Source organism: Ambystoma mexicanum, chromosome 2q (assembly GCF_040938575.1).
Source record: "Ambystoma mexicanum isolate Mex_15411 chromosome 2q, UKY_AmexF1_1, whole genome shotgun sequence".
In the NCBI taxonomy this organism is placed as follows: domain Eukaryota; kingdom Metazoa; phylum Chordata; class Amphibia; order Caudata; family Ambystomatidae; genus Ambystoma; species Ambystoma mexicanum.
Genome location: NC_090924.1, coordinates 200,007,795 through 200,079,883, shown reverse-complemented (window position 1 = coordinate 200,079,883; position 72,089 = coordinate 200,007,795).

Genomic DNA, 72,089 nt, shown 5'->3' with positions numbered 1-72,089 from the left:
CCCCCCTCGTCCTAACCATCCTATCAGTCCATAGGGAAACCCTCCACTTTGATTTGATATCCACGCCTCAGTTCGGCGTCATAGTAGGAATACCTTGGTTACGGGAACACAACCCGCATATCGATTGGGGTACGGGACACGTCCATTTCGAGTCTGAGCTCTGTCAGAACTTCTGCCTCCCCGTGGACAGAGAAGCAGACACCCCAGCATTAGCGCTTGGTGCTGTTGCCCAGCTCACGATACTGGGCGACGACATTCCCCGTGCCTCGCACATAGTGGGTTTAGTCACCGCTCACGTCCCTGTGGTTTATCAGGATTACAGAATGCTATTCGATCAGGGCTCCTCTGAAGTACTCCCTCCTCACCGCTCCTATGACTGTCCGATTGACTTAGTTCCCGGGGCCTTGGTACCCTCAGGCCGCATCTATTCTTTGTCCCTATCGGAGGACCTGACTCTTAAGGAGTACATCGATAAAGCGCTGCGTCTGGGTCACATACGACCGTCTAAGTCATCTGCAGCTAGCCCCATATTCTTCGTGCCTAAAAAAGAGGGCGACCTTCGTCCTTGTGTGGATTATCGTCGGCTCAATGCCGTCACGGTTAAGAACCGCTACCCGATTCCACTCATCTCTCCCCTTTTGGACCGGTTAACCCATGCCTCCATATATACCAAGTTGGATTTGCGGGGGGCCTATAACCTCGTCCGCATCCGAAAGGGTGACGAATGGAAGACCGCCTTCTGTACACGGTATGGCCTTTATGAGTATACGGTCATGCCCTTCGGCCTATGCAACGCCCCGGCCACTTTTCAGCATTTCATGAACGACATCTTCTCGGACATATTAGACACGTTTGTGGTGGTGTATCTTGATGATATACTCGTCTTCTCTCACACTCTGAAAGAACACATACAACATGTACGAGAAGTGTTGTCCCGGCTGCAAAAACACTCGTTGTTTGTTAAACCCGACAAATGTTTGTTCCATGTGTCTAACGTGGAATTCCTAGGGTTTAACATCACACCTGGTGGTCTGGCCATGAATCACACCAAAGTTTGGGCGATCCTCGAATGGCCAACACCAAAGACCCTAAAGACCTTGCAATCCTTCTTGGGTTTCGCTAATTTTTATCGGCGCTTTATCTCTGGGTTCTCTTCTCTCGTGTCACCTCTCACATCCCTTACCAGTCCTCTTGTTCCATTCAAGTGGCAGGAGATTCACCAGCAGGCCTTCGAGGCGTTGAAGAACGCCTTTACCACTGCCCCTGTGCTCCAACACCCCGACCCCGACCAGCCTTACGTCGTTGAGGCTGACGCCTCTTCTTTTGCATTGGGGGCGATCCTGTCGCAGGCCTGTCCCGCTACAGGGCGGCTGCATCCTGTAGCCTTCCATTCGCGTAAGTTCGGCCCCGCAGAAACCCACTATACCGTAACCGAAAAAGAGCTACTGGCGGTGATGGACGCCTTCCGAACCTGGCGTCATCACCTGTTGGGGGCCAAACATAAGGTTACGGTATACACAGACCACAGGAACCTGCAAGACCTGGCAGCCCTAAAATGCGTAAACAGTAGACAGGTCAGGTGGCACCTGTTCTTCGCCGCTTCTGACTTCCAGATTAAACATCGCTCTGGTTCAGAGCATAGCAAGGCTGGCGCTTTGTCTCGCTCCCCTGGGGGAGTTTCGTTACCGGTGTTTCCTGACACGCTCTTACCCCGGGGGCATGTTGTCTGCACATGTACACCCCCTCTGGCACTACTAGAAGAGATTCGTTCTTGGGTTCAAAAGCACCCCGATCAGCTGTCAGAATGGGATCCCACTTATCACAACGGTCTGCCATATGTACAGGACCGCCTAGTTCTCCCTTCCACTGACACCAGAAACCTAGCCCTGGAGTGGTCCCCTGACGCCCCGATCAATGGTCACCCGGGCCAGGCCCGTACCTTGGACCTCTTGAAACGCTGCTGTTGGTGGCCTTCCATGAGACATGACGTGGGCTGTTACGTAGACTCATGCTCAGTCTGTGCTCAGGGCAAACATCGTAGGGGTCGTCCATTGGGGCTACTGCGACCCTTACCCGTGCCACCAAAGCCCTGGCACACCCTGAGCATGGATTTCGTAACCGATTTACCCAGGATCCAGGGCTACGACACCGTATGGGTAGTGGTCGATGTCTTTACTAAAATGGCCCGTTTCATCCCTTGTCATGGTATCCCGTCTGCCCCTGCCTTGGCCAAGCTTTTCTTTGATACCGTTTTCTGTCTATACGGCCTTCCCTCTCTCCTTGTGTCCGATCGAGGCTCTCAGTTCACATCCCGTTTCTGGTGTGCATTGACCGCTCTGCTAGGTATCGATGCACGGTTCTCCTCCGCGTACCACCCAGAAACCGATGGCCAGACCGAGAGAACAAATCAGTCCATGGAACAGTATCTGCGTTGTTTGATGCTACATCAACAATCGACCTGGTTGCAGAACATACGTTACGCTGAATTCGCCTACAACAACGCTACACACTCTTCCACTGGTCTCTCTCCGTTCTACGCCATGTATGGCCAACATCCCCGAGTCCTCCCTGTCCCCGACATTTCACCCACCGAGAACCCTGCCGCAGCAGCCTGCGTTCGGGATATGTCAGCCCTCCATGCCCAGGTCCTCGTTCATCTGCAGGAGGCACAGGCATCCATGAAGGCCTCCGCAGACGCTAGGCGTACCATGGCCCCGTTGTATCCCTTTGGTTCCCGGGTTTGGCTGTCCTCCCGACATCTCCACTTGAAGGGCTGTCACAAGCTATTGCCCCGTTTTGTGGGTCCTTATGTTGTTTCCCGTGTCATCAATCCGGCGGCCTATCGCCTAGTTCTCCCCTCCTCTTGGCGGGTACATCCAGTGTTCCATACCTCCCTCCTCAAGCCCTGCCCGTCCTCGACGCGTCTTCGCCCCTCTCCTGCCCCCGTTTCCCTGGATGCGCCTGATGTTTTCGAGGTCTCGGGCATTCTGGGGTCCCGTTTCCTTCGGGGTCGCCTGCAGTACCTAGTCGATTGGTTGGGTTTTGGTCCGGAAGAGCGTACCTGGGTCTCCGCCTCGGATGTCCATGCCCCTCGGTTGGTTTCTCGGTTTCATCGGGAGCATCCTTCCTGCCCACGGGGTCTTGGGCCTTTGGGGGGGGCTCTGTCATGCCTTCAGGTCGTTCCTCCGGCCATGTCCCGTCACCCAGTCTTGTAACCTGTCCCTCCCATTCACCTGTCTCCCGGGGCTCACGCAGGCAACCCAGTTTGGCTCGCGCGCTAGCAAGACAAACGCCATACACCCTACAGTCGCGGTTGCGGCCGTTTCTCCATTGGCAGTTGCCATGGAGATTAGGCCACCGCTCGAGCAGTAACACACTCGCTCGTATCGCTGTGGCCCGATCACGTGACTCGAGGAGACGGTCATGTGCCCCAGGTTCGCGGTCACGTGACTCCGTTTAGTGTCATGTGACCAGGAAGTAGACGGTATTTAAGCAGTGCAGTGCCGGTACACCACGCTTCACAGCTGGTTTACCTGGAAACTCTGTTTGGCTTACTTACCCATGTTGCTTACCTGGCTTCCTTGGACCTGGCTTTTGTTTTCTGGACTCCTTGTGGATCACGCTGGGCTATTGCTACATCAGCTCTTCTGCTCATTACGGCTCCTGACCTCGGACTGAACTACGGACTTCCTCTGGATCACGTTTTTGTTCTTCCATTTGGTTCGGACGGCTCTTCCTGGCTTCAGACCTTTGTCTGCAACGGACCTCTCTTGGGCCTCCCTGATTGCACCTCTGCACGGGTAATCTCACTTTCCAGTTGGTGGCTGCCATCTGATTACCTGGGGCCCTTCTACAGTACAGACACTCTCCAGGTGGAGACTGGCGAAAACCATCCAGACCTATCCCGTAGGGTGGGTCCTTTGCCTACGTGAGTCCTGGAACCATCCTCCCGTTCAGGTTCACCATCCCTTTCATCAGATCCCCGGTAAGACTCTGATTGTCTTCTGGCTAATGCATGTAGTATCCTGTCTGCTTGGTATGTAATCATTGCCTTTTTTCACAGCTGCCTTGGGGTTCCTAATACTTCGGTTCCGGCTCCGGATTTTCTCCACCTGTGGCCTCAAAGGTTGCACAGGGAGTGAATAAGTGATTCTCCCTGTGCGGCACTTGGGGACGGAGGTCTCCTATATCTTCAAGACTCTCAACACAAAACACCATGTGTCTCACACATGAGAGGACTTGCATGTGTTAGCCTCACGGCCCTGTACATACACATCCATACATGGCCCTACAAAACCACATGTGCAACCTGCACACTACTGGCACACCACCACACGCACAGCTTACAATCAGTATGCATGTACACTTACCGCTCGACTCCAGACGGGTCTGCCTCTCAAGGACCTGGACGTGGAGCGCTGGGGATATGCATTCCAGGACCCTCATTTGATGTTCCGACAGGTGGCCCCAGCGCCCCTTAGCATCCGCTGCCTTCAAGAGGCGCCGGGCCTTGTTGAGGGTCCTGGACCTGAAGTCCTCCCAGCGCTTCTTGACATGTTGGAATTTTTAGACTGCCACCCCCTCCACGTTGATGGCAGTCACGATGTCCGTCCAGATCCTGGTCCGTCCTTCCTTGTCGGCGCGCAAACATCCGAAAAGGGCATCATACTGCCCCAGGACTTGCTCCACCAGGACACCAACTTCGGCGGCAGTGAAGCTGGTGGCCCTCTGCCTCTCTGGCTGGGGGTTGCCAGTGGTCTCAGATGGTGGTGTGCCCGACATGGCAACCCCAGAGGCAGGCGTGGGTGGGCAACTGGGTCCTGGGGCTGGGCTGTGGAGCGATGGTATCCCAGTCGGGAGTCTTCAGTTCCAGCAGGGGTGGTCACAGCAACTGCACCCCTGCAGATGGCTGATGTGCAGGCAGCAAATAGCAGGGCACGTGGGCAGCAGGCAGGCAGGCAGCAGCAGATGGCAGGTGGGAGCATGCTCGGGGCTCTTGGGGGCAGGAAAATGTCCTTCAGGGCAGGAGCGTGGTCTTCCGTGTGTTTTTGCGTGGCCAGCTTGATACGGAGGGATTTGGCACGTGAAAAAATTGCACGTCAGTTTGTAATTCGAGGAAAGGCCCTTAGCGCGTGAGCGTGTCAGCGCATGCACGCTATTCCTTTGGACCAAAGGCCCTTAGCGCGTAAGCGCATCTGTGACGTATCGCGCACGGGCGTTGCCCTGGCAGGGCTTGAAGATCCCACGTGGATTTCCATTGCTCTGTACGTGCTTTTCGTGGGGTGCGGTGCATGTGTTTTCCAGGCGTTGGGGTTCACACGCTATTACTTCACAGCGGATGGGTGTTGGCTATGCGTTCTTCTACATGCATGGCAGACAGTGAGTGGTAGCCCGTTCGCCCAGGCCCAATCGCGTGTAAAACTTCCTGCGTACCCCGTAATACACGTACCCTGCTGAAATCACGTGTAAAACTTCCCACGCACCCCATAATACACGTACCCCGCATGCACAGGGCCCTTTCGCGTGTGAGACTTCCCACGAACCCCATAATACAAGTACCCTGCTGAAATGGCGTGTGAGACTTCCCGCGCACCCCAGGAATATTGCCCCTGTACGAGCTGGGTACGTGTATTTCAGGGGTGCGCGGGAAGTTTTACACGCGATTTTAGCAGGATACGTGTATTTCAGGGGTGCGCGGGAAGTTTTACACGCGATTTCAGAAGGATACGTGTATTTCAGGGGTGCGCGGGAAGTTTTACACGCGATTTCAGCAGGATACGTGTATTTCAGGGGTGCGCGGAAAGTTTTACATGCAATTTCAGCAGGATACATGGATTTCAGGGGTGCGCGGAAAGTTTTACACACAATTTCAGCAGGATACGTGTATTTTAGGGGTGCAGGGGAGTCCTACACGTGATTTGGCAGTGTGGGTCCTCCCAGGTCTTCCCTCTACACCCTCCACGGACCCTGCAGGCAGCCCACACCACAGGGGACTACCCCCACCCCTGGTCATGTCCCGCAGGCAGCCCTTCCACCATGGGCATGCCCCCCAGCCAAGCCACATGTCACCTTGTACTACTGATCAACAGCGCATGACCCCCTGCACCCCCACCCCCCCATCATTGACAGGCACCTGCCAGCAGGCCCCCACTCATGTCCCCCTGCACCCCCACCCCCCAGCAATGCAGGGCACCTGCCAGCAGGCCCCCACTCATGTCCCCCAGCACCCCGACCCCCCAGCAGTCAGGGGCCCCTGCCAGCAGGCCCCCACACATGTCCCCCTGCACCCCAACCCCCCAGCAGTCAGGGGCACCTTCCAGCAGGCCCCCACTCATGACCCCCTGCACCCCACTCCCAGCAGTGCAGGGCACCTGCCAGCAGGCCCTCACTCATGTTCCACTCATGACCCCCTGCACCCCCACCCCCCAGCAGTGCAGGGCACCTCCCAGCAGGCCCCCACTCATGACCCCCTGCACCCCCACCCCCCAGCAGTACAGGGCACCTGCCAGCAGGCCCCCACTCATGTCCCCCTGCACCCCCACCCCGCAGCAGTGCAGGGCACCTGCCAGTAGGCCCCCACTCATGACCCCCTGGACCCCCAACCCCCAGCAGTGCAGGGCACCTGCCAGCAGTCCCCCACTCATGACCCCCTGCACCCCCACCCCCAGCAGTGCAGGGCACCTGCCAGCAGGCCCCCACTCATGTCCCACTCATGACCCCCTGCACCCCCACCCCCCAGCAGTGCAGGGCACCTGCCAGCAGGCCCCCACTCATGACCCGCTGCACCCCAATCCCCCAGCAGTCAGGGGCACCTGCGAGCAGGCCCCCACTCATGTCCCACTCATGACCCCCTGCACCCCCACCCCCCAGCAGTGCAGGGCACCTGCCAGCAGGCCCCCATTCATGTCCCACTCATGGCCCCCTGCACCCCCACCCCCCAGCAGTGCAGGGCACCAGCCAGCAGGCCCCCACTCATGACCCCCTGCACCCCCACCCCACAGCAGTCAGGGGCACCTGCCAGCAGGCCCCCACTCATGTCCCACTCATGACCCCCTGAACCCCCACCCGACAGCAGTGCAGGGCACCTGCCAGCAGGCCCCCACTCATGTCCCACTCATGACCCCCTGCACCCCCATCCCCCAGCAGTGCAGGGCACCTGCCAGCAGGCCCCGACACATGTCCCCCAGCCAACATGTCATCACAATCCAGATCCCTGGCTCTTATGGCCACACAAATCCCACCCCACAGCACCCCAGTCCAAACACCCAACCAAGCTTTACATCCACTCCAAATTGAAATCATCATTACATGATAGATCACAAATAAGCAGTATGCGCATGAGTACAAGTCTGTCAGACCCACACAATGGCAACACATGACTGAGAAAACCCACATTGTGACATGCATGAAACCAATGAGAGAAGACCACACATTGAAGTAAGAAACAAAAATGTATTCAAGTCAAAATGAAGGGAATGAAATAAAAACACACAATAATGCCAATAATAATCAAAATGCAGCATGTCCCAAAAAATGATAAATAAAAAAAATGAGAATCCAAATTAATCCAAATGAAAATGTGTCCAAAGTCACCGTCCAACAAAGCAAATCCAAAGGGAAAGAAAAGCGTAACATCCATTGCTTCATGGTGAAGAAAAATAAAGATGAATGAGAAAAATCCACTGTAAAACTATGTACAAATAGCAAATCCAGGGTCCATGAGCCTAACGACATAAATGAAACCTACAATGAAACCTACCTAATTACTAACTATACACAAAAATGTGGGGCATAGTCCATGCGCCCCAAATGAAAGAAAAAAGAAATTAAACTTAACACTAATGAACTATATACAATGGCGGCAGGCAAGTCCAACGGCTCACTTGTTGATGTCATGGGCCAGGGCATCATCGAACTCCTGTTCAATGTCTTGGAGGTGGGCCTGTTCTCTGGCCCTGAGGTCTCGCAGGGATAACGCCTTGTCCACCTCCAACTCCCTGCGAATTCCCTCAAGGCACTCAACCCGCCTCAGCGCCCTACGCATGGAGTTCTCCGCCCTGACCATTGTGAGCCGTGCCTCCTCCGCCCGCCGCCGCTCCGCACCTATCTGCTTGCCCAACCGCTGCTACACAGAAGACACTCCCATTCCAGGGTCCTCCTGCCCTCCAGCCGATGCCTGCCCCTTTGGTGTAGATGGCCCCGAGCCATGATGCCTCCCACGTTGAGCCTGCCGCTGCCTCCCACGCAACTGCCTCTGCCAGCACAACGGCATCCAGGCTGATGGAATCCACCGAAGCCGTCGTGCACGTGCCCTGCTCGATGATGCCGGCACATCCTCCATCTGCTGGGGTCCAGTTGCTGTGGTGTCCACCCCTGCTTGACCTCCGACTCCCGACTGTGGCAGGGATGGGATCCCCACCGAGCTGGCTGCGTTGGTCAGGGCAGGTCCACAGGGGGCCCTGGTGGCATCTGGGCCGGAAGACGGCATGGAGAATGACTGGCGCATAGTCTCCACAGAGGAGGAGAGGGCCGCCAGAGTGGCCGACACATGTACAAAACCCCCGACCATGGACACTCCCAACTGGGCCACGTTGGCACGCTGCTCTTCGTGATGACGTGCGTGCTCCCCCCGGGAAGCACGCACGTCATCACGAATGTCACGCGTGCGCAACGCGACACCAATCAGGACCTTCTCCATACGGCCAGGGGTCCCCTCGTCCGCAGGTAGAGGAGTGTCAGATGACATGGACATCCCCCCTACCTGCGGACGGGCCTGGGATGGGGCATCCCTGCTGGTGCATGGTGGTGCAGTCACAGGGTCAGGGACAGCGACATGCACAGGCCCCTCCGCGGTGACCTGTGCTGCCTCCTGCCCCTGGACTGCACCAGTGGTACCACCCCCACCAGGCCCCATGTGCGGCTCAGTAGCGGCCTCCTCCTCCTCTGTGGAAACCACCAACCTGGATGGCTCCACACCGTCTTCCGCCGTTGCAAGCCCCTGTGGGGGCTCACCCACCCCTTCCGCTGCAGCCGTAGTGGCAGACGCAGCACCAGTCTCCTCACTCCCGGACAATGGTAAATTCTGGGAGGGTGACTGGGCCTTGCGTCGCCGGCCGGTGGGGGCATGCCCGCCGCTTTGCTCCACAGCGCCGTCTCTGCCCTCTTCATCACTTGCCGCTGTGTAGAGGGAGACATAGAACACAAGCATCAGGGTACTGTACAATGGTCCCCTAGACAGGAAGCAATAGCAGATGAGTGGCACTGTCAAACATCACTTCCATCATGTCCCTCCACAACACATGGGTCAGTGCAGGCAAAACACATGCATTAACAGGCATGGTGCATGCTATGAACATTAGCATACATGTCCAAGGGACTCTTGAAACATACAATGCTGGTTTGAAACTCACATGCATCATGGGTCATGCCTATCACATGCACACACTTCACCGTAGTTTCATCCATCTGGCCTCGTACACCCCAGACACAGTGGATACAAGGATGCGTAGGCTGCATCAGTGAATCTGAACATTGTCACAGACATGTGTCATGCATCCATGGCATTTACAAGTCACAGACACGCAAGTCAGACACACAGACATGGACACCATACATGTCCATGACAGCAGCACCCATCTCTCACACCCCATCCATGTCCAATAACAGAGACAGGCATGCATTAATGTGTGCATTCCCCATGCTGCTCCGCATGTTGCATTGTAACACATGCACCAACCATGTGGTTCACACATTACTGGTCTCACATGCATGACCATGATGTCCCTGCACACACACATACGTACATGGCCTATGTCACACATACAGGCAAGTATCAGACAACCAGCACCCTGCAACATGCCCTGTCTCACACAGCAATGCTTGGCCACTTACCGCTCAACTCCGGACGGGTCTGCCTCCGAAGGATCTGGGCGTGGAGCGCTGGGCCTACGCGTTCCAGGACCCTCATCTGGATGGTACCCATGCTTCCCCGGCCCCCCTCCACGAGGCGCCGGGCCTTGTTGAGGGTCCTGGACCTCAAGTCCTCCCAGCGCTTCTTGACTTGCTTGATGTTGCGGGTTGCCACCCCCTCCGAGTTGATGGCAACCACAAAGTCGTCCCAGATCCTTTCCCGTCCTTCCTTGTTGGCGCGTGATGTTCCGAAGAGGGCATCATACTGCCCCAGGACATGCTCCACCAGGATACCAACTTCCTTCTAACTGAAGCTGGTGGCCCTCTGCCCCTCTGGCTGGGGGTCGCCAGTGGTCTCAGATGGTGTTTGCCCCGACATGGCGACGCCCGAGGCAGGCGTGGGTGGGCAACTGGGTCCTGGTGCTGGGCTGTGGTGCGATGGTATCCCAGTCGGGAGTCTTCAGTTCCAGCAGGGGTGGACACAGCAACTGGACCCCTGCAGATGACTGATGTGCAGGCACCAAATAGCGGGCACGTGGGCAGCAGGCAGTCAGGCAGCAGCAGATGGCAGGTGGGAGCATGCTCGGGGCTCTGTGGCGCAGGAAAATGGCCTTCAGGGCAGGAGTGTGGTCTTCCGTGTGTTTTCGCGTGGCCAGCTTGATACGGAATGATTCGGCACGTGAAAATCTTGCACGTCAGCGTGTAATTCGAGGAAAGGGCCTTAGCACGTAAGCGCGTCAGCGCACGCACGCGATTCCATTGAACCAAAGGCCCTTAGCGCATAGGCGCGTAAGTTACATTACGCGTGCGGGCGTTTCCCTCATAGCACGTGATGACAGAGCACTCGTGGAAAAACTGCACGTCTGAGTGTCATCACGTGTAATTGGATGAAAGCGCCCGCGTACACGCGTCTCTGACGTGTACGTGTGGGCCGGTTTAAAAGCTGCGTGTAGGACGCCATTTCCTTGTACGTGCTTTTCATGGAGAGCGAGTGGGTGAAATCTGTACTTCTTGTCGGTTCACACGCGATTACTTCACAGCGTTTCTAGTTCGTACTCCCTGTTACCTCTGACAGCTCTTTTCTGATTTTTTTGTTGGGCCTGTTTCCTCAAACAGAGTTCACTTCTCCTTTTGTCCTGTCTCCTCAGACAGCGTACAATTCTTTTTTTGGCAGGGGTGTTGCCCACGCGCACACGCGTGTATTTTTCACGTTCTTTTTCCAGGCAGACGGTGAGTTCCGCACATACTTAGCAACTGTGCTTGCCCCGTGTGTCGCGTTCCCCTTCAGAGGTCATTGTAGGCTGCGTGTATTACGCATACGCTTATTTTTGTGTTTCTGGGTGCCACAGAATAGTGCGAGTTCATTTTTTCACGCACGTGGTCTACGAGGGGTTGAGTGCACGTTTATTTTTGATTTTGGGCTGCCTGTGCATTGCGTGACCCGTCATCTTACCCCAGGGGTCACAGACAGCCTTGTTAGAGCACTAGGGTACGAATTCCATCTGGTATCCTACCCCTTTCACCCCCAATTGCCCAGGACAATAGTTTACTGCAACTCCCATACGCACAACAACATCAGTGCCATGGCTGGGAGGCGACCAAGCGGTAAGGGAGGCAAAGGTGGCCGACCCTCAAAAGGTGGGCGTGGTGGGCGCGGTAGGGGACATGGCCGGGATTTGCAGGGTGCCCCTATGCCCCCATGTGTGGAGGAACAATCAGGGACACCCATGCCCCCCCCCATGGTTGAGGGAAACGTGGCTGACACCATCCAAGCTCAGCCCCTGTTGGACCAGCTCATTGTGGCACTTGACCTGGCACAGGATGACTCCCTGGCTGACTTCCAGGTCAGCAAGTCTAGGCCACGTGTGGCGGTGCAAGTTGTTGTCACCAATCCACGTGGATCTGGGGCAGCTATGTCATCTGCTGCCCCAAGTATGCAGGGTGGGGAGGCTGCAGGGGCAGCTGCAGCTCCATCCGCCCCAGCTCTGACTCTCCCAGCCAAGACAGTGTCAGTCCCAGTCCATCAAACTGACGTTCCCCCTGCCAACATTACCCTGCAACCAATGCCTGCATCAAGAACTATGGTCATTGTGCATTCCCACACTCCTACTACCCAGTCCACCGGTGATTCTGCCCCTACTGACCAGAGCGGCGTAAGCCACTCTGGCTCTGCTCCACCTTTAAAGAATAGGAAGAAGGGTGCTCTGACACGACAGGCTGAGACCCCAGACACGGCTACACACTCCGGTACCTCAAGGAAGCCTTGCTTCAATGATCTGGAACTTGATGCACTTGTGCAGTATGTGTCGGCACATAGCCACGAAATGTTGGTGACTGCAGGGTGCAAGACCACACCTGGTCAACGTAAGGCACACTGGCAGACCATCGCCGACCGCATAAGTGCCCTTGGATTTGTGAGGGGCTCAGCTGATGATTGCTACAGCGGTGGAATGACCTGAAACGCAGAGCAAAGAAGAAGCTGGCATCAAATCATGCCGCTACTCTGGTGACTGGCGGTCGGTCTCCACAAGAGGACAACAAACTCACTGAACATGAGTCTGTTGCTGGGGCCTTCGTCACAGAGGAACAGATCCAAGGTGTGGGAGGACTACATGATTATGAAGCATTGTCCGGTGAGTGCCCATGCATGTGTGTGTAATGCATGTGTATGTTGTTTGGGTGACGGGTTCTGATTGAGTGCCAGGTGAGGGTGTGTGTGCCTGAGTGGTATGGGTCACCCATGTGCTTCATCCAAAACATTCAGCGGCCTTGGATTTGGGTGTGACAGTATCCCTTCTGCCCACATTAGTAATTTGGCTCAACATTACGGCAGTTGCCCTTGAAGTGGCATCTTGCAACAACATTGTTTGTATTTTTCAGTGTTCGTTCAGGCTGATTGTTTCAATTCTCCCACTTTGGCTACGCATTCCTCAGCCCTATTGTCACATTTGTGACATGCTTCTGTCATTGATGAACCCCACATTGGACCACATGTGTTACCTTGTTAGATGAATGATTTGACCATTCAGGCTAATTGAGTATTGGCCTGATCACAGGAATTTTTGGGGCCTGTTTGAATGTGGAACATGATAGTTGTTTCCTGTCATGTTGAAGTGACAAACCATTGATGTGTACATCGGCCTGCAATCACTGTATTTTTGTACACTGGATGTGTTGCAGTGTGTGGCAGATGCCTATTTTGTCACACTATGTAGCATTTTTCATCTCATCATGTCCATCTCACATGGATGGCTGACAGTATTCATTCACTGACATATGGATGTACTTGTGGAATGTACCATGGCTATGGTACATGCCATCTGTGTGATGGCATGTGTCATGTATGTGTATTGGACATGCCACTCACAGGCCAATGTGTGATGGCAGTGCTACCCAGCATGCAGCAAATGTGTCGCTCTTCCATGTAGGTGTCATCAGTGTCTGCCTTTTGGGTCCTCTTCAAACTCAGTGACAGTGCATGCATGGGAGGGTTATAGTCATGTGCGACATGTGTAAATCGTGTAAATCATGTACTGGTTATGTAGCTTGTCAGGCCTATTTGTGTGCTATGGTGCTAATGCCTGTTTCAATTTTTTGTCTTTCATGTTTTTGTAGGGGATGACGCACTTGATGCTGTTGAGGTTGAGGAGATGGTGCAGACCTAGGAGGAATCTCAGGCACGACCGGGCACCAGTGGGGGACGTGGTGTGGTGGTGGGTGAGAACCCAATCTTACTGCAGAACATTCTATCGAGGGGTGCCTATGGGTGCACCTCCCCAGACCTCTATTCAGGTGCTGATTCGGATGATGAGACCTATGTGCCGTCGCAGGTAAGTGTTTTTGGCAGGGATTCTGTTCTGTCCAACCCACCTGTACCAGGGGTAGAACCCTCTATGGGAATGTCAGTGTTGGTAAGTCCACCTTTGGCGGTTACGGATGCAGGGACATACGCCACAACATCTGATCCTGTTCCTGGGCCAGTAGATCAGAGGGGGAATGCAGTCCTGCAGCCTCAGGCAGTGCCGGCACAGCAAGGTGCAGATCGCCTTGCCCCAAACAGGTGTGGTGCCCGCCGACGCGGTGGCCGTACGCCACCAGGCAATACCGCATGGGAATAATCCATTTATGGTATGGCAACCCAACAGGCAGCATCAGTTGAGATGATGGCTCAAGCAATGGAGAGGGTGGCCCCTTCCATTGTGCCCCCTGACAGGCAGATGGAGCTACTACAGCAGGCAACAGACTCCATTTGCCAATCACACAGGGAGGACATGTTGGCGTCCAACAGGGACAGACGGGCGGCACTGGAGACTCTACACCAATCAATATCAATAGAGTCCCAGGGCCACAGGGAAGCCCTGAGGGTAGAACTCCATCACCTCGGGGAGACTCTTGTTGACCTTGAGGCTTCCACTAACTTGAGGACAGAACAGCAGCTGGAGCGGCTCACACGTTCGCTCTCAGCTGAGATGCAGGCAACTCGGGAGGAGATCCGTGCATCACGTCAGGTGCTGCATGGGGATCTCCGCACTATAATCCTCCAAAACGAGACCTTCCACACCCGCATGCTTGCTGCCATGGAGGACCATACCAGGGCTTTGCGTGGGCTGCCTCCCATTGCACCACCACCTCCTGTAGCAGCACCACCTCCTGTGGCAGCAGCAGAGGGTGATGATAGCGACAGCAGCAGTTCTCCCACATTGGCATAGCCGTGCAGGCCATGAGCCCATGGAGGTGTTTTTTTTTCCCAACATCCACACAGGTGGGTGTTGGTGCGCACCCTGTCCTCGGACCTCCTGGATGGCCTCCCCCCCAGCCCCCACATGGCCATTTTTGATTTTTCTTTTTTTTTGCAGTGTGTTGCCTTGTGTGGCTCCCATGGGCATCCACTGTATTCCGGCTGGGCACATGCAGGCTTGTCCTGAGTTTGGGTTAGATGCTTGGGTTCGTGAGACACACACCCCTCCTGCTTCCCGTTTCCATGGGCTTGCAAAGGTTGTGCACAAGTGACATTGACTTACACAGTGATGTAGGACTCCCATGAGCTGTGTGGGCAGTCTGTAGTCAATACTGTGTATACATTCCTAGTGGATATTGTTGTTGAATTGTACACTGCATGGTGTATTGCTATGTGCTTGTGCATCCATGTCTTTCGCCTAATTTGCAGGTTAATTCCTCATGTCTTCACAAGGCCGTCTACTTTGGAGATGGAGTTCATGTTGTAAGCAGTGCACTTGGACATTTGCGTGGCAGCAGCACTGTACAGTTGGAAGTGGGCGATGTGCTGGCATGATCAGGTTGTAAGACTACCACTACTTTAACTTAGTACTGTCATGTTTATGCTATGTTTGAGGTTGTGTAGCTGCATTGTATTGTTGGTAAGTATTTGGTCATGTGTGTTGTTAGTTCTACATTACTGGGAGCATATTGTGTGTGGGCAGTTTCCATTGAGGACACTGTACTTTGACACTTGTGTGATGTTTTGGGGATTGCTTTGTTTGCTCTCACATAGCATGACATGGTGTGTTGGGTGGCGGTGCTGGGGAGGGGTTGGGTGACATGGCACTGTTGTCATGTTGTATTTTGCAAGGGGGTAATGTTTTTGCAGCATAGAAGTGTGTCTTTTGATGACGCATCATTGGTGGTGTTTGTGTAGGTAGGGCACACAATGTAACACTTCCAGGTGACCAATCTCAGGCCGGTATGGTTGTGACAGTTGACTGTCCCTTATGTCATCATCATTGATTGTCAGCTGGCATGTGCCAGGGCTGTGTGCACTCCACAGGGGTGTGATTTTAGGTGAAGTAATTATCCACCAGCTGTGTACGGGCTGCCTCACCCTGTGCCCTTTCCCCTCCCATGCACAGCGGGCGTGCTTGTGGTTGGGGATGTGGAGGCAGCACCATGTCCACGGGCAGGCCCCGGCGTGTCGCAACGTTGTGCAGGACACATGCCGCCACTATGATCCTGCACACTACTGGGGGAGCGTATAACAGCTGCCCGCCAGAATGGTCAAAGGAGCGAAAGCGTGACTTGAGCACTCCGAATGTGCGCTCCACTATGCCCCGGGTTGCAATGTGGGCTGTGGTGGGGTTCCGAATTGGCGTCATCATGTGGGTGCTCAGAGGGTAGGCACTGTCCCCTGGGGAGGTGGTGATGGGTATCATTAGTGGGGTTGTGACATTGCTCAGTATCTGACAAGCATGCATGTGCTGTGGCATTTATACTCACTGAGCAGCCATGTATCGCCATGCCGCCCAGCTTCTAGGTCCCGGTTTAGGGTTGACATTCTGTAAATAAAACTGTCGTGGGTGGACCCTGGATAGTTGGCATATACTGAGGTGATGATTCCCTTGGCATCACATACTACCTGGACGTTGATGGAATGCCAGTGCTTGCGGTTTCTGTAGATGTGCTCTGATGCCCTGGGGGGACGTAGAGCCACATGGGTGCAGTCAATGGCACCTAGCACTTTGGGGAAGTGTGCCACCCTGTAAAACTCCTGGACGACAGACTGCCTTTCTGCGGGTGTTCTGGGCAGGTATATGTGCCTGCGACTGATGGGCGTGCAGTCATGATGGCCAAGACCTGGTGTAGGCAGCGTGACTGCGTGGCCTGTGACACCCCCCCACTATAGCAGTTGTCCGTTGAAATGATCCAGTGGCCAAGAAGTGCAGTACATTGAGGACCTTCTGCAGGGGGCTGAGTGCTTGGGAGCACAGGGTGGGTGATGTGAGGTCATCCTCCCACTCACTGACCAGGTCGAGTATTATGTGAGGTGGAAACCTGTACCTCCCACACACCTGGTCATCAGGCATCCCAAAAAGGCTGGTTCTGGGTGTAAAAATTCTGGGCATGACTATCCTCCTCCTCCTCCTGCGGTATCCCACGACCACTGCTGCTAGGAACGGTATATTCATCCTGGCGTCTGTGCTTGTTTGTTGTTTGCGCGCACTTTTATGCTGCGCAGGTCCACTTACACCTGCTTCCTGCTGGCGTACGTGTTTCCGGATTAGCGCATCTTTTTTGGCGCACGCGTTAGCACCGTTTGATTCCATGAATACGTGTTTTGAACGTGCGTGTGGACGTTCCACGCACTTGCCTCCTGTACTTCCCCCGTGATGCCCACATTTTCACGAGTTGTTCCCCATTCCGCGTGTCACGCCCCCTGTTCCTCCTACTTTTGTTGTGTGCGCCGCGCTATGTGCGATTGCGCTGTGCGCTTAGCGCACGCTGTTTGGAGACGTGTGCGCAGAATTTTGGCGCACATCCTGGAATTTCCTCACGCACGGACTTCCATGAATCGCTGTGCGTGGGTTTCGCTGCGATTTTCGCACTGGCACTGCGATTCGCACGCTTTCGCACACTTGCGCTGAAAATTTCAGCGCACTTTTAATCCATGAATTGGCTCCTTAATATATTGTTCAACTCATTAAAAGGAAAGAAGAAAATGCATCTTTGAAGGTTACTTATGGCATCATATTTTCCTCAATACTTTTTGATAATAGTGCCTTAGCAACGTACTTTTTTAAAATTGTTCAGAGTCAAAGACCCTATCAGCTGAATGTAAAACAATATTGTGATTGGATTTGTTTAATTATGCACATTATATTAATGTAGTTATTTTTGCACAGAAATGTTGCACGCCAGTGGTTCACATATCGTAGTGTCTGTGCTTGCTAGGCCGATATTCTGAGATGGGAATATAATCTTTGAGTGTAGGTATCAGAGGATAAAAAGCAAAATATGTCACATGCACTTCAGATGTCGTGCAGAGATAAGACAAGCATTATTTGATGCACCTCAGTGAGAGCAATTTGGCAAACTAATTAGTAACTTAATCACATGTGTAGAGAAACACAATTTATTAATGTAAAATATCCAAGATGACATCACATCGAATGGGAGGGAAACTGGGTTAGAATCTTACTCCCATTGGACTGGCCTAGTCTATAATATGTGTAATGAGAACATAGGGGGTGGTTTAGCGTGATGTCACTTTTGGAACACTCCCCAACCAAATAGCCCGACCATTTAAAATAGAGATATCTTACACACCTCTAAAGGGAATGGTTCATAATCTAATAAAGTTCCAACCCAAGATTTCAGGGGAATGACTGACTGGAAGGAGGGGATAGAAGGAAGAATTGGCAAGAACAGAAAAGACAAACGAATAGCTTGCTTTCCTTTGGACTCATTTTGGATTGCTGGTAGTCCAATGTGAGAAAGGCTATATGGAGTTCAAACCCAGGCGTCCCACAGTGAAAAAGGAAGCACAGAGGCCCAAAACAGAAGGAGAGAAAACATGCTGTGGATGCAAGCTGGCTCATCTTGCTGACTGATGCTCACCTATTATTAGAGGGGGATAAGTGAAACAGTTCTTTAGAGTACACCCACCTGTCTGTGAGTCAACCAAAGAAAATACATTCCTATGTAAGTGTAATGCTAAGGGTAAATATAATTCTGAGGGAGGTATACTCTACAGGGGAATATATTAAATCCCAGCCCCTTTGAGTAAAGTACTGATGGGGGTATATCAATTCACTGTACATCCTGGGAAATCTCTCTCTATCTAAGGCAGAAAGTCTGTTAGTTTGTTCTTTATACAATTCAATTCCACACCGTTCCACCAATTTGCAGCAGATTTGGTATGATTACCTGTTAGGATCCTCCGGACATTAGTGGCTACATAACATTAGGACCCCCCCAACCCTTTCCTTGGATTTCAGCCCATTCACACATGCAACGGTTGTCTAAACTCGGCAAAACATCAATGTGTTCATGGACGGACCGCATCAATCACACTTTAAGCATCTTGATGTGAGCAACCATGTTTAAAGGCCTTAGGACACACCTTTCCGAGCTATTTGCACCACAACATGCCGTAATGCTCAGCACTGCACTGGATATATTTTCATTTTGTGTAATTTCTATGCTTTTCTCTTTCCATATGCCTCCCAAAAAGCAAAACTTTATTGGACAAATCTGTTCCTATGTCTGTTTACAGAACCTGTGCGGAGTATGGGCACTTTTGGCTAGTTTGTAAATATGGAAACTTTGGATTTGTTCAAATATACCCATATGGTGTGTACATTGGCAGATCCCTGACTCCCTCTATTTGCAATGACCAATTACAGACTGCGAGCCAAATAATAGCAGGAATTTATTTTCAATAAATGAAAAATAGATAGATTTAAATAGGCATGGATGTTCTGATTTAATTTTGTTTTCTATAAAAATGAAAGCTTTGTCCTGAACCCTCATTCACTTTTTAGCCCCTGGTGAATGTGCCCTTGGGGTAAACCAAATGTACATATAGTGATATGCTTCATTAAAAAAGTCTATACCCAAGCTAAATGCAGCTTTGACAATTGAAATGTCCAATGTATTCATCATTTCTATTTGTATTTATTTATTTGTATTGCACACCTGGCACTAGGGCATCTGGGCGCATTTCTTGAGGAAGTACATGTTACATACAGTTGCAAAGTTCCCAAGGGAAAAAGCATTTATTATCAGTGCATACATAAATTACAAGGTAGTCAGGTTACATATTTGCATTTTCTTAGGGCGGTACATGTTACAGACATGTACAGAGTTGAGAGGGTAAAATAAGCAGTTCTTAGCAGTGAATAGCTGACTGAAAGGTAGGCAGGTTACAAGATATAAACATACTGCTAAGTTTACAATGGTACAGGATACAGTATTATAGCAAGTGATGAGAGTGGCTAGAGGAGCATTCATCATTGTAGTAATCATTGACATCAGGATTTAATTGAGAATGGTTATGATGTATAACTTGTTTATATTTTAAGTTGATTTGACTATTTCTATTTTTGTAAATAGACATTCAGTGTACACTAGTGTGTTTCTTGTCCTAAAATGTGAGGGGTGCTGTAGGGAACCAGCACTGTTAAACTGGCCTGTCCTAGGTTCATTAAAAAAGAACTGTGCTAAATAAATAGAAATGGTCTGTGATTGATTTGGGGTGGATCATTTCCCGAACTAGATGTCGCTTGATTAAATCCTCTTACACACATCCCCAAAAAAAGGCTGTGCAGGAAACGCTGCCCTCAGAAGCCTGCAACAGCAGAAGTGGACAGAAGAGAGGCAAGCATGGGGGTGTAGAGAGCCTGAACAGGAATGTGGTTAGGTGGAGTCTGTGAAGGGGGCCATTTGCAAGAAGGGGGATGTAATATGAAAGGTTCAGGTGGTCTGGGGCCAATGGAACAGAGGCAACTGGTATAATGGTTTGGTGGTGAAACCCCAGATGAAGGTCAATTTTTGGCCTGTTTGATGACGCTTTCAGGTAGTAAAAAAAGGTGGTCTTTTTTAGGAGCGTCATCAAATGGGCAGGCTATAGACATAGAACCATAAAGACATGTTAACCACAACCCTGTTTGTCAGAGGTCCACATTTCATGGCAGTGCCATACTGTTCAGTTATCAATGTGTCTACCTTCCATGCTAAGAATTGTCTTTCGGTTATTGGGCCTTGGTTACCAGTGACTATTAAGGACGTTCAGGTAGAACATTGGAAGCACTTTAGTGCTCTTAAGGACTCCTCTGCAACAATTATCTTCTCCCTCTGGGTAGTCTTTTCCAGAAGGGCAGCCTGTTTGTTACCTTTCTTTCCCGTCTAGAGCAACAGCCAACTAGTGACCAGCATATGGTTTTACTTTATTTCTGTATTGGCTTCGGCAATGTATGTTTATATCATCTGATGATCTGTATTTCACAACACATGAGCATCAAGTCTTACAACCCTTGGGTTTCCCAACATTCCCCTCTCACCTTGAGCAATGTTTGTTGTATTGGCATTGCTGAGTTTTTAAATAATCTTGGCTTGGGTATTGCTTGTAGGCTTTTGTTTTTACCAAAGATTCCCCATGGGATATTTGGGCCTTCCACCAACTCACACACTTGCTTGCATAGTCACTTTGGTTCAATAAGGGTAACTTTCATTGTTTTCTATTAGTTCGGGATTCAAAATGATAATTACTACTTTTTTCACTCACACGTGAGTGAAATTACCTGCCGTGAACATGCGGACAGAGTTGGAACACTCTGGAGTCACTTGCAATCTGTGAACTCACTGGGTAAGTCACTCGTTCACGCTCCGCTTGGTGTTTGCAGGTCTTCTGTCATTGTTGCTCCTCGTGATCGGGCGAACAGCTTCCTCTGCCCACCTCTGCTCGCGCCACTTGAAAATTGAGCTCCCTCTCCTCCAGAGAGGCTCAGGTGTAACCCAGCCAGCTGAAGAAGGCATACTTTCCTCGCTACTTCTGCTTCCCACTATGTGATCTCTGCACAAAGAGCCTTCAATGGTCAAGCGTCCTTTTCTCTTGCTTCCCACCGTGCCACCTCTGTAACAGGGATAACTCGAGGCAAAGACCTTCTCAGTATCCGCCACCATTTTTGGATTCACAGTGGTACCGGCGCCTTCTCTTGCCTCCGGCTTCACTTTGGCCTGCATACACTGTCCGCACTGCTTTCTCTTCTCTGGCTGCTGCTTTACTGCCTGTACTTGAGGGGGATTTTTAAGCCTCTCAGTCTCCCTCGGATGTAGGTGGTTTACACTAATTAGCTGACCGTTACTACAGCAGTATTCCTTTGCATCCCTCTTCCTCACCCTAGTACTGAGGGAATTATGGGACTTGAAGTCCATGCCAACAATGTTAGTTTTCCTAACCTTTCCTAACCTGTTCTACTTCGATGATTTGATCTCTGCTTTGTACAATATTTATTAAAGGAGTATCACACACATTGTTCATCAGTCTTGTTTGGAAAGGGGTATAAGGCTTTCTAGACTTTCGACAGTTATTATTCACACACTTCCTTTCATTACCCCCTTTGGAGTTAGGGAAGTTTCTAGCTCTATGGGTTTGAGAAAGGATTTTTTTCTTTTTTATACCATAGGAGTTCTGGCTGATTTCACCCATATTAAGGTGTTCAAGATTGTCAGATGAAGGTCTGTCCTCCCCAACCTCCTCCTCACCTTTACTTTCTGATGAACTGTCCTTGGAACTGGGTGGAGTCTTCTGGCATGGCTTCCGGTGGTCTGGTAACTGTCTTTCCTTTACCTTTTTTTTCTTGTCGTGTAAGTAGGGTCTAGCTGCCCCAGAGGCCACCTTGACAGGAAGCGTAACCTACCAAAAGTGAACCCAGAGGAGCTAAACCCCCAATGTTCCAGGGAAAAAGCCTTTGGGCAACAAAAAACCCTGTATTGTCTGCAAGTAGGTAACTTGAGTCTTTCACACCTTCAGTCACGAGTTGAGATGAATTGAAACAATCCACAAAGGCGGGGTATACTGCAAGAAGTAGAAGGGATCCGAGGTCCAGAAGGAGGATACAGAATCCGGGAATTTGGGAGTTACTAAGGCAGAGGTTTCCGTAGAGATGGGTGTAAACAAATGGAGAGAAGTAATGAGTGGAAGACAAATGAGAAAAAATAAGAGAGACAAGATGGTAAGAGAATATGTGAACCAGAAGCAAGAATGAGGAACTGCGGAAAGGCAGGTAGGAAGAGTATCCCTCCGAACCAGAGAGAACCAGGAAGTCACCTACCGTGGAGTCAAAAAGAAAACAGAGGAATCAAGTCGCTTTCTGAAGCTGACCGCCACCCAATGTAACTGTCATGCCCGCGCCGCTGGCACACGCATTGGCAACCATCATGGACTACTTGGTACTCATTTATCCTCCTAATACTCCTTGAACAATCACGCCTTGGTCTTTTATTTCCATTTGCTCAACTTTGGTTCTTTCTTATTTTATTCAATTAACTACATTTACCATAATGCACCTGGCTACAGTCCTCAATTCCTGGCTATTCTCATTCATCGTTATTGGGACCACAATCCCCAGAAGCCCTAGTTGCCAGTGCTGATTACACCTGCTCAGGACCAGAGAGGGAGGAGGCAGATTGTCATCAGGTGTGCTGCCCCAGGTGCTGTCAATTAGCCTGCCTCAGAACAGGGCAGGGCTGTATATAAGCAGCTGCCTGCAGGAGCACAGTGTCTTGCATCTTGAGATCTCCCCGCTCCTGTTTGCCTTGACCGGCTACTTTGTATGCTGTTCCTGTTGCTGCATTATCCTGTTTTGATCCAGTGCCCTTTCCGGGCTCCCTGCCTTGCAGCCGATCACGCTCCGCTGCCTTCTACCTACAGCCCTTGTCCTTTGGGCTTCCTGCCTTGCAGCCTACTACAGTCCTCTGCTGCCCTCTACAGCCAGCGGCTCTGCTCCTCTGGGCTCACTCCTTGCTGCTCTGCTCTTCTGGGCTCCTTGCCTTGCAACCTGCCTCACTGCGGCTGCCTACAGTCCTTGTCCTCTGGGCTTCCTGCCCTGCAGCCTGCCTCACTCCAGCTGCCTACAGTCCTTGTCCTCTGGGCTCCCTGCCCTACAGCCTGCAACCCTCTGCTGTCTCCAAGCCCTTGTCCTCTGGGCTCCCTACCTTGCAGCCTGCACCTCTTCACTGCCTACAGCCCTTGTCCTCTGGGCTCCTTCCTTGCAGCCTGCTCCCTCCGCTGCCTACAGCCCGTGTCCTCGGGACTCCCCGCCGTGCGGCTTGCTACACTCCTCTGCAGTACAGCCTGTTTTACACTTAGCTGCCTACAACCCTGCTCCTCTGGGCTCCCTACCTCGCGGCCCTATTCTTTTGGGCTCTCTGTCTGTCGCCTCCTACTAATCTCTCTCTGTCCTGTTCTTCTGGACTCCCTGCCTTGCAGCCTATTACAGTCCTCCGCAGTCCTCTACAGTTTGCCTGCACCTAGTCCCACTCTTGACTGCAGACCTGCTTCCTACTTTGCAGCCCTTCTGTTTTCCTGACTGCTGCTCCCTTGTTCTCTTCCTTGAGTCCTCTGTACTCCACCTTAGGTTATCAACTTCAGTCTAACTGCCTTTCCTTCATTTCCTTCTGCTAGATTGCTCATTGACTTCCTTTTCGCTGGATATATCTGTTCTTGTCTTCTCATGTGTCTTATGTAATCCCTTTGTACAGAGCTTGCCTGTTGGTTTCCGGCAGGCAACCTCTGCCCCTTCCCTTGTCGCGTTTTCAGTGTTACAGACACCCACTGCTGTTGTTCCCAGCCATGAGCATACAGCGTGGGCCTCTGTTATAGCAATCTGTGCAGAAGGCTGGAGTTTCCTAAGGTTCGTGGAACACTCTTTCCCATTTCAGCATACAACCCAAGAGGGAATCCAGTTTGTTTGTACCTTTGTATCTTTTGCCCCTTTTGGCTCACAGCTACAGTTTCCTACTCTTCTTTCTTGTTTAACTCCCTGCTGTGTGTGCTTATCTGCTACCTTACTTCGGCACAGCCACCCAAAATCTACTGGGTACCCTGTGCCACTCTTGACAGAGTGCCATTCCTGACAGAATGCAAGACCAAAATGATTCTTGTTCCATAGGCAGGAAAGGCACACACAGACCAAAGATGCCTTCTTTTCGGTTCAAGAAACCGCTACAAAAATCTAAAGTTTTCCCAAGGACAGCAAACAAAAACCCTAGTTTAAAGGACAGACTCGCCCTAGTAAACAAAGGTTTACAAGCACAGTACTACACTCACTGGCTCTCTGACCCTTCTATGTATAACTACTATGACATTTGCAACTATGATCCACAGTCTCTATCTGTAGAAGAACTACAGCAAGATAACGAATTCTTGCAGATTTTGTTAGCCCAACCAGTGGATAACACTCATGCGCTTTCTGGCATTACTTTTGACACTGCTTCAACCAAAGATGTTGCACTCATTGTGGCAGACTCTCAACCAGAGTACGTTATTGCCAAAGTGACATCCTCAAGAACAGCTTGGCAAGCTACACAACCTCCCCAGACTTCCGATACCACTCATTTAATAGGACAAGACATTCAGTATCCTGAAGTTAGAGCAGCTGGTCCGGGGTACAAAGGACCAATACTGACCCTCGGTTGTCTTAATGCTTCCCCAGTAACTACTAACCATGATAACTCTAAGGTCAGTCTGCCTATTGCAACACCTGAATTTTCTGCTATACCAGATTCTGAAGCTGTAGAACAGGCTAATGGAACATACCTGTTACAAGAACAACTCTTAAGCCTTAAAAGACAAACCGAAGACCTCTATGATGAATTTGTCTATCTGTATTATAAGAATCTAGCTAAGGGACACAATCTACCAGACCATCTGACACTATGTCCAACACCCGACATTCTGTCTTTAGAGTTTAACAGATTAAGGCCTGTACTGGTAGCACAGAAGAGGATACAGACTTATGCAGAGCAGTTGGAAGACCTGAACTTGGCATATACATACCAGTTAAAGCTTGACACCGCTCATTCACTTACTAGCCACAGTAACACAGGCTGTCGTTCAGATAGTGAAGAATGGACTCCTCCAGTGGGCCAGATCGCTCACACGGCCATTACACCAAAGATCAAGTGTAATCATCTGACTGGACATTACGCTGAGTCAAAGGATTGTTCCATTCTTGCCCTTGATGTCAGTCCTTTACTCCCACTTACAGCCTCTACTGAAGTGACCAGATCTGAGATGTACTCTGCTTCTATGAACATTGGCACTCATGACCATGAGTCAGATCCTGAAACATACCCAGTACCTGTCTGGAATCCAACTTTGCCTACTGTCAATACCCCAGATCCATGTATCAACTTGGGCACACAAGACTTTGCAGGCCAGCCTTCGGAAGGCTTACCCTTTCCTGGTCCTACATCCACCATGCTACTTGTTACAAGATCTGTTAGCCCAATCTCTGCTGCTCCCCCTGCTAGTACTCCTGAATCTGCTACTGATGCCTCATCTCAGATCACTCCCACTGCAGTCGAAGCACCCCCTTCCTCTCTGCCTGCAAGGACAGTACCTGTTGCAAAGCCAGTTAAAAGTTCTCCTATTAAGGCAACTGCTCCGGTTTATCCTGTTGGTGCCTCTGCAGCACCTAAACTACCAATCACAACGCCATCAGTCTCAGTTGCGTCCCTGTCGGCTGGTGCTCCTGTGACACCTATACTTACAGCTGTTACCGCATCTGAACTTCCTACTGCCATTCCTGATCTTCCTGCAACTCATGTTGTTCCTGCAACTTTTGTTACTCCTGAAGTCTCTGTCGCAAATCTTCATGTTGCCATTGCTGCTTCTGACAATTTGGATGACCGTCCTAGAGCAACCAATTCAGCTGAATCTCTGGTTCCACCTTTCAGCACTGTACCATTGTCAGTCCTAAGGAAGACCACTTCTTTCAAAGCAATATATGCCATGGAGCCTGCAGCACATCCCCACAGTTCCTCAGTTCATGAACGCACTGTTGGATTTTGGGTCCTTAAGAAGTTGTCTTTTCTGAATTCCACCTCAAAGGTTCGAAACATTGGTAATGTTTCCTCCCTTCAAGACTCTCACCTTGCAGCATTAAACAGTTTTTGGTGCTTCGTGATGTGCCTTTTCGGTATAAGACTCTCTCGCGGTGTGACAGGCCTTGGACGTGCTCTTCTTGTTGGTCAGTCTTCAGGGTGCCTGGAGAGGGGCATGGAGAGGGGCATACTGTCATGCCCGCGCCGCTGGCACACGCATTGGCAACCATCATGGACTACTTGGTACTCATTTATCCTCCTAATACTCCTTGAACAACTCCTTTTCACGCCTTGGTCTTTTATTTCCATTTGTTCAACTTTGGTTCTTTCTTATTTTATTCAATTAACTACATTTACCATAATGCACCTGGCTACAGTCCTCAATTCCTGGCTATTCTCATTCATCGTTATTGGGACCACAATCCCCAGAAGCCCTAGTGGCCAGTGCTGCTTCCACCTGCTCAGGACCAGAGAGGGAGGAGGCAGATTGTCATCAGGTGTGCTGCCCCAGGTGCTGTCAATTAGCCTGCCTCAGAACAGGGCAGCGCTGTATATAAGCAGCTGCCTGCAGAAGCACAGTGTCTTGCATCTTGAGATCTCCCCGCTCCTGTTTGCCTTGACCCGCTACGTTGTATGCTGTTCCTGTTGCTGCATTATCCTGTTTTGATCCAGTGCCCTTTCCGGGCTCCCTGCCTTGCAGCCTATCACGCTCCGCTGCCTTCTACCTACAGCCCTTGTCCTTTGGGCTTCCTGCCTTGCAGCCTACTACAGTCCTCTGCTGCCCTCTACAGCCAGCGGCCCTGCTCCTCTGGGCTCACTCCTTGCTGCTCTGCTCTTCTGGGCTCCTTGCCTTGCAGCCTGCCTCACTGCGGCTGCCTACAGTCCTTGTCCTCTGGGCTTCCTGCCCTGCAGCCTGCCTCACTCCAGCTGCCTACAGTCCTTGTCCTCTGGGCTCCCTGCCCTACAGCCTGCAACCCTCTGCTGTCTCCAAGCCCTTGTCCTCTGGGCTCCCTACCTTGCAGCCTGCACCTCTTCACTGCCTACAGCCCTTGTCCTCTGGGCTCCTTCCTTGCAGCCTGCTCCCTCCGCTGCCTACAGCCCGTGTCCTCGGGACTCCCTGCCGTGCGGCTTGCTACACTCCTCTGCAGTACAGCCTGTTTTACACTTAGCTGCCTACAGCCCTGCTCCTCTGGGCTCCCTACCTCGCGGCCCTATTCTTTTGGGCTCTCTGTCTGTCGCCTCCTACTAATCTCTCTCTGTCCTGTTCTTCTGGACTCCCTGCCTTGCAGCCTATTACAGTCCTCCGCAGTCCTCTACAGTTTGCCTGCACCTAGTCCCACTCTTGACTGCAGACCTGCTTCCTACTTTGCAGCCCTTCTGTTTTCCTGACTGCTGCTCCCTTGTTCTCTTCCTTGAGTCCTCTGTACTCCACCTTAGGTTATCTACTTCAGTCTAACTGCCTTTCCTTCATTTCCTTCTGCTAGATTGCTCATTGACTTCCTTTTCGCTGGATATATCTGTTCTTGTCTTCTCATGTGTCTTATGTAATCCCTTTGTACAGAGCTTGCCTGTTGGTTTCCGGCAGGCAACCTCTGCCCCTTCCCTTGTCGCGTTTTCAGTGTTACAGACACCCACTGCTGCTGTTCTCAGCCATGAGCATACAGCGTGGGCCTCTGTTATAGCAATCTGTGCAGAAGGCTGGAGTTTCCTAAGGTTCGTGGAACACTCTTTCCCATTTCAGCATACACCCCAAGAGGGAATTCAGTTTGTTTGTACCTTTGTATCTTTTGCCCCTTTTGGCTCACAGCTACAGTTTCCTACTCTTCTTTCTTGTTTAACTCCCTGCTGTGTGTGCTTATCTGCTACCTTACTTCGGCACAGCCACCCAAAATCTACCTGGGTACCCTGTGCCACTCTTGACAGAGTGCCATTCCTGACAGTAACAAGGGTGAGCGACCAACCGGACGAGTCCAGGGGGAAGGCTCGAGGATAGAAGGTAAGCAGGATGTCAGAACCCGACCGGCACTGCAAGAAAACAAGCAAAAAAGAGTAGATAAGGCCGGCATGCGCCAACTGAGGCAGAATCAGTAAAAGCATACAAGCAGAGCGGACAGTTGGAAAACAGCGGAATAAGAAGGCAAGAAGGGAGAATTGGAACGGAATCCAGAGCAGGTAAGCACTAGGGCCGCACACAGAGTTGAAGGCATTCAGAAGGAGAACAGATACAACGCGCCGATGAGGGGGCGTGGCCATGATTTATAGTTTAGTCTGCCATGTTAGGTGAGGACTAGACCGAGGGCTAGAAACGCCAAGTCTTCCATAAACTCCACAGGCGAATTCTGACAAACATGTGGACCAGCACGGTTATTGTGGCAACAAGCAAATATATACTTTGGCATTTGTGATATGTATTCCCTCAAGGAGGGAAAATACTGTGTCTCATCCCACAGAATCCTTTCACTTCCTTGAGCCTTTTCGCCTCCCAAGTGATCCTCCTGCTGAACACCAGCTAAAAGGTCAGGAAAGCGTCTGCCTTTCCCTGGCCACCTGGGAGGAGACTTTAGGCAGGGGTGAAGGGAGGGATCCATAGGATTCATCACACCACTTATCAATCACGGCCAGAATTCATTCATCATTAGCCATTCAACCCGAGGTACAAAGTTCCCCATTATCAATATCTGATCCTCAAGCAACTTTGGACAGTCCATTATAGATGTCTCAATGGTTGAAAAGCAACTGGAATCCAACAAAAGCAAGTGTGGGATTCCTGGCCAACCTCTTGCATTTGAATCGTCAGAATTTCACCGCTAGCCAAGAGGTTAAGCCTGGACTTCAAAAATTGATCTCTTCAGTTTGTATTGGGGAATCTGAATATATCTTGGTAGGCAACCAACAGGGTTGTCTATTTTTGGGACATGATTATAGATATATTTCATATTATAGCGAAGTTAAATAACTGAAGGTCTCCAGGACCCAACGACTTACCAAACATTGTTTTGAAAGCCAATCCGTACTTTTGGTCAAAATTCTTTAGAATGATGTATGAGCAAATACTAGGAATGAAAGCTATACAAACGCATGTAGAGAATCATTAGTGGTCCTGATATTTAAAAAAGGAGATAATACATCCACAAAAAACTATAAACCTCAAGCTATGCTAGATGCAGCTAGCCAAAAAAAACACACTATTCTTAAAAGAATTGACCAGTTGGGTTAAAGTACGGGTTTATTAAGCAGGCTTCATACTGGCTTGCAGAAGAGATCAGCAAGCACCCACAATTCTCTGGTGCTAAACATATTGAAGAAAACTGTGCTGGATAAAAAAACAGTGTACCTCCATATATGGACTTCATAGACTTTTGCAGCTGCCTTTGACAGAGTCGAAGGACAGTTGTTATGGAACAAGTTGTAAAGTTGGTGCATACCAACAGGACTGCTCTGTCTGATAAGGGAAATGTACAGTGACACCTCAGTATATATAAGGATGGATAGAATGGGATCTTTTACATCTCGAAATATAGACATCTTGTGGGATAAAACAGGGATGTGTTTAAGCTCCCCAGGTATTACATTTTTGTTGGCATATTCGCCTTAAGTCTTAAACACAGACAAACATTTTCCACCTAAAATTTATTCTGAACAGGTCTATTGTCTTGCATATGCTGATGATGTTTTGCTTTTATAGCACACTATGAAAGAGTAATAGAATACTATTGCCAAAAAGAATAATTTAATAATGTATTGGTCAATAAAGATAAAAGAAAGCTTATGTGTTTGGGGAAACAAAGGGTCAACATAGACCATGGAGGATTGGGAGTAGCCAATTAGAAGTGGTTGATGCATTTTCATATTTGGGTGTTATGATAACCAATACGAAAAAAATGAAGCCCTGACCAACACAAAAAGTAAGAACACTGTTTCCCTGATCTTGTCTACTAGGAGCTATATCACCAGAATAGATGGGTGTAGCATGAAGGGGCTTTTAATAATGTATACATCAGGTGTGATACCAAGCATAATGTATGGACTTAATACATTCAATGCTCCTGTTTTAACTGGTTGAAAACTTTAGAGGGGAAATTGACCCCTTGGCTTACCCCAATGTCCACCTATTGAATGTATACGATTAGAAATTAAAATGATGTCACTAGACACACACATAGCTGTTAGGAATATCATCGTAGATATTAAAGTTTTTAAAAATACTGAGAGCCCCTTGCTTAATTTACTGGGGAACCTATGACACTACGAACTAACAGAGCTGCTAATAATTTCATAGGTATAAATATTGTATAGCCGTACGTCACTCTGGAGTTAGTAGCAATGGCTAGAAATTTAAAGAATAAAGTTCGATTGCTGGATTGAAGATGTAATTGTGAGTACGTTGTTAATAAAAATCATTTGATAGTTATATTTTTTACAGTGTTAGCAGTATTAAGTCACAGCCACATATACTTAAATTCCCATCCCCTGCAATGCATCGATTGCCAACTGTAAGAAACCAAAGGGTGTCTCACCCGCTAGTCCTCCGGGACTTGTCATCCAGGTGGCCAGAACACGGCCATCGCTTTTGCTTCCATTCCTGGGGATGGACCGGTGCGGGAGGATCACCTGGGTAAGTGTTCTTCGGGGAGTAGGGTTGAGACAGCCGATGGTGAGATACGGTATTCCCCCCTTTTGTGTTAATCTATCCGATCGTATTTTGTAGGATTTTCCAAAGTCCCAACCCCCACCCCTTTTTACACCAACACTAGGCCAAGGAACACATTGTACTGGACATGTGCCGTTAATCGGGTCAGGCAAAGTCAGGCACTTTACACTAAGTGCATACACCTGATACCAGTTAGCTTTCCTCACATGAATAAAAGGCAACACCTAAAGACACACTTGAGTATGAGAAGAACCTCCAGGACGAAGGCACACCTACTGAAGCAGAGCAACAGACAAAGGGACGAGAGGGACGTAAATCCCAAGGGTTCCCTACTGGAGGTTGTTGCCTCCAACAGACCGCGAAAGACACGTGGAGACGACCAGATCCCACAAGACAAAATTGCATTATGTTTCAACGACGCCAGCGACCCTGCTGGGTGAACGGCAGAGTTGGGAGGTGAGGCCAAGCCGGTGGTACTAACTTTGATTCGTGAATTGGAAATAGCAAAACAAGAAAGAAGCGCACACAGCCGGTGAGTTGGCAAGTGACCTGAGAGAACGGTGTGTGTTAAAGCGAATGAAGTAGCAACATTATATCACAAGTGAAGGCTGCACGTGTGTGGATAAACGCGAAGAAAGGCAAACCTGTGAATTAACTTTGAAGTAAAAGGCAGCTCTGAGATTAGCGATACTAATTAATGGAATGGTCCAGCGAAAGAAAGTAGCCCATTCAAAGTTTCTGTGAAAGGTATATTGTTTGAAGCTATAAAGCGAACAAACAGCAAAAGTGAATTAAGCGAAAGTAAACGTGAACTTTGAGTCAAAGTGATCCTGCGGTGGTCTCCAAAGAGAGCCACGCACATTCGAAAGTCTTCGACATCCGAAAGGGGTCTGAGCCCGATTGAGGGAGACCCGAAGTACAATAAGCTTGGGGAAGGGCACCCCCTGGCAAGTTTGTGTTGAACTGTGACGTGAGAGGTCTGAGCCCGAAAGAGGGGTAACCTACGTGAACTGTGTGTTGTAAGGTCTGAGTCCGGCAAAGGGGGACCCTTGTGAACTTTATGTTTGAACACAATTTTGAAAGTCAAGAAAGAGACTTTAACGTGGCAGGCCAGGCGGGCCTCACTCCACGGTTTGGAACTGATTAGAGTGTTAGAATCCGAGCCAGAGTGTGTAATCCTGCCTACGAGGACAGCCTTACTTCGTGAGGTTTAACATGAGGAGGAGATCTGGTTCAACTACCTTTATTCTTTAGAACACTGATTTTTCCTTTACATACATTTCTCCTTTTTACACATTTTGTACAAGAGATAGGGCAGGTTCTAGGTTTTTATTAGCATAGGACATTTTGATTTGACGGACTACACGAGGACTGTTTTGTTTGTCGTTTGATGGTCGAGACTACTCCCATCTTATATATAGGGCAAAATAGGAGTTTCTCCGACCGCAACATTTTCAATAAAGGTTTTACAAATTGTATCCATTGTGTTGATGTCATACTTGTGATACCATGCCTTCCCTACACAACCCTAACAATTTTGGGCAGAAGAATGAACATACCCAACTGGAAGAGGTTCTGCAGACTGTGCAAGGATAACTTGTTGATGGAAATACCACGACACAGTGTTAAGCTATTGAACATTTGCATATTGCACATTTAGGCAACTTTGTGCATATGGCATGCGCTATTGAAATTAAGGTATGTTGGAAAGGATGTTTAATGTGTCGTCAAGATTCCCTTGCACTAGCACAAATAAACTTCTGGGGATTAGAACAGAAGAACAATTAACCGTAACTTGATGTGGTACTAAGCAAGACTAGGGAATTGTATTAGGAATTACACAGTAATGTTTTCATAGATTTTGTATTGTATTGAATTTGTGTATAAATGTATGTTTAGGAATCAATGACATTTATTTATATGCACTTCATTGTTATATGAATTAGCATAAAATATTTGTGTTTAGTATCACAGTGTGAACGTTTGACAAATAGAAGTTTTACATAATGTAATAAATACAATTTTAAAATAAACATTGTGGCATCAAAATTAATTGTAAAGTCATGTATCACTCCTTTTGGTGACATATATATCCTGTCAGAAAGTGAAAAGGGATCAGAAAGTGAAAACGAAACGCTCAAGGAGTGTTTACAGGAGATCTTACACAATTGCACAACTGTTCAATTTACATCGCCAGCAGCATTTCCCTTGATTAGGAAGATCTTGGAATCTTCGCCTGGAGCTGTAGTGTTGCCTACGCTGGATCTGCACATTGCTTCCTAACCAAGACTAAGTACATCTTCCCTCCTTAAAGTCTGCTACACATTTGGTAGAGACAAGCTAACGATAGCACATATTTATGTGGGAAGAAATAAAAAAAATACTGACATTTTTTGTGAGTGTTCAAGTGACCTTAGTGCTTTTGAGCAATTTGTCTAGCAATAAAATACAAAAAGCACAACTCAAACGTCAAAATATGTAGTTTCAAGAATTTAAAAAGGCCAAAACCGCTATGACAATGGCCCTTTTCATTACTGAATTTTAACCTAGGAGATGGCAATCGTAAACAGTCAAGATGAAACAGGTTTCTTTATTAAGTGCCCCAACATATTAAAAGAACAGGATCTGAAAGCAAAGAAGACACCAGGACATATATCTGGAAAGGCCTCGGCAGCTTTACTTGTCGTGCCCGTTAAAGCAGTTATTTGATACTTTCTTCCCAGAATCCATCCTGCTCTGGGTCACGCGGCATCGATTTCTCCTATAAAAACAGAAGAAATATGTTAACTCTGTAGGCTTGACAAAAATTGCACATATAACTGGTGATATAAAGTTTATAATATCATTCATGAAGGACGTGTACTACCACGCCGAGAATGTGGCCTCGTTTTCAACAGTTTTAAGCCCTTGGCAATTTCTTCCAGTTTGAGGGGTGCAGCAGCATTTCTTTTAATCACTGATTCACAGAGCTTTTTTTCAATGGGATTGCGCCATTCTGAAAGGCTTCTGTGAATCAGGCCCTGTGTGTCTGTCTCTAATGTTAGGTACCTTAAGAACAGAGTTCTTCTTCAGTTCTGGCAGCTCGCAAGGGAAGACACTCAGAACATCGCAGAGTCAGCGTCCAACTACTAAATAATCCTTTTGACTATTTTATTCTGCTTCTGGAGACTGAGTGCACGAGGGTAGTGATGTCATCATGCGCACGGACACTGGGGCCATCCACTTGGAATAATGTGGCAGACATGTTTGAATAGTGGCAGTAAGTCTAAATCCCACATTTTCACTGTTTAATAGCAACATTCCCATAATGTATTTATCTCAAATGTTGCGGGAATGGCAGCATCAAAGGTTTGATTTCAAACAATATGAGGTCTCAGATGTTGATTTAATCTGTTCATCGGTATTCAACAGCCTCACTGAAACTCTGCTGCAGACCTAACCTTGCAGACCGATAGTGGGATGTTCAAAGGAGCCCGGGCCAGTGCCATTCCAACCTAAAGGATGCTGGAGCTAGAGGAGGTATATGGGGGATCCCCAGGGCACCCCAACGATGTCCCTGCACTAAGGCAGGGGATGTCACAGGAGCACATGTAACTCCACCAACACTATAGACACTTACGACCTGGGGGGGGGGCTGGCACAGAAGTGAGCATCCCTAACGACGTCCGTAGTCACCGGAGGGATTGTCACAGGAGTTTTCCCACCCCTATTGCTCCTACTGAGAAACAGAAACCTCAAGGGGATTGACACTGGGACATACACCTACTGTTATGCAGCTTTCCCAAGGAGGCAGTCACAGGAATGCTCAGAACCCTACCACCCTCTAAGGACATGCACGACTATCAAGGCGGTACTCAATGGCCCATTCATGCCCCCATTACCTATAGTCATACCCCCATCAACCCTCAACCAACCAGTAGCCATCACAGGGATTTGGGGATAGCCATAACCGTTAGAGAGAGCCATACAATCTCACTAACCAGTCACAGACATCTAGCATTGGAAAAGAAGCCTTCCCTTTAAGGGACAAACATTGCCACATTCCCAAAACACCAACAAGCAAAGAATTACAGGCATTTCTGTAGCACTGATACCCTAGGAACCATTTCACATTATGACTAACACTTGTGCCACCTGCAGAAGGCCAAGGTTACAAGGTTGTGCTCAAACAGCGGGGATCTACTTCGCGTAGAACATGCAACCAGACGAATACACCTAATTTTCCCAACAGCACAGGAGTCGCAAACTCATAAATTCCTTACAATGAAAGAAGTGTAAACATAGAAAACTGCTCCCTAAGACTTTTACCTACACCGGATGGACATACTAGGAAAGCAGAGGGGCATAGACTAACACAGGCAAAGATAACAGGAGGGAAACTCCACATCTATTAATTACTCTTGTGGAATTCAATATGGTCGTAGGCCTTCATGTAACTTCAGGCCAGCACTCTTTGAAGTCACGTGACCACCCACCCATGGCCCAATCAGCTAAACATACAGCCCTCAGGACACAGGTGCTCTCGAAAGCATTAAGCAGCAACAGAGGGGATGAGAGACCCTGCTATATAAGACAGTTCAGTATGGCAGGGTGAGGCGTGCAAGAAGGAGTTGGAAGAAAGAGATTGGTGGAGAGTGACGAGAGATTTAAGAGGAGAGCATGAGGGAAAATACTGGAGCGAAATTTACAATGAGGCTGATTGGAGAAGACAGTTGTCACCAGAGAGAGAGAGAGCGTTGGGTGGAGGTTGTAGCAAAAGTGAGTTTTCGTCTGGGGAGAAGAGCTGTTGGAGACTGGAGCAGGCAGAGCCTCAGAGAAAGAGAGAGTGTTGGGGGGGAGGTCAAAAGAAGAGAGGGTACCATCTGGAGGAGGGCTTTGGAGGTTGGAGGAAGTCAATCATGGAGATTGGAGGGAGAAGCTTGCATCAAGGAGAAGGGCAATCACTGACAGGAAGAGAAGAGGTATGAGGAGTTTTGATGCAAATTGGTGCATCTAGAAGACACAGCGCGTGGAGGTTGGAGGAGGACCACCATGAAAGTAATACACCAGAATGGAGAATTGGGTGAAGGCCTATAATAGCAGTGGTAGAGATAGGACAGCTGGAGGGGGAGATACAACTACTATACCTGAGGAGGTAGGAAAAGAGCATGTACTCCTTCTGGAAAGAGAGAATAGGGAGGTTCTAGCAGCCCAGGTCAATCCAGGGCGGAATCTGGAGCTGGTGGGAGCAGAGACGAGATTGTGCAATCTCACTGGGGGGGCAGAGCCATACAATGTGAGGCGTCAGAGAACGGGTGCCCCAGAGACTGAAACCCCAGATTAGGGATTTGACCAGAAAATAGAACACTCAGTGAGCCTGACCCTAAGGTCTGTGACGAAAAACCTGAGTTGAAAAGGCGTAGCCACCATCTCGCCCCTCTGGAGATGTCATTTGGGATTCAGGCTTTCTTAAGCCAGGTAGGAGTTTGGTGCGCAGGTCCTAATCACTGTACTCAATTGACAAGGGTCCAGGAACCCTGCAAAACAAGCAATCTGAAAACAAAGACCGGGGCCATCAATTGAACACTCAAGTGGGACGAGACCAAGGTTAATCATTGGAATTTATTTCATGTACTATTTTTTACTTTTGCTGGGAGACTGTCACAAACATCCAAGAGGTCTCAGAAGGGCTCCCAACTGAAGCAAGCTACATTTTAGCTACTTTGCTTCTACCTCTTTCCTCTTGAGTTAGTTCTTACCCTTGCCCACTGTGCTAGGCTGTAATTTTGTAAGGCCCCTCAGACACGTAAATCCACTCAGACACATGCTCTCGGTTCAAGGGAGTATATTATTAAGATTGTGATATGTAAAATCGGCTTGGTGGAAGTCACCAGAGATTTCAAGGCCCAATCGGGACTTTGGAGAATTTGACACTAGGGCTGTCCTTTGCTCTTTCGTCTCTGTTGGGCTACTGCCACCCTAGCCCACGTACCCAAATCCTGGTTAGTATTAGGGATTGGTAACCCCGACTGTCTAATTCTATCTAATGCTGCAGTGTTCTTCCTGAGTGGTGGCTAAATGACTCCCTAGAGGCCCTCTGGTTGTTCCTTTCCTCCTGTTAAGTGTGCTAAGCGAGTCCACGGATGGTGCCTTCGTCCGCACAGTTAGAGATACTCCACACTCAGGCACACTCTCACCTCGCCCTTCTACAAAGGTGTCCCTTGATGTTCTCATGCCCACCAAGCTATTATCCCTCAGATGTTCCCTCAGATGTTTCACTCCACCTTTCTACTTCCAACATTTGATGTTGCCTTCTTTCCATCTCTTACCTTCTTTCCTATCTACTCCACTGCCTACTATTACACTACCCCCAACTACCCCCACCGACATCAGCGGAATTACTCACCCTCAAACTATCCACAACGCACACAAGCACTATCACCATCCACCTCATCTACAGACCGCCAGGCCCCATACTATCCTTTAATGACGACATAGCCCTTCTACTCTCTAACAATATCAAACCTAACTCTCGACTACTCATCCTAGGAGACTTTAATCTAGGTCTCAATGATGAGAAAGATGACAAAGCTCACACTATCGCCAACACTATTTCAGAATTAGGACTCACCCACCATATCGCACAACCCACACATAACAAAGGACGCATCCTTGACTGGATAGCTGACCTCAATTGCAACACTACCATCCTCTCCAACACTCCATGCGCCTGGACCGATCACCACCTTATTACCTTCACCATCAACAAAGGCACTCAAACACCAGGGCCCTCCTCCAATGCCCCACCCACACTCACAAGAAACAACAAAAATATCACACTAGAGAAACTCCTCCCGTTACTCCAACCCATCATCGACTTCTCACCCACCATGACCAACCCTAATGAATTAGTAGATCTATACAACACAACTATCCTTAAGGCCATAAATACCATAGCACCACTCAAGCTTCGGAAAGCCAAACCAAGAGCACACCTCAATTCCTGGTTCACCCCCAAACTAAAAACACTCCGCAAAGCCAAAAGACAAGCTGAATTAGCATGGAAACAGTCACCATCCACCATTAACAAGACATCCTACGCACTAGCATCGAACATCTATAAAACAGCCATCATCCAGTCTAAAAAAAACATGTACAATGAAAGAATCAGCAACGCCAAATCTAATACCAAAGAGCTCTTCAATATCCTGAGAGAACTCGAATCACCCTCCCCCATTCCAGACACCTGCAACAAAGACATCCACTGGTGCACGAACATCCAGGAAGCACTCCTAGGCAAAATTGCCACGCTACAAGCCAAAATCTTGACAAAGAAAGAAAGCCTCACCCTCTCCGATAACATCACCCCCTCTACACACACCCACACCACCCCCCAAAATGATGACAATAACCTCTTTGAGTTTTCCACCATAACCATTAAAGAGGTTGAAGAAATAATCTACTCCCTTAAACCGTCCAAATGCCAAGGCGACACTTGCCCAGCCCCTATCATTAAAGATGCTGCCAAACAACTTGCTCCCTTCATCACCACCCTCATCAACGCATCTTTCACCTCCAACATAGTGCCCAACAACCTCAAGGACTCCTGGGCTCTTCCTTTACTCAAGAAGCCCACCCTTGACCCTAATGTCCCCACCAACTACAGACCCATAACGACTGTACCCTTCCTACTAAAAATCCTCGACAGAGCTGCCTATCTCCAGATACAGAACCACCTCGAGAAAAATAACTTACTAGGACTCAGACAATCAGGATTCCGCCCCAAACATGGCACTGAGACCGCCCTGATTGACCTTAAGACACAGATGGACAACATTAAAGACAATGGTAAACTAGCCCTCCTTCTCCTCCTTGACTTATCGGCCGCCTTCGACCTGGTCAACCACGACATCCTCTGCAAACATCTATCCTCAGCAGCCAAATTCTCAGATAACGCCAACGCATGGATCCATTCCTTCCTTAACAACAGATCCATGAGAGTCTTCGCACCCACAGCCTCTGCCATCCCAGCCCCAGTCACTTGCGGTGTCCCCCAGGGCTCCTGCGTCTCCCCCACTCTATACAATGTATTCACGAAACCCCTCTTTGACATACTGGACCGCTTGGGTGTCATCTACACCAACTACGCAGATGACACCCAAATACTGATCCCTTTAACAGGCGACTACTCCACCGACCTCACTGCTCTCAACAACATTTATTCCATTATACAAGAATGGATGGCCAAGCATGGCCTATGCCTTAATGACGACAAGACCGAGCTTCTCCTCCTAGGTTCCCAACCCAGACTTAATAAACTCGACAAACTCTATCAAGCATTCACCATAGACGGCAATAACATCACCGTCTCTAACAGCGTCAAAACCCTAGGAATCTACCTCGACTCCTCCCTCACACTGACAAGACAGATCAACTCCATCTCTTCAGCCACTGCTTACACTTGTAAACTTATCAATGCCAGCAGACCTTACCTCTCACCATCCAACTGCATCACCTTAGCCTTAGCCATCACCTTAGCCAGAGCGCTAGTCCTTTCCAAAGTTGACTACTGCAATGCGCTATACTTGGGAACCAGTCAGAAAAACATCAACAAACTACAAGTCATACAAAACAACGCCTTGCGAGCAGCCCTGAACATACCCAAACAAGAACACATCTCGGACGCCAGACGCACCTGCCATTGGTTATCCATACCACAAAGAATTGAATATAAAACCATCTCACTCACACACAAATGCCTAGCTAACCAAGCACCCAGATACCTATCCGACAACCTCAAGCACCACACCCCAGCGCGCCCTACCAGATCAGCTCAAACACACTGCTTAAATATCCCAAGATTTAAGCTCCAAAAAGCAGGTGGCTCCAGCTTCCCCGTGCTTGCCTCCAAACTTTGGAATTCACTTCCACTCGAGCTGAGATCAGAACCGTCCTTTCACAGATTTAGACACAACACCAAAACTTGGCTTCTATCCAAAGAAACTGCCTAGCCCTACCGCACTAACATGCACCAAGACTGTAAATTTGTAAATATGTAATCGATTTGTACATCTCTGCTGCATTATTCTTGTTGTATTCATTATTCTTGTTGTATTCATCGCAAGCGCCTGGATGCCCTAGGGCCAGGCGGCGCTATACAAATAATAAACTAAACTAAACCACACTACTACTCCACCCATTATGACCGCTCTTCCTTTCTCCTCGCTATAACTTTGCTTCTTTACTCCCTACTTCTTCTCCAAAGCAACCATTGTTCCCACTGCACTACCACGTCTCCTACTATCACATGCCCTCTCTACTACCACTTCCACTATCTCCCCTACTGCTACTACCACTTATCTTCCTCTTCTACTACTTCCCCCTCTCTTCCCTCTAACTACCACATACTACTATTGCCACTGAATCTACCACTTACTACTACCACTTCTCACTACCATTACTTCTCTTTCACTGCTACCACTACCTAGACTTACCCCTACTACTACTTCTCCTCTACCTCTGGTCCACCACTACTTCCCACACTCCTCTCACGCACGCACAGAGACTCCACAGATCCTCTCCTCAAACACATCCACAATCCTTCCACTCTGTCCTCCTCTTGGTTGTCCTCAACCACCTGACCTCACCCAGTAAATCCCACACTAAACCATTCCCTGTCCAAAACCTTCCCTTACTTTTGAGGGGTGTGACAGGGAAGGGCTTAGGAGCCTTCATAAGGGCTTTTAAGCTCCACCCCCTTTTCCCACACGGCCCTGCTGTGTTCCTAACATGGGCCATAGGGAACTGCTGTTTCCTGGTCTGAGGCCTATTACCTGGTGGGCTAGTGGTGTCTTTCTGCTAGCACGGCCCCCAAGCGGTCCTTCGGTGGGGAGGCGCACTTTCATGTGCTGCTGCAGCTCCCCACCATTCTCCCATGCCATATTTCCCATTGTGGGCAGCACCCCCTCCTCTCTCTTTTGCCGGTCCGTAGCCTCTGACGCAAAATGCAGTTGCATCCCGCACTGCACCACTGGTGTCCTGCTGGCTGTGACGTTGGGCCGATCTGCGTACTTCTCACCTGTCAGTATTCTTTGGCAGTGTCCATGTCTTCTTTCTGGCTGCATCTGCTGCAGCCTCTGCTCCACAGCAGGGAGTGGGAATACCTGGTAAGCTAGGGGTGATAGAGAGCCTGTCCTCAAACACTCCACCAACCACTGGGTCACTAGAGGTTGGGCTCCCTCCCTTGCCAGGGTTGGCTAAGAAGCCCTGCCACACCTACCAAACTCACGCCATTGCCTGTAAAGATCTAATAACATATTTAGTTTGACACAACTTTAGTCTGGTCTTGTGCCCCTCCCCCCGCACTTATCACACTGTGGGACACGCGTAAACAACTGCCCCTTGACTTTCCACTTGTTCCACCTGTATGCCAGTGGATAGCTCAAGGGCAACAAGACATAGCCATGTGTCCTGTGGTAAACACTCCAGTCATGAAGGCTCAACATTTCTGGACCAATAAATTGAGTACCACGAGTGGGTATTAACAGTGACACAATTCTAAGAAGCAAATCCAGATGAAGCACTATGTAACTCTCTAAATTATTTGTGCATTCCTATTTGAGTTTGCCGTTTTCTGATTCTTCTTCAACCTCCCTTTGTATTTTCTTTGTGTGTTTGAATTGACTATTTGAATGCTCTGTCTCCATTCTGCTGGGCTTGTTTTAGGACTGTTTTCCGTAGATTGTGGAACTTCCTTTCGGAATATTTCTTTAGATTTATTTTCCTTAACTCACATATTGAGTCCGTTTTTTCTGTTGATTTGTCTGTTTCCCTGGATTGATTGGAGCTTTTGAATAAATTTCCCTCATCCGTGAGAAGACTGTGGCTTCCATCCTACGGGCCTCATTACACGGTAGGAGGTAAGGGTTTACCGGTACCGGTAAGGGCACCGGTACCGGTAAACCCTTACCGCCTTACTACGAGTTCCCTTTGCGGGACCCGACCTTAACGGCTGGTTTTGCGAGCCGTTAAAGTAGGGTGCCGCAAAGGGACCTTGGTGCTAATTACGTACCCCAATTTGCGGTACCGTAATTAGCGCCTTCCCCATTGCCATTGAGCCCTATGCGGGCAAAAATGGGAATGGGGAAGTGCCTTGGTGAATGGGGAATTACCGCCCCCGCTCACCTTGGAGTAGGGCGGTAATTCCACCATCCACCAAGGTGGACACAGTAAAATACTGGCGGTAACCATGGTGCTAATAGCGCCATGGTTACCGCCTACCGTGTAATGAGTCGACTCTTACTGTGTGTGGCCCCATTGGAATTGCGCCTTTCCTTTAATGCAATTCAAACTATCCAGGTAACTATCACATCGTATGCAACAGCTGAGGGTGAATGGCTGTAGAGTTTTACATCAATGATACTGACTGGTCCCAAGAATGCTGATTCAGCCATAAACCTTCAGTTGTGCAAATGTCAGACTGACAGGAACCATTATGCTCAGACTTGTGTGCCTAGCCTGCTGTTCTAAGAGCCTTAAGCCACACTTTATTGACGGCACTCAGTGAGGCGAAACATGTCTGGGGCTCGCTTGGGGTCTCATGCAGAAGCGTGGTGATCTAGCAGTCCAGGCTGGGCAGCCCCTTTATGGATGGAACCAACTCTGATTTGCATATGGTCTTCCCCCTTCTATGATGAAATGGCACTCTCAAATCGCCATGGTCTGGGGGGTTGCCCAGAGCAATGCCAATGCTAATGATTATTTTAAACCCTTCCAGCCATCAACGTTCAGTTGTACACATGTTACCTGAGTGGGGGGTCAGATGGGGGGACGAGGGGTATGGCAAATCCTGCTGTGCCTACGGACCCTGATGAGGTTGAAACATGTCTGGGGATGCTTGTGGTCTCGTGCAGAAGGGATGTGACCTAGCAGTTAATGCTGCACTGCCACTTTTCGGGTGGGATCAAGCCTGATTTGCATATGGTTTTTCCTTTCTGTGATGCTGCAGCCGGCTGAACAACGATGTCTGGAGGGTTGCCCTGAGCAACGCCAGAGGGTATGAGTAATTCAAAAAGTCTAGCCATCCGCATTCAGTTGTGAACAATATCTGTCTTTTCCTTTGTAGCTTTGGGTCTTGGTCATGGTGGTCCCTCTCCTTTTCAGTGCGCACTCAGTCCAACACAACCTGCCTCTGAGATATCTTGGACCTGCTTTGAAGTTACAGATCTCCGATGGGGGCACAGTAACCATGGCCACTCTGGATGACTTCTCTAAAAGCATCACACTTTACGCTGTTGGCTTGATGGCATTCTGCTTTGTATTGGCCACATATTCACTTTTTGGATATTTTGTCTACATGGTCTTTTGTGAATGGACATTTCTGACACAGGTTCTCGGTACAGTTACAAATGCCGACAGGCTGTCTGTAAGGTTTTACGTCTGGGGCAGGCCTTCGTCTATGTTTAATATCCACAAACGAATTGCCAGACAGAGGGGGTCATTACGACCCATGCGTTAAGGGGTTAACAGCGCCGTAAAAGGTGTTGGTGCCGTTAAACCCTTAACACCTGATTACGAGGTCCCTTTGCGGGTCCCGACCTTAACGGCTGGTCTGTACCAGCCGTTAAGGAAGGAACCCGCAAAGGGACTTTCGAGGTAATTACGGCACCGCAATTTGCAGTACCGTAATTACCGCCTTCCCCAGTCCCATTGAGCCCTATGGGGCAAAAATGGGAATGGGGAAGGGCCAATGGTAAATGGGGAATTACCGCCCTGCCAACCTTGGAATGGGGTGGTAATTCCCCATTTACCATTGGTAAATTCGTTACAATACTGGCAGCAGCCATGGTGCTAACAGCGCTATTGGTTACCGCCAGTGTTGTAATGAGGGCCTGAGTCAGAATCAGCGATTTGAACACCATCTGCATTGTTTTGTTAAGGCGACATAAATTTACTGGAAAATCATTCTTCCACAAACAGGAATCCCTCAGTAATTACTTTGTAGATTTTGCTATTCGGGTATCAACTGTGTTCTCTTCATGGAATGCATTGCCATGTTTTTCCAGAATTGGTCGCACCGCAAATCATGGTACCGGCTTCTGATTCTTTAATATGAACGTTGTAACAGATTCATCTTTTATTTGCATGCATCTTTCAAGAATCAAAGATATCCATGAAGATATGAGCAGGTGTCTTTATGTTTTCCTTTCTGCTTGTTATTACCTGCATACTTGCCTCCCCATTATTGTGCCAATGTTTTAATCAAATATTTCATTAAGCCTGTTGCATGTTGGCTTTACATCCGATGATTCATGTGTTACATATCGCCCATGGAAAGTATGGAGGAGATGGTCGATATGGAAGAAGGACTGAATTATTCCATGCAACGCACAGCGCGTTCTAGTCTTCCAGTATTAGCCGCCTTAAAGACCAGCAGATGAGAAGCACCTGTGCTTTGCAACTTCCTTACTTTGTTCCCGCGAGTACGTTTGCTTACGCTCCCTCTTGTGTTCCCTTCCTGGTTTCTGCCTACCTTGTTGGTCGTTTGCTAGTGGGTTGCTTCCCACTCGAACGGCTCCTTTCCTCCTCCCGTTCTGGACTGCTTTCCTCTCCGCTTGTGCGGCGTCTGTCGCCGTAACCTGTTTGCATCTATCTCCGCCCTTCCTGCTACTGCTGTACTCTCTCCCGCGCTGGGCGGTTCCCCAGTTTTCATTGTTTTCTGGAAAATCATCACATTTTCCTTATTTGCATGGAGAAAGAGACAACCCTTTTCCATAGCCTTTTTATTAGCCACTCCGATGGGTTCAACCCCCTCGATGACCGATAATCTTCTGGAATCAGAATCCATTGTGTTTATCGGGAATAGCGCTGATTATCCCCATAGAGTCCTATGGACTCTCAAAAAAATGGGGAATTACTGCCTTACCACTACTCAGGATCCTGTGCTAATAGCGCTGGACTGAGTAGCGGAAACGCTACTTGCGTTGGCGGTATCCCGGCGCAATTACTGCTGGGATACCGACAAGGCCCGGAAGAGGCCCTTAGACTATTTCAATGCCTTGTCTGAAAACCCTGTCACATGTTGCACTATGCTTCTGCCTACCCTCTCCCCTGCCGAGACCATAGTTCCACTACTTTTTTCAGTACACTTCTACCACCGACAGGAAGGTTGTGAATGACATGCCTCTAACCTTTTACTAACTGCATATACAGGGCCAAGAAACCCTGTGGCAGGAAGCAGAATGCCTGAAAAAGAACCATGTTAGATAGGAATAACTCACAGTACATTGCTGGTCATCTTTCCATGGCCTCAAACAGTTGCTATTGTAGTGTATAAATGAGGTGATTTCTTCTTTATGTCCTTTCAAGGAAAATTCACAAGTCTTTCCAGCCTCAAATTAGGGCGAGGCAAAAGATGCATGATGCTGGTGCTCCATACTGCCATGCTGAACCCAGTGCCCTGCACCAGTAGCATGAGCATGCCACCCCATGTGGCTATTAAAAAGGCTATGGAAAAGGGTTGTCTCTTTCTCCATGCAAATAAGGAAAACGTGATGCATCAGCATTCAGTGCCTGACACGCCCAAGCAGATTGTCTCTCCCCTGGTTAGGATTCTGCCAGGAAATGAGCCAGAACAGATGTCACTCTCACTGCAATGTGTGCGCTAGATCAGGAGGCGCCCTTCGTGGTGTTGCTTTAATTGTGAACTACACACTGAGAAGGACTGCTGTTGGGCTGTGGCGAGTGCCCTAATCTGCATTTTCATTCATTCATCTACTTTGGAGACGGTGGACCTGCCGGGAGGTGCGTGTGCCTGCCCCTTTAACCCTACAGCTGCCTGGTCGGGTGGTCAGCTGGGTCAGAGGTTAAGAGGCCGCCTCCGCCGCCCTTGCGGCGCTAAGCCCTGAGGAGTGAAGGGCTGAGAAGGACTGCTTTTGGGCTGTTTGGCGAGTGGCGGGTGGAGGAGTGCCCAAGACCCTAGTGTCACATCACGAATACGATGAGTAAAATGCAGCTTATTCCATCAAGGCACATGTCAAGTCAATTGACGTTGAAAACACGCGCTCAGAAGCGACGCGACTGTATTGAAAACAACTCTATGATCCCCGTGCCCCAGCACACACGGACCAACAAAGTAAGCAAGTATTATTCGTGCACCTCTACAAGTGAGGCTCATATTGTATCGACTGTTCAACTCTCATTGTCACACACACATAGCACAGTGTCTCCCTTGTCCCCACTGTCATCGACGGAGATTGATAATGTGATGGATGAGGTGTTTACTAGAGAGACTCTATCTAACAATATCAATGCTCTTGGCCTGTTTGATTCATCGTTAAAAAGCAAACTTAGTTGTACACAAAACAGGCTTACACAGAACGGGCTTGAATCTTGCAAAGTTTTGCCTACACTTTCCCATACCCACACTGCACCAGTGAAATCTAAAGAAGTGGAAACAACCCATTGTGGGTTGACAACTCCTTTACAAACTTTATCTAAGTCCAATCTCGCAAACACACATTCACCTGAAAGTGGAATCTTACCTCCGGAGATCGGTGGTGCTGGCGGTTCGGCAACGGCGGTCGCGAGTGCGGCGCACCTTGAGGAGTCCGGAGTGCTGCATCTGGTGGACGATGGAATGGATGATGGAGCGGTGGGGATTGGGGGGGCTGCATGCCACGCGACAGTGGTCGTGGGTGCGAGAACGCCACCGTCTTTGCGGGAGTGCGCGCGGCAGGCAGTTGGGGCCACGCATCGTGAGAAACTGTCTTCTAAGACTAAAGGAGTTGAGGGTGCACAATCGATGTGGAATCTTGTTCCTTGCACCCGCTGGGGGCTAGCTCACCGGCGTTGACATTCTAGTGACTTCAGCTCAACCCGTCGACATGGAGTCGCCTGTTAGGGCCTCTGACGACTTCGAAGGACTAAACAAGTCTAAACCTAATGACGCCAGAATTGGAGGGTGGTGTGAAGAAACCGTCGTCGCCGCAAACAAAGGGATGTCATCTGACTTTTTACAGTCATCATTACTATTAAGGCACAACACACAAGGTGATTCACTAGAGATTGCCAATAATGTGCTGCAGAATTTACTTAGAATGACTAAAGTCAGTAAGAATAAAGCAAGTGGGGCTGCACCTTTAAACAGTGAAGACTGTTAAAAAATATCACTGAAGCGTACCAACCGCGCACTAATTGATCCGTGTGAGATTACCTCGGCTGATGTGCCTCACAAACGAGCACAAATGTCAGAAATAGGTCCGTTGTCATCTCACTCACATGACATCTCAGGATTACCTATTTCATCTCAGAAAAGGCTGCACATCAGCAACCAACGAGAGACACTTGGTAGTCATAGTAATACAAACAGACTCCAAATCTCTAATATAGACGACCCTGATTTGGACAAGACAACTGACTCGTCCTTTATGGAACGACCGTTCCCTAAAATTAGGAGAAAAAGAGGCAGATTAGATAAATCGCCCGTTTGTACAAAAGTATTGTTACAGGGTTCTGAGTCAAGTACAGCTGTGCCCTCGTTAGATTTACAAGCGCTGCTCCTATCTTCAGTAACTATTTCTCTGGCCCCATTCATGAAATGATATGAACACTTAAATGAAGCAACCAGAGATTTAACCACAATGGTGGCCCTATTAAACTCGAAAGTGGTAAAGTTGGAACTAGTATGTACAAACACTAACAGCATAACACATGAGAGATTTAAAAAACTGGACGAATCTTATAAGCTGTTAGAGGAACAAAGAAAGAATGACACAACTGATAAAAAACTGTTTGCTGAGGTCGCAAATGAAGCCCTTGCTCTATTCAAAAAAGATGCAGGAAGATCTCAAAATGTGGAGTTTAGTGAGAAAACTGAGGAGACTTCACAGTTTTCCCCATATGGCAATATGCAAAGAACGGTCAACAAGAATGTCACTACTTGTGTATCCAACTCCGAGTCACAAATTGCATGTTCCTTGCCACAAGATAACATCATGGACGTCCACAAATGTGTATCTACTGAGGGGGTAAAGTTGACCTTTCAACCCCTACCCACTGTACCCTTGGTTCCGTGCTCCAACACTGTCGAACCAAGCAAGAAGTCATCAAGGGCTCCTACTATGCCGAAAAGCACAGGAAATCTGGACCCTGTGATTTTGCCGATTGTGGAAATTGTGGACAAGTCTTTTCATACCGCTTTTGAGCAAGCACGAAGTACAGCAAATCTGGCACATGTGGATACTCAAGCTGAATCTACGTCTAACATTAATACTCAACTGAATGGAGTCGGTCAAAGCGATAAAATAGTTACTCCAAACTCATGGCCAATGCTGCTCCCGATATTTAACAATGAAGTTGTGAGATCACCAAGTACGTGCCCCACAAAACATCTGAAAGCTCAGCAGTGCAAAAAAACGAAAAATTTACTGGCAAAAAAGGTGAAAAAAATGCCTGGTGCCCGAAAATTTCTTCGGAACATCAAAGTGGTGCATGTGCTCGCCAATGAAAAAACAAAACTCGCCCCCATTGCACTCAAAAAGCCTCTTGTAGAACCCCCCTCTGAAAGTGGGTCCAAAGGAGGTCTAAATGTGAAGTATATAGTGGAGCCTGAAATATCGGAGTTGTTAAACATGTCAACTTACGACGACCCTGAGTCCGAAGACATTGTGGAGTCTGCTGCTTCTGTTGTTGAAGCTCAAATCACCAGTGAGGCCTTACTCAAAGTTTTGAACGTGGGAAACGGTCGGACAGACGGCAGAATTGTCGTTCTCGATAAAGAAGCACTGAAGGCAAGCGTTGCTGCCGTATGCCAGGGTGAAACAGTGCAGCCTCTTGAAAGTTCATCCCTCATCCTTGAAGTGATAACACCAATAGTGCCCACGACTGAGAAACTAAAGAGTCCGATTTTCCAGACACTGCAGGAAAAACGAAACAGGATAAATGGAACCTACCTAGAGCACCCTGTCGTCTGTCAGGCTAAACCAGTGCAGCCGTTCGAAAGTACGTCGTTCCCCCCACGAATTAAAACATTAATAGCGCCTATGATTGAAAAACTAAAGAGCCGACTTTCCAGAATTTGCAGGAAAAACGAAACAAGATAATTGGGACCTGCCCTGAGTACCCTGTAATGAGGGGGACTGATGACCAGAACGAGAATGAACTGTATGAGAATCAGACCATTGGACGAGTTAAATTTGATGTAACACAGCATACAAAGCAAAATGACAAGCACAAGTACGATCAATCAAAACGACAGTTCAATGGTCCACAGACTGGCTCAAGGAGTAAATTCCCCAAGGGCAGTGGGCATGCGCCTCTGGTTAGACTATTGGTCGAGAGGTTAAAATCGTCTGATAATTTGATCTTAAACAGACGCAACATCATTAACCTACTCCACCACGTACCTAGTTTATGTGCAGTTACCACCGAGGACTTAAAGTTTGTTGAATTTCCGGATGAGCGGCGAAATGACAAAGTGGTACTGCATGTCACCTCAACTTTAATAGCCGGTTCTATTCTGGAAGCAAATGTGTCTCTTTTTTCATTGGGCTTTGACGTCTATAAATTAGACGATGGTCAGTCTGTGTCTCCTCGTAAGGGTCAGAATGAGATTGACCTTCCTGCATCGCGACTCTCAACTCTACTTAAACCATCAGCGCCATCAACTGAAAGAGTTCATACCCGGCTGACTGGCTTAACTACGACAATTTGCAATATGCCTTGTGAAGATGGTCCTAAAGATAGAACAGTGCTACACGGAAAGAAACGGGTCTCGTTTGTCAAAGACAAAAGCTCTGTACTTGAGGACGGAAGCGAGAGACTCACCATAACTATTCAAGGCAAAATGCAACCAGGCGCCTCAACGCCTGATCATCCAATAAATAGTCACATTCATGGCTCAACACATGACTGGCAATGGCTGGCTGACACCTTAAACAACAACTCTTACTAATAATGCCAGAAGGGTGTTGCCTTGCAGCATTGTGTATTAGGATCCTGGAATATGCGTGGTTTTACTCACTTGATGAACACTGAGTGGTTGGGAGGGTTGGATATAGCCTGCCTTCAAGAGACCTGGTTAAGCGGTATCCCTGTTATACCAGACTTTGAGATAGCACTAAACCCTGCCATAAAATTGGAGAAGGGTCGCCCTATGGCAAGTCTTATAACCGTGGTAAAACGATCATCTGGATACAGCATTGCCAATTCTGTAAATCACTCTCCCTTCATCCAGGAATCAACAATCGTTAAATTGGTCAAACACTCCCGCAGCAAAGAACAAGTGGCCATTTTAAACTTATATTGGAACCATGCGAGGGCTGGAACACATGTGTTCATTGACGCAGTTTCAAGTGTCATAGATCGCCTATTGGTCGACCAAGAAGGGTCGAACATAATACTTTGTGGCGACCTGAACATAGACTATTTCAACCCAAAATCGCTTCAGAAAAAAACCTTGGCAACACAATGGATGAAAGAAATGGGTGTAAGAAACTTGCAGTTGCTCAACGGCTGTACGCCAGGTGACATACCGCCTGCCCCGACGTGGAACCAAGTAAACCAGGGATCCACCATTGACTATATATTTGTTACTGCTGATTTCCACCAACGTGTAACATCGCTAAAAGTGGTGCAAAATTCAAACAGCGACCACGACATGTTGAAGATGGAATTTGCGAATAACTATGCAGATGTCAAACCAAACTGGCAACTGAAGATTGACGTGGGAGCAAGTAGAGTGCGTCTTCGTTTAGCTGAGAATGAAGTTGAACAGATAGTGAATCAATTCAGCAGGGATGCAACGACGCTATGCTCAGTTACTGGCAAATTTCAAAACCACGAATGGTGGATCTAAACACATGATGTTGAAACGAACGCATTGTTTTGACTTGGCCATATTACAACAGAAACGGCTAATGAGGAGTACAATTTGGAAAGCACGAACAGCCAACACAGTGACACGTAGTTCTGAGATAAGAGGGGCGAAGCAACGATACAAAAACTGGATCAAATCATATAAAGGAATAATGCTTCAAAGTGACTCGGAAGGCATGTTAAAAAGCCTATATAATAAGAATACCTGAGATTTCTGGAAGATTATTAATGATACACATGCGCCTCAGATAGCTCTACAAACTTCTATGGTATCTGAAGCAGAGTGGACCACCCTTTTCAAAGAGCTATACAAAGATAGTGGAAGTTCCCTCATCTCAGATGACCACAGTGTTTCAAACTGGTCACTAATATTTCCTAGAGAAGACATTGTGAGAATAATTAGTAAAGCCAAAAATTCAAGGGCTCCCGGCCCTGATGGCCTGACCAATTTTACGATCAAGCAACATCCGGAGCCATGGGCAGACTTCTGTGTGTCTCTCTTTAAGAGAGTGAACCTCCAGCGGCAGACACCTCAATCATGGAAATCTGCTGTGATTGTCCCAATATTCAAAAAGGGAGATAGAACATGCCCTTAAAATTATCGGCCAGTTGCCCTGCTCGATGTCCTAGGGAAGGTGTATGTGACCATGTTACAGCACAATTTAGTAAAATGGGCAACTCAATCGAAACACGTAGACGTAAGACAAACAGGCTTTGTTAAGCAGGTTGGCTGCTCGTTATTATTTGTTGTTGTTGAATCTACTCAAAATGGAGGCAATCAGATCTAAAACCGTGGCATACCTCGCCTTCATTGAATTTTCCTATGCGTTTGACACGATAGATCGCACACGCTTATGGAACAAAATGCGTGCATGGGGTTGCCCGAAAGATCTAGTGGCTGCAATAAAAGAATTACACACGGAAACTTCAATCCGGGTATGCTTGGACCAAACGGCTACGCTGTCTCAACCGATCAACACTTTCAAAGGGGTTAAGCAGGGCTGCCCATTAGCGGCGGCGATATTTAGCCTGTTTATTTCTGACATTGGGAAGTCCTTTGAGCAGACCACCCAGGATTTTGTGGCATAAAATGGCACATTTTGCGGCATGAAATGGCAAATTTTGCGGCACAAACCTTTATTTATTGTGGCATTTTTGCAGGACATTTTGTATTAACTGGAGGGTGTAAGATTGCCACATTGCAGGAAATAGGCAGAGTGCAAGGCTACAAGAGAGCTAGGGTATCATTATTATGTATCTTTTGTATTAATTTAATAGGAGGAGTCCCAGATGTCTATGGCTTGGCAGAACAGTGTTGGATTTTGCTACATTTTTGGTTTAATGTGCATGCCTATTTAATAGTATTAACTAAATTGATCATTATCAGTTGTAATGCTGAAAATATTCCCCTTCTATGTTCTCCAATCCCCCAAACACCCACACACCTCTCTCACCAACACACATCTCACCAACTCCCCATAACAACTTGCATTCCTGAACCTCTCACTCTGTCATACAAATACTGATGTGCTATGTCACACTGTCAAGTCACAATTTGCACTGCCCAGCCCCGCCACACTCCAAATCATACTCCCAACTCACACTTTACACTCAATTCCTCCCCTAATATACAGTCCTTCATTTTTTTGTGCTGCTTCTTGCATCCTTTCTCCCATTCTGTCGCACTCAACCCTCATCCTTTTTTCCAATCTGCAGCTCACTGCCTCTTTCCGGACAACCGTTTCCTCTCTGCTTTCTGACTCACTGACCACACACTCCCTCTACTTTCTGTACCTCCGCTCGTTCTCAGATTTCGGGCCCACCGCATCACTGCTTCCTCTGCTCTCTTGTGCACCGCTTCCTCCTCTGACCCACTGCTCTCCCTCTGCTTTCCTGTCTATCACTTAACATCTCACTCATCACTCTCCCTCTCTCTCCTTTCCCTCTCATAGTGTAACCATTTATTTTTAAATGTAGATTTTGACCCAGATCCTCAAAAAATGGGGCAATCAAAAATAGAGCCGAGGATATGCTATTTTTAGACAACCCATTTTTGGAAATGAGCGGGTCACCTTATTCTCAAAGGTGACCAGCACATTTGCAAAGGCTTGAGCTGTAGAGCAAATTGTGTGCTGGCCAGCTGCCTTGAATGGTGTTCTGGGTTGTTTGACCGCAGTGTAATTATTTGCGGCAGAATTGACCGTAGTCCATTTCGCCGCTAATTGATTTGCACTTCAGCCAAACAACCCAAAATGTAGCTTTCACCACCACCCCCTCCCCTACTTAACTGCTTGGTCGCTGCCGCTTCCCCTGCAACCTTGCTTCGTCAGATCCGTCCCTCTAACGTGGGTCGGATCCGACTCCGCGGGGTCCCTTTTTCGTTATTCTCTTTTTTTTCGGTCCTCGCCTCCAATTTTGAGGAAGTGGGGAACATCCCTGCAGCCCCCTAAATCAAAAATACTGAACTTGGGGAGCGGAGGACACCTCCGCAACACATGTTCGGTATTCATAAAAATCGATCGAATAGTACTGGACGAAATAGGTCAAATTGTACCATTTGGTCGATTTTTGTAATCAAAATGGGTAGTACCTTGAATAGAATCGCTCTCCGACAGTGTTCTGCAAGCTCCCAGCACCTTTCACAGGTACAGGCCCTTCAGGGGCCTGCCATTGTAAAATGCGACTCAAAAAATGCATTTTTATCCTGTCTGAGGAACAGAAATGCAAGCGACACAGCAGCGGTTCATACCTTAAAAGAAATGCATGATAGGGTCAGGAAAGACCCTGTCATGCAGTAGCACCCCCACATCCCCTGCGCGTAGGGTTGCCTACAATTTCTGTACATTTAAAAGTGCATCTTGCTTGGAAATGAGGGATGTGATTTTAAATTGGCAGGAACGCCACTTTATTTGATCCAGGAGGTGAAAAAGGCCATCTGAATGGGCGCGCATATAAAATGGCCCTTTCATGTGTCCCTTGTGTATTGGGCTGCTCTTTTTTTGGGCGCAAGAGATGAGGTGTGTTGGCGCATTTCATTTCTTCCGTCAAAAAAAAGTTGAGAACCTGACACCCTGAGTAATTTTTTTTGTAAACAGTAATTTTTGCAGATTACTTTTAAACATTTTTTTTTTAAAGATGCTGTTTTTGCACAAAACGGCCGTTTTCACAGCATTTTGCGCAAAACGGCAGTTTTTGCGGCATTTTGCAGGATCGCAAAATCGCTATAAGCTGGAGGGTCTGTTTGAGGCTATAAACACCTTTCCTCCGAAGATGCACAAATCTCGGCTAAATTGGCTTCTCTATGCGGATGATCTCATATTGCTGGACTTAACACCCATTGGATTACAAAGGAAAATCAATGCTATCCAACAATATGTGGTTGATAACCATCTGCTTATTAATACAAAGAAGTGTGAAATACTGCTCCTTAAAGATCTGAAAAGCGGCAACACAAGGCTTGCAAAAAGACCAGCATGGTCATTGGGTCAAGAAAAACTGACGATTTTGCCTAGCGTGAAATACCTTTGAATGATGATCAGTTCCTGTCTTAATGACGACCCGTGGAAAATTGAGACTAAATGAAAATGCAAGCAACTAGCATGTCAAGCGCTGGTGATAAACAATAGATATGGGAAATTTTCTCTGAAGGCAGTTTTACGATTCTACGAACAAAAGGTTATACCTATACTAACGTACAGGGCAGAAAACGCATTGGGCTGCACATGGGAGGTATGGTCCACGCTTGAGAATATCTTCTGGTCCAAAGTTCTCAACTTACCGAAAGGAACAGCAACGACATCCATAAGATACGAATTATCACTAATTTCAATCCATGCGAGAGTTTGTTGGAATTTGTTATCACTCTATCGCAAAACAAAAACATGCGAACAAATTCCACAATTTGAAGTTTTACATGGTGCCACCTCTTCTGGTCCTGTTGTCCTGTCAATGTGGATGAGACGCTGCGAAGTCCTAATGTTTGAGTACGATATCCAGCCTGAGGTTCTCCAAGGCAACCCGAATGCGGCAAAAACAAAAATATGGCGTGCAGATTGGGACTTAACATGCTCCAAAAGATTGTCCTCTAAATCAGTGTGTGAGGCCCCACTTGAAGCTCGGGCGTATAACTGCATACAAATATACATCTAATTATTTCCTGATCCGTTGCCCGAAGGCTGTTCATGTATTTTAGGCTGAATGGGTTTAAAACAAAAGAGCGGTTACGGGCGTGGTCATCATATGCAAACTTGGATCCGATGTGTCATTGCTGCACACAAGTACCTGAAACATTGAAACACTTGGTGCTATTCTGTGTCGGGTTAAGAACGGAAAGAACTCGTCATTTGGGCCTTTGGAGTGCCTCCCACCCGTCGCTTGACGCTGAAGAGTGGTGGCAACAAATGTTCAACGGGAGAGACATGAAATTAGTCTTGCAGTTAACACACTTTTTAGCGATAATTGAAAATCGATTGATAGTCCCAAGTGTGCCTGCAAAGAAGTGAGGACGTGAAACATCTCTTGTCTTCTTGGAAAATCCTTTTAAATTGAGGTCATGGCAAAGAAGAAATAGCTAAACACTCACTTATATGGAGGAGTGGGGCTCAGTGAAAAGGAGATTTCTAAAGGCTTGTAAAGAGTTGGTCTGAAGTGAAATGAATGAATGTTTGTTTTGTTTTGTGAATGTTTTGTGTATTTTAAAGGTTTGAATGTAAACCAATAAAATTATTTAAAAAAATAAAATAAACTACACACCCACAGGGTAGCGGAAGTACCCGTGTTCACCAGGACCCCCCTTGATTCTTGGAGACCCCATTTTTATTATTAAATCTTACTGTGAGACCTTGCACCTGTATTTCCTTCTTAGTTGGTTCAGGCCAGTAATGTCCCTAAGGTACCTACACGCGTGTAGACCATCTGCTGATATATCACACACTGCCTCACTACATATGACTGTCAACTAACTGCATGTTGCCCCAGGTTAGGCAGTCTAAAGGAACATCTGCAGCATCAGGGCAACCTTCGCTCTTAGCTGGGCTAATGTAGCGTGCGCGTTACCTACGCACAAGCTCGTGCACACACTGTGAGGCTGTGACTGAGAAACTGAGAGAGAGAAAGAGAGCCAAATGAGTGAATCTTGGATGATTTTGCACACTTCTTAAAATTCCTCTTGTTTCCTGTGCAAAGTTCTAATGCAAGCAGGGCCACCCTAACGAATTTTGGAGCCCGGGACACAGACTCCTTTGGGGCCCCGCTCTGAAACAGAGAAATTACAGAACCCCGAATCCCTTATTGCATTCCTCCCTCCCTCGTTCATCACGATCACAGCCCACAGCTTGATATTCTGTCCTGCAGCAATGAAAATATGCATGGATACTCCCTTCCAGTCCCCTTACCCCCTTCAGACTTGCTGGATTCAGAATAATAAACACGCAGGCCTTGAAGGGCAATGCTTTCAATCCACAGCAAAAGTACTTGTGTTCAAGCATAGGCACGGGACCCCTTTTAACAATAGCAGCCACGAGAAAGGTGTAGTTCAGATGAAAGGCACAGGTACGTAGCCACATGAAAAAGGCACACATACCCCAGTGTAGAGAGAAGAGTTGAATTAGCAGTCTTACTAAGGGCCTGATTCACAGAAGTGTTTTTTAATGGTGCAATCCAATAGGAAAAAGCTCTGTGAATCAGGCCATAGATGTATAAGTGCTTAAGCATGTGCATAGATTGTATAGATTGTGGATATAAATGAGAAACTATGGTTTTCCTATTGCTATTAGTCAGCAAAGAAACAAATTACTTTGTGGTGTGCAATATATCAATGGTTACTGTTATTATACACAATGAAACACTGTTGCAAGTTAAACCATGATTGAGACTTTTTTGAAGAAAGGGCTCACAATTTTCAAAGGTTTACAGCTTGTCAAATTTGGCAGATTAGGCAAAATGAGATTCAATGAGTTGCCCAGGATCACACATGTTGGTTAAGAGGTGAAGCTGAGATTTGAGCACAGTCTGCCATTTCTGCACTTTACCAAATTATTTCCCAGTTATTATCATAGAGCAATGTGCAATTATTTGTAAATGTTTCAGTTTCATATACTAAAATAATAACATATTGTTTAAACAACTGTCTTAGCAAAAACACAAAACACATAATAACCCAACATGTCAACATTTTAAAACAAAACTTTATTGAAGCATTTTATGCAAAATGACAATGATTCAAGCTTTATTTTCACGATCACAAAGGCAAGTATGCAAGCTCTGCAATATTAATTGATGTGAGCTGAATAGGTTTTATCTTGGATGTTTGCATTTTAAAGCTTTAAATACACCAAACACATAGAATTGAGGACTGTTGTTTACGATGTGAAGATGTACCTTTGAAATTGTATGATTTTGCCATATGAGCAGACCTAAAAATATGCTCACCAGAAGCCTGTGACATTTGGTCAGCTCTCTTCTGTCTGAATCCCCTTCCTCTCAAATGGCCTACATAAAAGAAAGATCAGACAATAACAGAAGTAGTAGTTTGTCATTTTTATAGTGCCTTTATCACATTAGTATGGCCTCAAAGCGCTTGTGTGGATGAACACCCTTGGTGGACTGGAGTCCAATGCATGAACATTCTCAGAAAGAATAGAATGCATGTGTGCATCAGGCCGAGGTAGCGAGTTGGGTGGCCTGGCCATGCCCCAGTAAGCTACCTATGATGGTCTGGCATGTGGATCGCTGCTGGGAGGTGGTAAGGCGAGTGCAAGAGTGCAAGAGACTTGTTATATGTCCAGCTAGGTCGAATAGTTTGTCATAGGTTGTCGCTGTCTTCTGATGGCAGAGATGTTGTGCTTCATGTATTAGTCTTGTCTATGGATACCAATGTGTGCAAGTGGGCAGTCGTTCCTGTGGCTGGTGTCCACCAAAGTGGTGCTTGACTACGTACCTTGAGGCTCAGATTGGCGCTTTGCCTTTCAGTCTGCTCTGAGAATTATTCTTTATCTTGTTCTGTAGAATATAATGTGGAGGCATAGACTGTGACCAGGCCGTGGAGTAATGAGGTAGGTGAGAGAGAGGGAAGTTCTTCAAGTTGCTGTAGGGAATAACCAGGTTTTGAGGGCCTTTCTGAACGAGAGGTAGTCCTCATTGTGGCAGATGTTCAGTGGAAGGGAGCTCCAGAGTGTGGGAGCTTGGATGGAGAAAGAGGGTCCTCCAATTCTGGTAGAGTTGAAAGGTGGAATCACAAAGATCAGTGCAGAGCCAGATCTAAGGTTACTGATGAGTTGGTAGCGCATAAGCTTGTTTTGGATGAATTCTGGGTGACTGCCAGTTTTAACAACTGTGAGACAGGCATGGTATCAAGAGAGACACAGACTCAAAGATGTTGGTTTCAAAACCTTTATTTACTAAGGTTCTTGGATTGGTGTAATGCCTAACTGGCCCCAACTCTCTAAATGGATCGTTCCCTTAACTGATGTTTCTAAGGGCTGTCTGTGTGTACGCATCCAAAACAATAGTCCGTCTATGTCTAAACCTATCCTTGCACTCACTCTTTACAGAAATGGGCTAGGAAATCTTCAAAAAGGAGAAATAGTGGTTCAAAAGAAACTAGGAAACCAAGGTTGGTTTCAGGTGACTTTCTGACCAGGTGTGGGGTCAGCTTCACAGAAATGAGTACAATCAAAGGGCTGTTCATCAGACTTTCTACATAGTTCTCGTTGCAGTCTTACACTTTCAAATGTCTTAAGTTCCTTGGGATTCCCTTCCCCAAGCTTTAGCTCTTCCAAGTTCAAAAACACAATCAAAAGAAAAATACACAACTACTTTCCAAGCTCCTCGGGGTTCCCTTGCCGAAACTTTTACTTTCTTAGCATCAAAACTAATAAGTATGAAACTACGTTAGGCCACTCAGGGTTCCCTTCCCCAAGTTTCAATTTGTTCAGTGTCACAGAATAATAGGTATTCTACTTATCAGGTCTCTCAGGATTTCCCTCTTGAATTCAAACACAAGTTCAGCTGTCACTAAATAATAGGTATTCCACTTTGTTGGGCTTCTCAGGGTTTCCCTTCCCCAAGCTTAGGCCCCTCTTAGATTCCGCTGTCAGGATGTACCTTTCCTTTTACCAGGGGACCAAGCCTGATTTGCATATGGTCTCTCCCTTTCTGCAATGGCTTGGCAGGCGAAGGAGGATGGTCTGGAGGCTTGCCCAGAGCAATGCAAGAGGTTAAGATTCATTCCAAACATTCCAGCCATCACCTCTTTGTTTTTGCTTTGTCTACCCGAGTGGGACGGGTATATCCAGACATGGGTCTCATGCCTGCTGGGCCCAACAAGGCTGAAACATGTCTGGAGCTGCTTGTGGTCTCATGCAGAAGGGATATGACCTAGCAGTTCGGACTGGATTGCCATTTTTGAGGGGGGACCAAGCCTGATTTGCATATGGTATTTCCCCTTCTGCAATGGCTTGGTAGGCGAAGAACGATGATCTGGAGGGTTGCCCACAGCAATGCCAGAAGTTAAGATTCATTCTAAACCTTCCAGCCATCAACTCTTTGTTTTTGCTCTAGATTATGACTACATGATCATCTCTCCCTAATAACAATTTATGCTCCTTAGTGGGGGAGGGAGGATGGCTGCCAGTTCTTTCATACAGATTTCACGTATGGCATACAATTAGAGACTTTCAAAACTGCCAAGTTCTTTGTTTCTCCTGAGTGTGACCACTCTGATCAGTATCCTCTCTCTTTAGTCCTTGGTCTTTCTTTTTAACCTCTCACCTTCAGGTACTTCCTGCACCCCTTTCTTGCTCCCCTTTGTTTTACACTCTCGTGCACTCTTGCACCTTCCTCTACCTTTTTCTATCGATATGGCGCCTCTTGCACACTTTCCACACTTTCCTTTCATTAGCATGAACACTTGCACCTGGTTAATGTGCACACTTGAACCTGTTTGTCCACTTCCGGGGCCTCTGCACACTTTACATACTTTCCTTAATGTGCACACTTGCACCTGTTCATTTTCTTCCTGTGTCGCAGCACACTTTTACACTCTTTAAATGTCTTTACTTTCCCTCTGCACCGGTAGCGCCTATTCTTTATTTCTGCTTTCCTTAAACAGCTTTCTTAATCTTCCTCTTGCCTTCTGCTCTGTGCCGCTTTATAAACTTTCTCTCGCTTTTCCGTGCCGTGCCCTTTTTTTTTTACAAACAATGTCTTTCTTCTGCTCTGCTCCAATCAACCGCACACTCCTGAGTTGTGCTCTCACTGACATGATACTCACCAGAAAGCATTGCGTTGATGAGCGGTCTCCCTGGATACATGGGGTTGAGGTCAGGGTCTGCCCACCTGTCACTCAAGATACCCTTGGGACAGACACAAGTCACCAGACATCAAAAGCAGGATGCCACAGCTCCTTGGAGATACGGCTCCCTAGCCATGTTGCAGCTTCTCACCAACACTGAGGCAGCGTCTCGGTATGTCCTTCTCTTCCACGCTTCAGGTCCTGCTGTTCTCTGCTCCTTGGCCTCTCTGATCCGGACAACATCCACAGCTTGCTCTCTCCACTGTGAAAAACCACACTTTTTATAGTTGAACAAATAGTCAAGTGGAGTCAGGTGTGAGTGGTCCTCATCAAATGCCTGACCCTGCCTGACTCTATTAGGGGAACAACTGGTTTTCTTGATATAGTAGGTTTGCCTTACTTTCCCCATGTTGTTTCTGTAGGTAATTTTCACTGATCCTAGTTGCATCCTCCTCGTCTCAGTATTTGCTGGAAATGGGAGGGGAAGATGGAGTGAGTTTGGAAATGGCTTGTGAAAGCTGAGGGAGAGGGATGTGAAGTGCAATGGGATTGGAGATTATTTTGAGTTCCTGTTATTTTTTTTACGGAGTTGACATTGAGTATCGAAAAATCTTTTGATCTCATCTTTACTGAAGGGAATGGTTACCCTCTTTATGTCTGCAGGTTGATGTCACAACAAGGGTCTTGAGGGTATTCTCTGTAACAGGTAGAGGCTGAGGAGATCTTAATAAAAGAACGTTGTTCTTGTTTTATTTGGGTCTTTTCCCTCCCCCGTCTTGGGCAAATGACTTCTTTATTTCTCCCTCTTGGTCATAACTGATAGATCAGAATCAAAGGCCATGACATTTGGACACGAGTTGTGGGAATCAACATATCCCATGAAGGCGTACAGAGCTTCCTCTAGTGCCTCGTCAGAATACTGCATCTCACATGGGGTATTCCCACTAAGACAACCCCAGACTCCCCTACCCAGATTATCCTCCCTCACTTGTCCATCCCCAGGAATGGGATCCAAAAGCGATGGCCCTCCCCTGGCATCCTTAATAGAGGACTCTCTGGGTCCGGATGGGAGAATACCCATAGGTTTCTAACACAACACTCATTTGGAGGAACAAAGCCCTAGACCTGCACCAGACTGATGCTATGTTAAGTTTTGTAGCTAGTACAAACTGCTGCAGTTACGTTGCTGTGTAGCACTCAGTAAGTGTTACTCTCCACCTCAGACATAGGAAAGGCTGAGTCAACCTTGATGGAATTTGGTACTGTGACCTGGCATATGAACAGAAATCCCTGTAACGAGAGCTTAACACATTTTATCTGTTTATTTATTTATTGTTTGCCTGTTAGGCGCTTATACAATAAGAGAATACTATTTCAAAGCGCCAACAGTGCAGAGAGAGAGCAAGGGTGGGAAATACATTAAAAACACAATATTTAAGAGCAGTGGGGGGGAAAGTTAGAAGGAACGGACCTAATATGCCTTGTGAGTATTCAGAATGTGCAAGTGCAGCAAGGAAGAGGGAAGAGGGGTAAGTGCTGGGGAGTCAGAGCTCATGGCTTAGCCACAGAAGAAGTGCCGGGATGTCATTTAGGGGTCGCCAGAGGTCGCAACTACAACCTCTGCGGTCTCCCTTGCGACCTCTGTGGTCTCCCTTGTGACCTCTAAAAAAAAACAATTACATTTCTTTCAGCACTGACCCCAAATAAGAAAGAATAGGAATATCAAATAATGTGTGTTTCTGGAACAATAATTGCTAGACTCATTAAAGGTTTATTTCAGGCACACTTCATGGGGTGAGTCACTGATTTAGTCTGTTCTTAAATGCCTCAACTCAGCATTTCATCCTTCTGAGGGCGATAAATGAGTACCAGCACAGGTTTGGTGATATTGGGTGTATATTTTTTCTATATAAGGGGCTTAAGCATAAGTGCTATATAATAACACATCATTATCATTTGGTCATGGACGTCTGCTTGCATTCACAGTAATTTGGTAACATAGGCCTATAAACACTGATCTTAATGATACATATGGCGATCCATTCTTGTATGAAATGTACATCACATTATAGTGATATCATAACCATATTTTTCATAGTGTACAATGCAATGTGATGCCACTTCCTGTTTTGCCAACGGGTGAAAGGTCGTGTTCTATCGCTTCCACCCATATCACTTTGGGGTGGGGTAAAATGACATCACTTACTGTGATATCATCAGGGGGCAAGGGTCGTGTGATGTCACTTCCGCTACCCCTGGCAGTTTGGTGAAATGACGTCCTTGAAGAAGTGCTAGGAATGTTGAGGGCAACACAGACAGGGGCAGTGGGAGGTGTAAATGCAAACCTCCAGGGCAGAGGGTGTGCAGATGTAAGTGCTGTGGATAGACAGGAGTTGGGCAGAATTGGTGTTGGAGGGCACGGCCCTGAGGATGCAAAAGGGCCTAGGACACCAATTCGGCAACTGTGGGATTAGCAGAGGAGAGAGGAAGGGAAGGAGGAGGAAAGGAGGAAAGTCTTAAGGAGCTTTGGGAATTTAAGAAGATCCTGCTCCAGGCGCAGGGGCAGGGGGACGCTATTCCACAGGAGGGAACCCACTGAGGAAAGAGAATGACCACCTGTCCTCTGTTTTGCAAAATGCTTTACACACAATGAGTTGGTGCAGGAGGAACATAGAGGTCTGGAGGGAGAGTATTTAGTGAGATAAAGTTGAAGATAGTGAGTTCCCCGGGCCCAGACAGCCTTGTGGATGATGCAGAGGGATTTGAATTTAATCTGTGCAGCAACCAGGGGCCAGTGAAGATTTTATAGAGCAGGAGAGATGCGTTCTCTGGGCTTAAGGCTATTGCAGTAGGCAAACCTAGAGAGAACCAGGGCTTGGGTCACATTAAGCCTCAGAGGGAAAGTTTGAAAAGGTACAATAATTCCATTGAGAAGGAAGAGATGAAAGGGGGACTTCTTGGCATTGTCCTGAGTGTGAGGGAGGAAGGAGAGAGAGGGTTCGAAGATTACTCCAAGGTTTCTGGCTTCAGATGAAGGTGCAGATGGAGGCCCCAAGGAGGAAGGCCAGAGTGAGGGGGAGATGGAGGGAGTAGGGGTCCCAATGGGAAGAATCTCAGTTTTACAGGCGTTGAGACAGAGATTGTTCGAGGCGCACCAGGACTGGATGTCAGATAGGCAGTCAGGGATGATGGAAGGTGCAGAGTATAGAGCCCTGGGGGCACCACAGGTGGAGAAAGGAGTAGGAGAGGAGAAGATGCCCAAGATGACTTGGGAAGAGCGGTTAGTGAGGAAAAAGGTCAGCCAGTCCAGTGCCTGTTCGGAGATACCAAGGGTATCGTGGAACCTTTGTGTGAGGATGGAATGGTTGACTGTGTCAAAGGCAGAGGAGAGATCAAGATGGATAAGGACAGCTGGGAAGTTGGAGTCCAGAGATGCAAGCAGTTCTTCACGGGTGTTCAGAAGAGCAGTTTTCGTGCCTCTGGATGCTCGGAATCCTGATTGATGGTTGTGGAGACCACCAACAAGTTCAGTGTGTGAGATGAGTTGGAGCAAGGCCAGCTTCTCAAGCAGCTTCCCCAAGAAGGGGGTGATGGAAATAGGGCGGTAGCTGGATGGGCAGGTTTGGTCTGCTGAAGGCTTTTTCAGTTGTGGACGCACAAGGGAGTGCCTAAAGGGGAGGGGAAAGATCCATTGACAAAAGAGTGATTGCAGAAATCAGCGGCAGCAGGGGCAAGAGAGCTAATGTTATCCTTGATGGTCCTGGATGAGCAAGGGGAGACCTGTTTAGAAGAGACCTTCATGGGGCGGACAACTCTGGTAACTTCTTCAGATGTTACAGGGGCGAAGGAGGAGATGGAGGAAGGAGGAGGGAGGAGGGAATGGAGGTGTCACAGTTTAGACAAACTTTATAAAGGATACAGTCGTGTAAAGGATACAGTCAGCATCCACTCTCGGGAAGCCCTTCCGCTCTGGGGTAGCTTGAACGTGCAGTGAACCAGATTCTTCCGGGACACCTTGCGCGTGATGCTAAACAAGACTTCCCCCCCAAGAGCATAGCCTGTAGGAATTTAATAATAACTAACATGCCAGGGGCTTGAGCGAAAAGGCAGGAGCAGCGACAACAGAGCTAAGGGAGCAAACAAAACAATGATTCAATAGGATGAACTAGGGTTATCCAAAATGCAGCGACCAGCCACCCACAATTACCCTCTCTTACCTGCTTAGCCAGAAAGATATCCCACAACCTTATGTGAGTCCAAACACACCACGAAAACCAGGTGATGCAGGAAGAAGGTCCCAGTTGGTCGAAGTTAGTGCAGAGGTTCACTTAACCCAAACGGCACGAGGGCGCCGCTAATGTCCAAAAAGAAATTCCTTGTTCAATTCAGCAAAGCGTCCCTGAAGTGATGGTAAGCAATCCAGGTAGCAACCAGTAGAATCAGGAAAGCGTCCATATAGTCACGTTGATGCGTAGAGTGATGTGTCTTGTGACAAAATGAAAAGTACCATTAAACAATCCAGAATGCGTAGAATATTGAAGGGGAATTAGGAAGTCCGTGGAGATAGCAGCCAGAGATAAACAAAGCTTAATTGGAAGTTCAGTGATGAGGAAGCAAATCCGAAAACGTCACAACAAACAGGAGCAGGAGAGAGCAATCCGTATACAAAGCCAGGGGTCCGATTACCAAAGGGAAAACAGTCGAGGGTTTTAGCGCCAGAAATGGTAAGGGAGGAGACGTATGGAATAGTCCGTAAAGCAAGAGCCGGGTCCAGGAGATTCAGAAAACAGGATAACGAGAATCGGGCACTTCAACTAACTGCTTAGTTTTAGGAGCACCCGTAGCATGGACAATCTGAGTTAAATACGAGTTTCTTTCCCAGGACGTGAGACGCGTTGTTGGCGTGTCATGTGACCGCAAAAAGGGGGAATGCTGGGAAATGTAGTGCGGCGTGTCCCGCGGCTTGGAAATAGTCGCCAAGGCAACTTCCACATGGAAACGGATGACCCCAGTCGTCCGTGTGCAGGAACGCGGGGCATGACAGTACCCCTCCGCAAAGAGCGACTACCCCTGCGGGCACGCAATCTTTCCAAAAAGAAGGCACGCAAAAGCCGGGGTGCATGCACATTTGAGGCCGGTTCCCAAGTTCTATCTTCGGGGCCATAATCTTTCCAATCAATCAGGTAAGATCGCACTCCGTGACGCAGACAAGTGTCCAGTATAGCATGCACTTCGTATTCGTCTTCCCCCTGCACGTCGATGGGAGCGGGAGCAACAGAAAGACGGGTACCAGGTACAAAGGGGCGGAGGAGGGAAACATGGAAAACAGGGTGAATCCGCCAATGAGATGGAATGTCCAAACAGATTGCCGCAGGATTGAGACAATGCAGTACCTTATAAGGACCTACATAGCGAGGCAAAAGCTTTCGTTTACCCCGAATGTTGAGATGCTTGGTCGAGAGCCAGGCACGATCACCCGGTGCATAAGAGGGGGCAGGTGAACGATGCCTATCCGCTTGTTCTTTTGTCCGAGACTGCGCAGCCAGGAGATGAGACATAATCGAATCGCGGATAGCAACCAATGTGTCTCTTGTAGATTTTGCAGCAGGGATCTGGTCCAATGAAGGTAGGACATGCGGAAGAATCCTTGGGTGTAGACCATACAAAGCGTAAAACGGGGAACAACCTGTTGAAGAGTGCCGAGAGTTATTATAAGCAAATTCTGCGGTTCCCAGAACAGACAACCAGTCGGTCTGATGTTGCAAGCACAGACAGCGAAGGTACTGCTCCATGGTGCCATTGGTGCGTTCGGTTTGTCCGTCCGTTTGAGGGTGGTAGGATGATGAAAGCCGTGCATCTATGCCCAAGGAATGGGTAAGGGCTCTCCAGAACCGTGAGGTAAACTGGGTGCCCCGATCGGAAATCATGATTGTAGGAAGACCGAAGAAACGTACCACATGATCGAAGAATAGTTTAGCCAACAATGGAGCAGTAGGTAGACCAGAACATGGTATAAACCGTGCCATCTTTGTGAAAACATCCACTACTACAAGCACAGTTGACATCCCCCTGACCAAGGGGAGTTCCACCACGAAATCTAGAGTAACCGTATGCCACGGATGTGGTGGGAGAGGCATCTTCATCAATAGACCGAAAGGTTTCCCAGGTTGTCTCTTGCATTGAATACACACCGCACACTTGGATACGTATGAATCAGAATCTTTCCTCATGCCCGGCCACCAGCACCATCGATGTAACAGGTCATAGGTTTTAAGCTGACCCGGGTGCGCAGCCAACGGGGTATCATGTGCCCATTCCAAGGCCTTCCGTCTGGTTTGGTCATCAGGTAAATACAAAAGCCCATGAACATAAGGAAGACCCGTAACGATTCGGGTATCCAAAGTATTGAGAAAAGAAGCATGATCTTTGGTCCACTGTCGTACTCGGTCAAGGAGTGAGGCGGAGACCGAACAGACACATACTACAGAACCCGAGGGCAATATAGGCGACACCGAGTCCTGGGTAATAAAATCGGTACCGACACGGGATAGGGCATCCGTCTTCCCATGTAGAAGGCCAGGGCGATATGTAACCGTGAAATCGAATAGTGTGAAGAACAAATGCCAACGTATTTGGCGGGCATTAGTACATTTTGCATGTGAAAGAGCTTGGAGATTCCGATGGTCAGAGTACACCGTTATGGTGTGTCGAGCACCCAGGAGATGGTGCCTCCACTCCTTGAAAGCCGCTCGAATTGCCAGAAACTCTCTCTCCATAACGGTATAGTTGCGTTCAGCTGGGGACAGTTTTCGGGAGAAATAGGCCACCGGGTGCAACCGCTGCGTAGCAGGGCAGGTCTGAGACAGGATGGCCCCCACCGCTATTGCGGAGGCATCAGCCTCCACTATAAAAGGGAGAGAGGAGTTTGGGTGTTGTAGAACAGGAGCTGTGGTGAAGGCCTTCTTTAATGCCTCAAAGGCCGACTGGGCTTCATTGTCCCAAACAAAGGGGACTTTGGGACTAGTAAGACGAGTAAGAGGTGCCACTATTTCAGAGAAGGAGGCAATAAAGCGTCTGTAGAAATTTGAAAAACCCAGAAAAGACTGGAGCGCTTTTACAGAGTCCGGAACCGGCCAGTCCATCACAGCTTTGACTTTGGAAGTGCACATGAGCACCCCTTTTGCTGATATTTGGAACCCTAAGAACTCAACTGAGGCGGCGTGGAACACACATTTCTCCAGCTTAGCATAGAGGTAGTGAGTACGTAAACGCCGCAGCACGGAGCGGACATGCTGGATGTGTTGAGTGAGTGAATCCGAGAATATCAGGATGTCGTCTAAGTAGATCACTACATAACAATCCAGCATGTCTCCAAAGATGTCGTTAACGAAGTGCTGAAAAGTGGCGGGGGCGTTACAAAGCCCAAAGGGCATGACACAGTATTCGTAGAGCCCAAACTTCGTCTTAAAAGCTGTTTTCCATTCATCACCACTTCGCATTCTAACCAAATTATATGCCCCTCTGAGATCTAATTTGGTATAAATGGTGGAAGATGTCATCTTGTCAAGTAGTTCCGTTATGAGGGGTAGTGGGTACTGGTTTTTTATTGTTATCTTGTTCAAGGCCCTATAATCTATGCAAGGGCGTAGGTCTCCCTCCTTTTTTGGCACAAAAAATATGGGAGAGGCAGCAGGGGACCGGGAAGGTCGAATATGTCCCAGACGCAATGCTTTATCCACATACTCCTTTAGATGTTCCTCTTCTTGGACGGTTAAGGAGTAGACACGACCGTGAGGCACCACTGCCCCAGGCACTAAGTCGATGGGGCAGTCGTAACAACGGTGTGGAGGGAGTTTCTCTGATAGTCCCTTGTCAAAGACATCAGAAAAGTCCTTGTATACCGTCGGCAGTTCGGACGTTGGATCACTCCGCATGGCATTAATGGAGGGGACATTAGCCACCAAAGCCAAACAAGGAGAAACAGACGTCGTATCTGGGTTTTGAAGACAATGTTGGGTACAAAACACAGAAGAAAAACGCACCGTCTGTTGGATCCAGTCGATTTCAGGGTTGTGAGTCCGAAGCCAGGGGAGACCAAGAATGATCCCAAACTGAGGGGCCGAAATAAGGTCAAATACTATATATTCAGTGTGGCCTTCTGTGGTGGACATGCAAAGCGGGGTTGTCTGTTCCGTTACCCATCCGGATACCAGACGAGAACCGTCTACAGCATGCACCTCCTCAGGTCTAACCTTAGGAACTACCATTAAACCATGGCACCGAGCCAACTGTATATCCATAAAGTTACCGTTAGCCCCCGAATCAATCATGACTGGATTGGTGAAAGGCTCCACACCAGGGATCACAAAATACATAGCCAGGTAGATGTGTGATGAGGGGGAACGTTGTTCCGAGCCATCCGTTTGGTGACTCATCCTTAGGGCTCGGCTTAAGGACGAGTCTTGGCGTTTCCCGCCATCTTGACAGGTCGCCTAGGGCATACACGGATATAGTGGCCTGACTGGCCGCAATAGAAACATAGATTGTTAACCATACGCCGTTCCCGTTCGGCTTTGGTTAATGGACCTCTGACAGCTCCTATTTGCATCGGTTCGACCTCTCCTGGAGAGGCAAAAGAGGAGGTTTCTGGCTTGGCTGGAAGACGAAGATCAGGGATACGTCGTTCGCCACGTCTCTGTCGTAGCCTAGCATCGACCTGTAAAACCAGGTCTACCAGTTCCGGAAAACTGGGCGGTAGAGCCGGTACCACTGATAGAGCGTCTTTTAACTCTTCCGAAAGTCCCTTATAGAAGACGGCTGCTTTCTTCTGTTCGGGCCATGTAGTTTCCGCTGCTAACTGATTAAAGCGGGCAAGGTAAGATAAGAGGTCCGTTTTGCCCTGACTGATAGCAAGGAACTCGAGGTCGGAAGTTTGTGCCTTGTAACGCATGTCGAATACTCTATTCATGGATTGAATAAGGGTATCAAAATCATACAAGGCTGGGTCGTTGGCTTCGAGTAACGGGTTAGCCCAAGCCGCTGCTGTTCCTCCCAAATGGGAAAGAAGGAACGCTGCTTTAGTAACAGCATCAGGAAATGCCAGTGGCCGACACAGAAAATGCAGACGGCACTGATTTATGAAGGTCAGATATGTTTTTGGATCTCCAAAGAAGCGTTCCGGAGGGGCCAAGGGAAAAGGTCCAGGAAGTACAATGGGGGCTGAAGCAGGAGGTTGAACTTGGGGTGTAGGAGGAGCTGCCGCTGCAACAGCATCATCAAACACCTCATCGGGTGGTAGTGGCTGCACGAAACTCTGTAGTACATCCATGCGCTGATGGAGGGTCGCATGTGCTGATGCCATGTCGGTACGCAAAGCCGCAAAGGCTTGCATCAAAGTAGCCATTTGATCAGCTCCGGTGTCCATGACCGACAGGCAAAAATAGAATAGGCTCCTAAATCTTTCACAGTTTAGACAAACTTTATAAAGGATACAGTCGTGTAAAGGATACAGTCAGCATCCACTCTCGGGAAGCCCTTCCGCTCTGGGGTAGCTTGAACGTGCAGTGAACCAGATTCTTCCGGGACACCTTGCGCGTGATGCTAAACAAGACTTCCCCCCCCAAGAGCATAGCCTGTAGGAATTTAATAATAACTAACAGGCCAGGGGCTTGAGCGAAAAGGCAGGAGCAGCGACAACAGAGCTAAGGGAGCAAACAAAACAATGATTCAATAGGATGAACTAGGGTTATCCAAAATGCAGCGACCAGCCACCCACAATTACCCTCTCTTACCTGCTTAGCCAGAAAGATATCCCACAACCTTATGTGAGTCCAAACACACCACGAAAACCAGGTGATGCAGGAAGAAGGTCCCAGTTGGTCGAAGTTAGTGCAGAGGTTCACTTAACCCAAACGGCACGAGGGCGCCGCTAATGTCCAAAAAGAAATCCCTTGTTCAATTCAGCAAAGCGTCCCTGAAGTGATGGTAAGCAATCCAGGTAGCGACCAGTAGAATCAGGAAAGCGTCCATATAGTCACGTTGATGCGTAGAGTGATGTGTCTTGTGACAAAATGAAAAGTACCATTAAACAATCCAGAATGCGTAGAATATTGAAGGGGAATTAGGAAGTCCGTGGAGATAGCAGCCAGAGATAAACAAAGCTTAATTGGAAGTTCAGTGATGAGGAAGCAAATCCGAAAACGTCACAACAAACAGGAGCAGGAGAGAGCAATCCGTATACAAAGCCAGGGGTCCGATTACCAAAGGGAAAACAGTCGAGGGTTTTAGCGCCAGAAATGGTAAGGGAGGAGACGTATGGAATAGTCCGTAAAGCAAGAGCCGGGTCCAGGAGATTCAGAAAACAGGATAACGAGAATCGGGCACTTCAACTAACTGCTTAGTTTTAGGAGCACCCATAGCATGGACAATCTGAGTTAAAAACGAGTTTCTTTCCCAGGACGTGAGACGCGTTGTTGGTGTGTCATGTGACCGCAAAAAGGGGGAATGCTGGGAAATGTAGTGCGGCATGTCCCGCGGCTTGGAAATAGTCGCCAAGGCAACTTCCACATGGAAACGGATGACCCCAGTCGTCCGTGTGCAGGAACGCGGGGCATGACAGGAGGTGATGGGGTGTGGGATGGGTTATGAGGGATTGTAGAAAGGGTGGTCCTGAGTTTTGGTGGCAAAGTGTGAGGCCAGTGCATTGTAGAAGGCCTGAGAAAGAGAAGGGGAGGAGGAGACTGCGGAAGAGTTGGCTAGTTCCCTTCAGATCTTGAAAAGTTCAGCAGTGTTGTTGGAATGCGCTGGATACCCAGGCCTGTATGTGGGCTCTTTTCTTTGCATGGATGGCGGGTCTGTATTGCCCTTGGAGCAGGCGGCAGACTAGTTTGTCAGAGGATGAGCCTGAGGTTAGCCACTTCCATCCTGCCACCCTGCACTTTCATTTCAGGACCGCAAGTTCGGTGTCGTACCAGGTGGCAGGTTTCATACAGATCCTCATGACTGGGGCAAGAATGTCAAGAGTATTGGTAATGGAAAGATGGAGGATGCTGAGGGCAGAGTCAGAGGTAGAGTCAGAGGTTGGTGGGTGAGGGGGGAGTGAAGGTGAAGGCAGCTGCAGTCACTCGTTTCATCAGGCAGATGTTAGTGAACGAGGTTGGTGGGACTTTTGGGGGGGCGGTCAGGGGACCAAGGGACCCAGGTGGGCAGAGAGGAGAGAATTGGCTGGCCAGGAGAGAGGGGTGACTAATGGGGGGAGAGAGAGAGGTCAGAGTCTATGAGGGCATCCAGAGTGCGCTTGTCTGTGTGGGTTGGCCCAGATGGGAGAATGGAGAGCGCAAGCGATGTCCAGAGGTCAGTGAATAGAGTAGATGCAGCGGCAGGGGATTCCAGTTGAATGTTGAAATCACTCAGGAAGAGGAGGGTAGAGGTGGATGAAAGTAAGGAAGAGACGTCAGCCCATTCAGAGAGCAATAGGGTGGTGGCGCCTAGAGGCGGGTAAACGGTAGCAATGATCAGGGTGGAGATGGGAGAGATGACCAACTTGCAAAGCAGGATTTCAAAGGAGGAATAGGGCTGGGTAGGTAAGAGGGAAGCAGGAACCCACACAGGGAAGATTTAGGCAACCCCCCACTCCGCCAGTGCATTGAGGTTGAGGCTTGGAGATGATCTTGAAGCCGTCAGGGAGAAGGGAGGCAAAGGCAGTGACTGAGCTGGCATTGAACCAAGTCTCTGTAAGAGCGAGAATGTCAAGGTCAATGTCTTCAAGAAGGAGACAGATGTCAGCGGAGCGCTTGTTGGCTGAGCGGGCATTAAGAGTCGCCAGATGGAGGAGGTCTGTGCCTTTGAAGGTTTTCTGAGGTGGAGTACAGGAGTGTGGTACACCATTCAGAGGAGGGAGAGAGAGAGTAGACGGGGAGATGCAGACGAAGGAAGGAAGTTAATGAGAGAAGGCAGGATCCGGTCAAAGAGAAGGAGGTTGGGTTGTGGACCCTGAACCAGGATGGTTCCAGTGTGATAGACATTAACAAAGCAACGTGAGGA